Raw genomic sequence first — 72,089 nt, 5'->3', positions numbered from 1 at the left:
GAGACGTATTCCGGCATCGTAAAGCCTGGTAACTGTTGTTCTCACTGACGGTTGGGTGATTCCTCCACTTTGAGACGATAAGTGCCAGTACGGACTTGTTCTCCCACGTACCGTCGAGTATATTTTGGGATACCACAATAGGCTTAATCCTTTATCCATAGGAAGCCGTGTCTGTCACCCTATCGATTGCAATGCACTGAACACAGCATTCGGGAAGATTGACTGCCGTACCGTAAAAAGTATTCTGCAGTTTTTCCGTATTCGCCATTTTGTTCCAGAGCAGTCCCTTTCATTCCTTTTCAGACTCCTTAAAAGAAAAGGTCCATCTGAGCACTTGTCACTTCAGGCTCATTAAAAATCAAAGGCGACTAGAGTCATCTTTTGTTTTTTCTCGACTCTTAAAAATTGAAAAAACAAGTTGTGTCAAAGCGTCTAAAATTTATTTTAATCAAAATAACATCATTGTTCCCTCGTTGGTCTTAGAAGTTAGTCTCCCTTCATCACAAGTTCTTGTAGAATCGCTAGGAAATATTTTGGATAGACTAGATATGTCTGAACAACCGTCGACATCCAGGACTGTGTCATCTGACGCAGCAGCGGCAGAGCCTCCTGCTGCTACTCCAACGATGTTCGTCGGTATACCATCTGTCCCGGCAAGTTATCAACAACAAGCCGAAGTCCAATCAGGGACTGTTTCGACGACATGGTCAGTTCCTATTTCTTCATTCGGATTATCATCTGGTATTTCTTATGTTGAAACTCAACAAATTGATCCAATGTATCTTCAAAGGCCAATCTACCCTTTAAGTACTGGATTTCCACCATATGGAGGGCAGTATGCCTTTTCATTTTTCCCTCCCAGAGAACAACCATATGAGAGTTTACAACAAAGTTCAGGTCAAACTGGAATTACATCCAGCGGTTGGGTACCAATACTGCCTCAGCAACCAAAGGTTGTATATTCAATGCAACCAGTCCAACCTGTGTCGAATATTCCCACTATACCTGCTATGGTGACTGCGTCGCAAGTACAAGCGCTACCTGTTGTATGTCAACCCCAAGTTTCTCAGGTTGCAATATAACAGCCTCCTGTCTCAACGACTCAATCACAACCTCAGGTTAGTGCCTCCTTATCTGGAGCGACTCAGACTCAAACAGGTACTATGACTCCTCATCTTGGTCAATCATCCAGTATTAGGCAACAGTAAATGGTAAAACAACCATGGCTGGTTCAATCTCAACAACCGCAATTCCAGCAATCATATCAAGGACCTGAGCAACAAGTCTTTGTAAGTAATGGGCAACCGCATTTTCAAAGCGGTTATCAACGACCATATTATAATGGTTATGCCCATCAACCTTGTCAAAGTTGCCAGCATCAAATACATTATGCTGGTATGCAAAGACCCACTGCTCAAGCGATTCCATCTTATCCTGGGTATGCTTTGCCTAACCTAAATCAACAGTTGCCCTTTTTAGCAACTCTAGAATTACCAGATCTAAACCGGTTGACGAATGATCCAATTGCTTATGCCCCTTGGTGGCCGGCGATTCCGCATAAACTTCCGTCAGATATTCCTAAATTTAACGGAAATCTGGGTGAAGACCCATCGAATCATGTGATGACCTTTCATCTATGGTGTTCATCTAACCTCTAAACGATGATTCGATTAGGCTTCGCCTTTTTCAGAGGACGTTAACTGGTCCGGCAGCAAAATGGTATATCGAATTGCCCAGAGCATCGTTTGACAACTTCAGTACCCTAGCCACAACCTTTTTCACCCATTTTCAGTTACCGATAAGGTACGAAATGGGAACGGAACTTCTTACCAATTTCAAGCAAACCACGGCCACTCACATATCCGATCATATACATGAGTGGCGACATCATCGTAGAATGGTAAAAATGTATATTCCTGATCAGCTTTTAGCTGAATGGTTTATTAAGTCTTTGTTACCTTCTATCACAGAAGATGTGGCAAAGGGAGGAGTCGTCACTGAAGAGCAAGTTATTGCTCGTGCACAATATCTAGACTTGATCTATACTCAGTTTGGCACGCTCTACGATAAAATACCTGATGCTCCTAGACCGGAATTTTTCGTTCCTCCTCCTCCTAAATCAAACAAAGACTCTCATGCCGGCGATGGCATGATAGGTATGACAAGCACGAAATCGACAAAGGCTACATCTAAAAAGGCCCGTAAGATTTCTAGTCAAAATGCAAATGAGGAACTTCTTGCCTCGGAAGTAAATGCCATGTCGACCGACAAGGGCAAACAACTAAAGCAACCAAGGGGCAAGAAGAAAAAGAAAGGGAGAAAAAAGAAGCAGGATGAGTCATCTCCTAAAAAACCTTCTGCAAACCCTTCTGGGCAAAGGAAACCCCCTGCGGGGTGTCATATATGCGATGAGGATCATCGAACGAGAGATTGTCCACATAAAGCTAAAGTTAAGAAACTCTTTAAGAGTTCAAAAACCTCAGCAGTATTGACTGATCCGTTTCCAAACCCGGGAACCAAACTGGTTGCTAATCAAAATGCTTCCCGATCCCAAGTGCTTATGTTGTCTATCTCAAAGCAGCAAAATGATGCTTTGACAAGGAATAAAGATTACGGGAATCCACAGCTGTCGAATAACAAGGCTAATGAACAACCTAGTAGTTCGACAACGACTTTGACCGAAGTTGTGCCACCCATCATTCCTGAACCAATGATAAAGCTGCCAAAGGGAGTAGTACACAAATCGACATTTAATCCTCGTGCAAAAGTAGCACAGAATTATAATATAGTAGAGGACCTGGCCCAATCGCCGTCCGCTATGTCGACACTTGAGGTACTAAAAAATTGCCTCTCCCAAAAGCAGGATCTATTATCAATAATAGGTGGGATTGACCCAATGGATTCCAATGTTGTATCCTTTAATCACAAAGGATATGACCCTCAGTTACCAACTCAACTAGATTTCCTGGTTCAAGTGAAAGCCCTCAACAAAACTGTTCATCAAACAATTATTGATGAGGGGGAATCTACATGTATTATGTCGATGAGTTGCTGGAAAAATTTAGGCTCACCACCCTTGTCGCGATCATCAACAATGTTAAAAGCATTTGATGGACGATCATACACTCCATACGGGATTTTAAGTAACTTGCAAGTTGAACTAGGGGGCAAAACAGTAGAAATTGATGTTGAAGTAATCAACGGAAACCTCGATTACAACATCCTACTGGGAAGGCCCTGGATATATGCCATGGCCACAGTTGTGTCGACCTACTTCAGGAAGATTGCATTTCCCTTCCAAGGAGGAATTACAATCGTCGACCAACAAACATTTCTCCCCAACAGTTCACAAGTTACGGGAAGCATTCCAATGATCCATGGAAGCAATCATTCGCTTCAAAATATTGGAGTAGGCCTCCTAAAAGACCCTGCCTTAATGGGTAATTTTGCCCTACCGCCTCCAGGTAATTTGGCGGAAGTGGCCACAGTGGAAACCTGCAATATGAAATCTTCTATATCTAATGGATTCGGAAGATTCCTAAACATTTTGTCAGCATGGATCATCGCCATTTTAGAAATATTGTAGCAATCAATTTTCTTGGCTTGGGGGGAAAACCCAAATCAACGCTCATCCAGTGTTTGGATAGATAGGTCTAAGGAATATGGCACCTCTTCAGATCCTTGGTCGCATGTACATTCTACAGACGAAGGAATCATTCAATCAATGATGATAGGAGAGGCACCATGGGAAGATTACCACCATCGCTCCCATCTTCCGGATTACCACGAAGATTATTCCAGCAACCTTAATCATCCATCAGTTTTTTTATTTTCTATCAAATACTGTAAATACAGTGGATTCCGAGGACAGTTCTTATCTTGTGTCGACCTCGTTAAAAAATGAAACAAGGAGTCATGAGGATAGTTCTTTTAAAGTGTCAACCTCATTAAAAAATGAAACAAATCCCCTTTACAAATCTCAAAGGTAAACCTTCATTCCAACCACCGAGTTGAGTGCAATGAAGCTTGGGGGGCATGCACCTCGATTTGTGTTATTATGTTGGGGGCATGCAAACTCGCCACGAGCAGTGTTACCACAGGGTTCAAGCTCGTTAAAAAATAAACCCGCATCGAGCAGTTTTAGCGCATAGTTCAAACTCGTTAAAAAATAAACATAAGCCATGAGAAAATGTTTCCCCCCGCGTTTAAGCTCATTAAAAAATGAACTATTTCCCGGTAAATAACCATCGTGAATGTAGTACTTCAGCCTTTAAAAGCCTTGGTCGTGTTCTCATCATCACTTCCACTCTGTATTGGCTGATCATTCACCTCCATTTGATTGTTTACCCCTTTTGAGGAACAGCTGCGAAGAGTGATCTCACTATCCATCCTTGTAACACTATCGTGATTGGAAAATTCCAAACCTTACCTGGAATCACCTGCTACCCAATTTTATCACTCGTTCCTCAAAAGACGAGTCTCCTTTAAGCTCTTTTCAACTGACTCGTAAAATATGAAAAGATTGCCAAGCCATTGGCCTCTCCAGCTCATTAAAGGGACCGGGAGTGCTATCCCTCCTTTAAATTTTAATATTTTTGGACCTAAGGGATTATTACACAAAAAGATCGAGCGCTTGTTTTGTTCGGCTCGTTAAAAGTATCGAAAATTCATCCCTTCTGTATTATTTTATACTTTTTCGGACTTAAGGGATTAGATGACGAAAAAGGAATTTTGGAGTTTCCTTTACGTTCCTTTTCAGACTGTCTAAAATTGAAAAGGACTGAGTTATCTTTGTCGTTAAACTCATTAAAACTTAATAGCGACAAACTTGTCCATAGCAGACAAGAACGAGTTTCACTATCGCTAGGCTCGTTAAAACATAGTGATGGGTTTGCTCGAAGGGAAAATTATAGAACAAGCATATGTTATCCTCCTCAAGCTTGACAAAAATAAAGAGGTACTGGTCAGCAATGATTGGGGAAAATTGGGAAGAAAACTTGAAGAAACTTTATTGGTTGCAAGTCGCTCTTGAACATGACACTTTCACTCCGCATCCAAGTCGGGTTGGGTTGTTTCATTCACCGGTCACATCACCATGGTCCCATCACACCATCCACATTTGGGGTTAATGCTACTAGTCCATCATGTCAGTGTCGCCGATATGTTCAAGAGAAGTCATTCAGAGAATTCACCTGTTTCTCACCCACTACAATACATTTACACTCCATTCTTTCATGACCGCCACCCTGAACCGTATGTCATCAGATCATTTTCACCTCCATTAAAATCATTTGCTCCGTTCCGTGTCATTGATGTGGGATTCATTAAGGCCCTCCTGTGACGGATCGCTTCTTGTCGACATCATATCATTATCCAAGAAGTCGATCTAGGAACACCCCATTCAGTACTTTGAAGCTTGCATGCCTCAATGGCAAGTTTCTCACTTCTGGGGACAGGTTTACATCAATGACCTTCGACCGAGAGATTTTGCATGGTGTTCGACGCCAAGTCCTTTATTCACACCACGTGAATTGTACTGCAGTACCTTGATGGTCATTATCATTATCGGTGATTCCTCTCACGCCTGTTAACAGCTTACATCATTGGCTGGTAATCAGGCGATGTCTTTCCATGTTCGACTCCAAAACATCTCTCACATGGATAGACTTGTACTTCGAGTGAAGATCGAATGAGATTGAAGACCCCGGATCTAGTTTCATCCATCCGGGATGCGATATATATTCAGGGAAATAAAGACATCAAATGTACATCATTGCTGCACAGATAATCATCCAACCAAAGGGATGATGGCTCTACCAGAATCATCAGTCTACACTCAGACGATTATCTGTCCTATGTACATGAAAATGAATTTATAAAGCTAAGCATGGGAATGCCCGCCTCAGCTAGATCATGAAAATATTATGAAGATAATGTATTGTATTGTATCTTATTACAAGTCTCCTCCCAGCTTGAAAGAACTTCGGATCCTCATAATAAAGCATTTCACCCGACATCGAAAGATTAACGACCTCATGCTTTAGGGAGCAACTATTATAGACATTTTTGGGCATTACAACCCCAAGCATGAAATTTCCATAAACCAAGGGCTCCTAAGTCCCTAAAAGTTTTGTTCTAACCCCTAAAGGAACAAGGTTCACTGATTACAGCTTCTCCCAGAAGTTCTCCATGAAAAACTGTTCAGAACTGGTCAAAACAGGATCATTTCAGCTGCTCCATAGGCAAAGTGCGTTGCTTCTCACCTAAATACACTGTGTGGGTGCATTTTATTTCAAAAATCCCTTCTATGGGGTGCGATGGGCAAGAAGTGACAAATGGCAGTGTCATTCCGCGAGGTGGAGAGGCATGGAATCTTCCAGAAACTTCTCTTGTGACACTTGCCTCTCTGAATTCGACCAAGGATGAGTAAGAGATCATCAATCTCCAAGTGGAAACAAGAACTATCAGAGGGAAGACACTAATCAAATCACAAGCTGACTCATCTCCCTTACAAATATCTATATATGGATCCCTCATCCCAGAGATCCAGGAGGCTGGAATTTTGCATATTGTAAGGAATTGTTGTTGGTTTCTTGAGACAACATCAGATTGTTGGGTGATCTAAGCTTTGTATGAGGTGAAGAGGGGCTTCCTTGCTGAGAGGATGATGCTGGGTCAGAACAACTGGTTGTAACTCCCTTGGCTCTTTCTTGTTTATCAATAAAAGCTATTCAAGTTTTCCTCCATACTCTTGTGTCATTTATGTTTTCTGCATTTGTATGGTCAATTTACATCTGATCTTAGATTGTTTATGATTATAGATCCATGTTATTGTATAGTTATATGCTACTGTGATCTTACAGGTACTCTGTGAAGCTGGGCGTGCAAGGGAACAAGTAGCGAAAGACTATCAAGAGAGAGAGGAATCGAACTAGGAGATTAGCGCAAGACAGAGGTTGGTCTTCTTTGTTCTTCTCTCATCTATATTTCATAAAGGAAAAACGAAAGTAGCTTTACTTTGTTTGTTTCTAAGGTAGCTATCACACCTTAGTGGGAAAAGCAGTTCTGTGTAGACACTTTTCCCTGTAACACTATGGCATACAATTGGAGCTTCCTGCAGCTTCCCGAGTGCACCTAGTTTTCCATGTTTCATGCTTAAAGAAGGTTATAGGTGACAAGCTTCTAATTCAAACAATATTGCCAGAACTTGATGAGGAAGGAAAAATCATATTGGAACCTGAAGCAGTCAAAGAAACAAGAACTCGACAACTGCGAAATCGATCAATTTCAGAGTACCTCATCAAGTGGAAGAACTTACCCGTTGAATATTCCACATGGGAGGATGAGAAATTTATATAGAAGCATCAAGAACTACTCAAGCTTTGAGGACAATACTTTTTGAAAGGAGAGGGACATGTTAGGTACCTATAATACTAATTATTCCACCATTACTATTGTCGTTGTATCCCTTATTGTTATTGTTGTGCCCCTATTGTCCCCATATTGTCATTATTGTGCCCCATAGGATCCCTCTATTGTTATTTTTGTGTGTTTATATTATTATTGTTAGGTCGGCTTGGTTATATTGTGATCCCTTAGACACCTATATATACATAGGAGGTTTTTTCATTTGAATCATCAAAGAATTGTTCATTTGTGTAATGTAAAGGAGGTTGCCCCCTCGAAGAGGCTTATTTCTAAGGCGTTCATCTATCTTTTCTATCTTTTTGTGAGTTGGTTTCATAACAAGCTTTGTCCAATATGTCATGGACCTGTTGGAAGATGTGTTGAATGTTCTCAATGAAGCTATTATCCTTGTCGGTTTCGGATTGGACATGAGTCAAATATGCTTGAGTCACTACAATTGGTATGGCCACATCAATGGGACATAGTGGCCGGAATCCCAAGCCCACCTCAAAAGGGTTGTGGCCAATCGGGCTGTGGAGAGCCTGGTTGTAGCTATGTTGGACATAAGGGAGGCTCTCATCCCATTTGCATGGATTCTTTGAGTTGTACATGCGCAGAATGTGTACAATCATCCTGTTGACGACCTCTGTCTGGCCATCAGTTTGGGGATGGAAAGTTGTGGGCTTAGAGAGTTTGGTGTCCAACATCGACCAGAGACTGGACCAAAATGTACTAAGGAACCTATTGTCCTAATATGAGATGATAGACTGTGGGATCCCAAAGTGTACCCACACTCGTTCAAAGAATATTTTAGCGGTGGCTCCTGTTGTGATACTCTTCTTGTAGGCTGCCATAATGGTCATCTTCGCAAATATGTCGACGACCACAAAAACATAGTCATTTCCATGCTTAGTAGAAGGAAATCTTGACATGTAATCCATGGAGATGGATTCCCAAGGTCGAATAGGGGTAGGAAACGGAGTATAGAGGCCTAGCTTCTTGATGGTCGTTTGGAAATGTTGCCGGTAGTGCAGGATCTTATGTACTTCCCGGCATCCTATCGAAGATTTAGTGAATAGAATTACTTCTGCAGTACTGCCACCGTTCTCTCGACCCTGAAATGCCCAACGGCCCAACTGTAGTGTGCTTCCCAAATCATCTTCGCACGCTCGCTTGAAGGAACACAAAGGTGTCCCAGGTGGCATAACAGAGCATCCTGGAGGTGAAAATCTGGAACTTGCTAACCCTCTAAGAGCATATGGTATGTGTGGTTGAATTCTCAGTCATTTTGTAAAGAAGTGGCCAATCAGAAGTCTCGTGCCTACAAGAGTTGAGCACGGTGGTTAACTCCATGATCGGTGGTTGGTTGAGGCATTCTGCAACATTATTTGTGCTGCCATTATTGTACTTGATTTTCAAATGGAACTGTTGCAAGTATATGGATCACTTCTAATGGTGATCATTCTACAATTTCCCTTGCATCTATATGAACTGCAAGGGTCGGTGGTCTCTGTGGATGAATGTTTCCTTCCCCAAAATGTAATGCTTCCATTGTCAGTAGGCTTGCACAATGGAATACATCTCTTTTTCATAAGTGAGATGCTTCTACACTGTGTCTAAAAGTGTCTCACTGTGATATGCCACTAGATGCCCCTGTTGAGTAAGGACTGCCCCAATAGCATAGTCAGAGGCATCTGTCTCGATCTCAAATGGTTTTTGCAAGTCTGGTAATGTGAGCACTGGTGCAAAGCAGAGGTGATGTTTAAACTTTGTGAATGCCTTCTGTTGAGATTCAAACCAAAAGAATTTTGCTTTCGCTCCTCCTTTGGTGACTTGACTCAAGGGCCAAGTGATATTAGAGAACCCCAACACGAACACCTATGGTAGAAATTGGCAAGACCCAGAAAGCTGCAGAGCTTTGTCAGAGTGGTTGGGGCTGGCCAATATCGAATGACTTGGATCTTGGTTGGATCCACATGCATCCCCCATTCATCAATAATGTATCCCATATACTGATCCTGGGTCATGCCAAAAGTGCATTTCTCTAAATTGGTACATATATTGTGTTGTTGTAATGTTTGGAGAACCTATCGGATGTGGTGGAGGTGCTCTTCCCATCTTCGGCTGAAGATCAGGATGTCATCCAAGTATACCACTATAAATGAAATGGTGAATGGCTGCAAGATGTCATCCATTAACCTCATAAAGGTTGTAGGATCATTTGTCAACCCAAAAGGCATAACCAACCATTTGAAAAGGCCCTCCTTGGCTTTGAAGGTAGTCTTCTACACATTAGAGGGTTCAATTGGTACCTGGTGTAATATCCAGACTTCAAGTCAATCTTGCTAAAATATTTTCCCCCCTTGAGTTGGTCCAGAAGGTCATCAATCTATGGGATCAGGTACCTATTCTGGACAGTGATATTGTTCAACACCCGATAGTCAATACAGAGTCTCCAAGTCCCATCCTTCTTCTGTACCAACACGATCTGGCTCCCACGGGGAAATGAACTCAGCCGGATGTGACCTTTCTACAACAGCTCCTGAATTTTCCTCTTGATTTCATCGTTCTCTAGAATGAAGCATCGATAGATTGGTCCATTGGGTAACAACACACCTCCAGTCAAATCAATAGAGTGCTTTACCTGACAGTGCAGAGGCACCCTTGTGGAGGAGGTGAATATTTCATCGTACTCCTCCATGACCTTTTCCATCTGTTGTTATCGTGTGGAGGGGCCCTATCTGGAGGTCGTGGCCACCGTCTTATTCTTTCCTTGAGGGCGTATCATCAAGAAAAAAAATTCCTGATTTTGGAAATGAGCCTACTGCATTGTTTTGTAGTAACCATAGAGATGGTGGTAGCGGTTCTACCTCCGTTATCTTGTATAGCTTATTTCCCATGTAACAATAAAAGCACAAGGCCTTGACTCATACACAGCATGTCGCTTCCACAAGTATGGTTGACCTAATAATACATCACAAACATCAAGGGGAGCAACGTCACATAATACCTCATCCATGAAGGGCTTGATGTTGTATGGAAGGTGACATTGTTGGCTCACGCGCAGATCCCGTCCTTGGTGAAGCCATCCAATGGTGTACTGTTGTGGGTGTGTTGTGGTCGGTAAGCCCAGTCACTTCACGACCTCTGCTGCAATGAAGTTATTTTGGCTACTGCTATCAACAACGAACTGTAGCGGGGAACCCTTTACCCACATCTAGGAGTGGAAGAGATGCTCCTCTTCCTCTAGATCTTCGGGTTCCTCCTTCTGGATCTTTGTGGTGTCAACATTGGTGTTGGGCTTCACATCAATAATCTACTTCCCTTTGCCATTCCCTTTGTCAGGTTCTGAATCAGAGTCAGAACATGCATCTGATTCTGAAACCTTTAGCTCAGCCACCAATGACTGCTTGGCCCGACACTCACTTGTGTTTTGGGTGGATCTCTTATGGAACTCACACCACTTTCCCGTGTCCTTCGACTTCATAGTGTTGTCCTTTTCTTATGGCGTTGACGGGTTGTCCTAGGTCGTCCCGCCTTAAATTTGTCCTTTATTCTACGGTTTGGGGGCACCTTTCTCTTACTTTGGATTCGTAGATCCAAAGTCTCGCTTCTTCTGTTTAAACTTTTCCTCGATCTTGACAGTGTATCAGTACGTCGTGCCGAACAAGGAGATGTCCAGGAACTCCATCTCATCCTGGATGTATCTGTGTAGGCAGCCACGGTACTTGAGTACAAAATGTTTCTCCCAACTTCGTGCAAAGGGTATGAAAAAACGTTAGTAAACTTTGGCACATCTTGGTCCCTTCCCTGCCGCCGCGTGGTCCACTTTATGTATTTTTCCTCGTAGCTCACAATAGGGTAGTATTGCTTCTTGATGGCCTCCTAGAATGAATTCCAAGTGGGAGCCACTAAAAACAATGAGGTCGTACTTTCATCCTTCTGCTCATAATAGGTTTCCCACCAATCCTTGACATGGGGAACGACTTTAAGAAGAGAAAAAGTAATATTTTCCCAACTGGAAAAATCATGAACAGAAAAATATCCTTTTAGCAGATTCAACCATTTATCTATAGTGTCTACATCTATTTGGCCCTCAAATATGGGAATGTCAAAGTTTACTTATACCTCAAAACGTGTGGAGCCTCCAGAGTGGATGTTGGATGTGGATGCACCACTAGTGGGCAACCATTGAAGGATCTGGGCAAATTTATCCATCATCGCATTCCTTTGTTTCTCGAGGGCCTCCTCAAGCAATATTTTGATAGAATCTCCTGCTCCATAGTCTTTCTTTTCTTCCCCCATGGGAGGCCATCGGAATTTACGAGGCTGGTCTTGCAAAGGTTCAACCAGTTTGAGCCCTAACTCCTTATATGTCGACCACGTTGGGGACATGCAAAGAAAAATAGAGAAAGAGCAGACCGCTTCGATACCACTGATCCAAATTTAAATAGAAACACAACAAATTACAGATATAACCATAAATATAGAGATGCAGAGAAAATAACACTTCATTTCATTAATATCAAATAATGAAATATGCTTACAAACAGAATGGAAATGAGACTAGCTTGGGTGATGGTAGCTTATCTCTAAGAAGAGATGTGGCGTCTACATGCCTCTGAACTGAGTTACAATGAGGCTCAAGGGCCTTTTTATTATTGAAAAATAAGAGAAAACCCTAAACAACCAAAACCCTAACCCGAGGAGATGTAACACCAAGATTTTATGGACCCCGTTGGGGTTAGTTGGGTAGCCAACTTCCCGAGGTCGTAACTTGGTCATATTATCTCTGTTTGACGCACATGATACATCGTTGGAAAGATCTCTCCAAAGACTACAACTGAAAACCTTACTTCTTTGATAGTTCTACAATAATATTGCCAAAAAAACATCGTTTAGGGCCTCAAAACGGCTCCGGAAGTTTAGGACCCGAAAATTGCCAAAAATAGTAAATTGTGCTACAATTAAGGAAACTGATAAAAAAAAAGAAAAATGGTGAGGGTCCAAAAAAAAACTGAAAGAACAATGGTGAGGGTCCAAGTGGAATAGGTGGGTGGCCACGAATATCCACCTGGATCGTATTATTATTATTCACATTATTTTAGGGGAAATATTAGTTCAAATTTGGCTATTCGAATCCCTTAGAGGATTGTATAAATAAAATAGAGGCATTCTCTCTCATTCATCATCACTTGGATTGGATTAGTATCTCTTGAGAGATTTTCACATTTTTTGCTCAATAAACATTTTGGAGCTTTTTTGATGCACTATGATGTTTGTATTTTTGCTATTGTCTTTGGAGCTTCTTTCTAATGCAAAGTTGATGAATGGATATACTCTCTCTCTCATGTAAATCGAATTTTGATGTTATTCTTGTTATTTTACTGGTTTACTGCATGTTATGATTATCATTATTCTTGTATGGGTTAAAGTAAATGCGAAATTATTCTAGGAGCCTTGAATAAGTGATTTAATGCATGCATTATACTTGAATAGAGTGGGTGAATGCTCCTAGAGGCACCTCTTAGGTTGAAAGGACTTGAAACTTCATCTCTTTGGCAAATTTGAAGTATAAATGCCTATTGACCTAGTTGATGCCCTTGGAGAGGCTAGCAAAGATAAATTAGGGCTCCATAGCACACAAAAACTCTTGATCTATGTGTATCTTGACTTCATTAAGCCCAACCAATAAGGAACTCATCCTCGTATCCCTTTGGTGGTAAAATTTCCCTCTATTTTCTACACTTTTCCCAATTCTAGGCCTAACCCGAGAAGGTCTCCTAGGGAATCACACAAAATATTCTTTAGCCATCCAAACACCTTGAAAATTGGTCCACAATTGTGTTGGTGTCTTCTCAAGGGATCCTACAAATTTGAGCACAATCCGACGGTGGAATCTCGAGATATTGCAAGCCCTAGCTCAAGGATCATTTCTCTCCCTAGGCTGATTTTGGGATAGGGTCCTCAATTGAATTATTTCATTCAATTTTCAAAATAAAAATAGTTATTTGATCTTATTATATTTCCTAATTAGGTCAATCCCCTCTTTGGTCAATCAACTCCATACCCTTGACCTAGTTTTGGTCAAGTTGGGTTCTATGTTGTCCCGCAACTTTATAACTCAAATTCCACAAGGACTACATAGAATTCATTTCTCCATTAGGATCCTTAAGTCTAGGAAGCCCCTTGTCAAGGAATATCCTCCAACCCTAGGCCAAGGTATCCTCATAGCCCTTCTTAGAGAGCCCATCACCTTTCTTTTCAAGACAGTAAGTTATTTAATTGAGTCCCTCTTGTGAATAAGATTTAAGAATCACTCCTTATCTGATCTTTGATCTATTCATAATTGTGATTCCTCTTATACCAAGTCTCCTCCCATCAGTGAAATTCTATAAAGGGAAGGGAGGCTTAGCTGAGGTGACATTGGCCTATCACTCCATTGTTTCCCATTTTGACCTAATAGTTTCTCAATAGGATCCCCTCCTAGGACCCTTGCTAGTTTGAGAAGTAACATGTTGGTGTCGTTGTTGGGGACATGAGATGTGTGTCTTGTTTTCCTTGTGACATTATTGATATATCATTTGGTGACTCCATTGGATGAATGAAGCCCTAGTTCTTCATTAAACCTCAATGTTAATGCTTGTACGGTGAAGCAAGCATCTATCAAGGCAATTTTAATCCATCCTAGTGACTCCATTTTATTCCTAATATGAAAAGTCAAGAAAAATGGCATGTTATCAAGAAGAAAGTACCTGTGGCTCTCCATTTGCAAAACTTAATGATCAATAAATGCAACAACAACAAGAAAGTGTGGACCAATACGTTGAGTTTTGGGAAGATTTGTTGGAAAACAAGGATAAGGAATTCATGTTAAGGTTTCATGGGGCAACACAAAAATGACTCTACATAAAAATATGTGCTTATGAGAAGGATCTTAGTCTTCTTTTTTAACTTGCTAGCCAAACTTGTTCTTTTGATATTCTAACTGATCAATCACAAAGCCCCATAAAATGTAATCAAATCGGTGATCAAGGTGACCTTAAATAATACCGTGATGAGGACCTTCAAGATGTAAATCTAAGGACTGAGAAGGTGCATGGCATGGGTGAAATCCGTATTAAAGCCCATGAGGATGAACATGATGAAGTGGGGACTTTCATTCAAGAAAGTGTGCTTGAGGATAGGAATATTGTAGCTTCCTCTGAAGATGACATTTCTGATTTCTTGTTCATTAGTGATGGAAAATGGGATATGGGCAACCATCATTTTAACAGTGACCCTATTTATGATACTGACATGGAAAATGAGGTTGAAATTGATTTTCCTTTTCTCCAGGACGTTACTCATAATGATATCCCTACTCACACCATCGAAAGGGAGGATTGTGGTTTTCCCTCACTTGAAGAAGGTTTATTGGAAATGGCAGGCCCCATTTATGGCACCGATGATGACACTGATGAAGGCCTTGTCTTCCCATTCCTTCCCCAGGATCTCGATAGAATAGCTACATTACCCCTAAGCCTACACCTTTCCCTTTCTCACATTAGCACCATCATTGATGATCCTTTTCCCCTCCTAGGTATGATGTTGAGGAAGAACCATCCATTAGTTGTATCCCTCCTCCCCCCTCATACCCTCAGGATTTTGAATATGATCATTGTCATGCGGAAAGAGTCAATTTTGCGGACAAAACCGACCTCCCTAGAAAACAAGGCTTTTCTAGTGACAAACAAAACAATCAAGCACTATCTTTCCCTAAATATGCATTTAAAATAAAAGCAACCAGGTGTTTAAGGCTTACCTTTAGTCCAACGCTGTTTGTAGCAGCCAAGCCTCTTCGATCTAGATGAGCTCCTTCTTCTTGAAGCCTGCATTCACTAACAAGCAAACGATTACATAGCACCTGAATAACTCATATAATAAAACATATTCATCATAAAGACCAAGGAGTTTATGAAACAAATTATGTATAACAACTTGTTGAGAAAAATGAACTTAATTGTATTAATTGGAAACAAAGAAACCTTACAACCAGTGCCTTGGTGTTGTGCAGGTCCCTCCCAAGGTCCAGCAAGAGTTCTCCTCTACTTTGATCAGCTCACCCACTTCCAAATGAAGCTAAGAAAGGAATGGGATCTCTCCTCTCAAGCTCTATAAGGGAGTCCTAATTTCAGAAGCATCTACCCTTAGGAATGTTCAGCTTTCAACCTCCCCTCCCTCTGGCCCAATGCCTGTATTTATAATGCTTTGGAGGAAGTTAAACAGATCCACCATCAATGGGATAAGCCCCTCTTTCAAAGGGATAGCTCCCTTCTTCATGGGATAAGTTCCTCTTTCATTGGGATGCATGAACCATCTGGAGGCGCTCAATCCACGTCAAACCATCTTCTAGAATGCTCTAGAATCGACCGCAAGTAAGTTTTTTGAAGTAAAACTTGCGCCTTTTGACTTTTACAGGGGTACGCACCCACCTCTTTACAGACAGAGCGTACAAGTACGCAGGTGTTATGTACTTGAGGTGCGTGCACGCAGGTAAGAGTAAGAGAAAGTGCGGAACTAGAGTTATATTGATTTTTTAAAGGCTTTCTCTCTTTTTTGGAGTTTGACATGAGGAGCAGAGGTATAAGACTTGCCAAGGAGGACAGTATGGTTATTGATGGAGCCATACTGACTGCAAATAGTCATGGTGACAAATTTTAGTGTAACAGATTTCCCCCTAAAGTGCGAGGTCTGTAGTAGATTAGGGTTTTAGATTATCTAGGAAGGGTGAAGCACTTTATCATTTCGAGGATTATCTTGTGGAGAGCCCAGTCGGAACCTGCAAATATTCAACACAAAATACATATATGAGATCATATCATCGCTGAGGTAGGCATTCCCATACTCAGATCAAAAACTTAACTAACAAACTAATTACTGCTCTGATATAGGAATGATTTCGCAATACATCATAATCATAGACACATGTAGACACAGTATGGACGCAGCCATCTGTTTATAATTAGTCTACTATATAATGAATACAAAACTCCTCGCAGCCTGGATGGCGGAAACTAGATCCAGGGTCTTCATTCTTGCTTCCCGAAATAGTACGATTCTATCCATGCGAATAAATGAGTTGATGTCGAACATGGTAGAAACCACTTGATTACCAGTCAATGATGTAAACTGTTAACAAGTGTGAGAGAGACCACCAGTGATGTCAATGGTTCTCAAAGTACCCAGTACAATCCATGAGATGTGAATGAATGTATTGATGTCGAACATGTCACAGAATCCTTTGATCGAAGGTCATTGATGTAACCTGTCGTCAAAGGCGAGAAACCTGCCATTGAGGCATGCAGATTTCAAGGTACTGATGATTCCTAGATCATCTTTCTAGATAATGTGCTGATGTCGATAGAAAGCGATCCGTTGCAGGCAAGCCCACAACACGAAATCGTAGATCAAGTTGAAGAAATGTAGTTGTAAGGACTGACTCAGGGATGGTCAAGATGGATGACAGATATTTTGTAGATGAATGGTTTATTTGCAAGACTCATTTTGAACACATAACGACACTACAGATGGTTTGGTGACAATTGTCCCAAAGTTAATACCCAGAAACCGGCTGAAGACTTTCAATGTGGTTTGATCAACTATTAGGCAAAGGATTTCCCAACCCAGGTGAATGAAAAGTGTCGTGTTCAACAGTGGTGATAAGGTTTTTCCGAGACAGAGTATAACAAATAGGCTCATTTCCCTCTCTTTTCCCCCACCATTTCTGGCAAGTACCTCTTTATTTTTTACAAGCTTGAGGAGGATAACATTTGCTTGATTATAAGCTCATCCTTCGGATGAGTCCAACTTAGTTTAGATACGAACCCTAGGAAGGAGTGGTCCGTTCCTGTTTGTAATCGAACAAGTCCTTTACTGTGAAATTTTAACGAGTCCAGTATAGGAGAAACTCGGCGTTTTTCAATTTTAGAGAGTCTGAAAAAACTTAAGAAGACTCCAGGGTTGACCTTTTTCGTAAATTTGTGTCTCCCAAGTCCGAAAAAGTATAAAATAATACTTGAGAGAACCGCTTGATCTTTACAACCAAGGAGTACTTTCATGATTAGTGTCTCTGATCTTAAAAGTACAAAGCGATCAAGGACACGTCGTTTTATAACCAATATCGAATTTGAAATGACAAAAATCCGACAATCTTTTCATGTTTTTTACGGTCGAAAAAGAGCTGTAAGTGGATCGTCTTTTAATTCCGTTTTAACGAGTGTAAAAGAAACGCTCGACAATCTTTTCATATTTTAGAGAGTCTGAAAAGGGCTTAAAAGAAAACTCCAAGGTTTCACTTTTTCGTAAGTTTTGATGAGTTTTGAAAAAATGATAAAAATGTACTCATGGTTTTCATTTTTTCGTAAGTTTTAATGAGTTCGAAAAAATGATAAAAATGTACTCATATGGCCGACTTTCAATTTAATTTACGAGCAAGGAAAGACGGAAAGAACTCGGCATTTTCATTTGTTTTATGAGAATGAAAGATAGCAAAATAATCTCGGGATTTTCATGATTTTAACGAGTCTTGAAAATAACTAAAATTGACTCGAGATAGGTTTCATTTTTACAAAAGCTTGAAACAAAGAAAAATTGTGCTTCAAAGTAGTTTCATTTTTACACAAGCTTGAAACAGAGAAAAAACTGTGCTTGATGCCCCCTAAGCATAACTGCTAGAGCGCATGCCCCCCCAGCTTCATTTCATTCAACCAGTTGGATGAAATGAAGGTTGAGCTATGAGATCATTTGAAAGACTCGACCTAAAACTATAAGAAAATTATGCAAAAAACTGAAATAACTAACCTAACTATACAACTTAACATTTATGAGATCTAGTCAAACTCTCGACTCAATTAGAGGAGGATTTGTTTCATTTTTAAATGAGCTTGACACAGGAAAAGAACTATGCTCAGATTCGGTTTCATGTTTATGCAAGCTTGAAACGAAAAACTATGCTTGTTATAAGTTCACATGCCCCCAGCATAATGACGCAAAACGAGGTACATGCCCCCCAAGCTTCATTGCATTCAATGAGGTGGATGGAATGAAGCTTTACTTTCAAGCTCTTGGAAAGACTTGTGGGAGTTGTTTCATTTTTTAGTGAGGTTGACATAGGAAAAGAACTATCATCAAAATCCTTGTTTCATTTTTAAACGAGCTTGACACAAGATAAGGAACTATGCTCATGAATACTTTCTACAATCTACCTATATATCCTAAAATCTACCTGATTCATTTTTTAATGAGGTTGACTCAGTAACAGGAACGATCCTCTAAACATAAAATTTCATTTTTTAACGAGGTTGAGACAGGAACAAACTATCCTCGCTTCTACTCTCTACAATCTACCTATATAACCTACCCTTGTTTCATTTTTTAAACGAGCTTGACACAAAATAAGGAACTATGCTCAAGAAGTCCTTGTTTCAATTTTTAACGAGCTTGACACAAGACAAGGAACTATGCTCAAGACTCCTTGTTTCATTTTTTAACGAGCTTGACACAAGAAAAGGAACTATGCTCCAGAAGTTTGCATGCCCTCAGCATAATGATGCAAAGCGAGGTACATGCCCCCCAAGCTTCATTGCATTCAACCAGGTGAATGGAATGAAGGTTTACTTTCAAGATTTAACTTGAAAAGGGAGTTGTTTCATTTTTTAAAGAGGTTGACACAAGAAAAGAACTATCCTCATACCTGATTCATTTTTAACGAGGTTGACTCAATAACAGGAACTATCCTCTGAAACACCCCGATTCATTTTTTAACGAGGTTGACATAGGAAAAGAACTGTCCTCATTTCTACTTCTATAACCTATCCTTGTTTCTACTTCTATAACCTATCCTTGTTTAATTTTTTAACAAGGTTGACACAAGACAAGGAACTATCCTCGAACCTGATTCATTTTTTAACGAGGTTGACTCAGTAACAGGAACTTTCCTCGAAACATCCAATTTCATTTTTTAACGAGGTTGAGAGAGGAACAAACTATCCTCGTACACACTGATTCATTTTTTAACGAGGTTGACACAGTAAAAGGAACTTTCCTCACTAGCCTGTTTCATTTTTTAACGAGGTTGATACAGGAAAAAACTATCCTCACACTCACTGATCATGGCTTCCAACTGGAAGAAAGACATGTCAATGGACACACCTTGATCATGGCTTCCAAAAGGTCTTCATCAGAAGGAAGAATAGTTCTTTGGAAGGAACACATGTCAAGGGACTCAAAAGGGATAAGAACATCGTGTTCAAGTAATCCCATAGAGTTTTCCATGTCAATTACCGGATCTAAATCAAAGGAGGATGAGCAAACAGTGAGAGGCTCACTTACATCGGTAACTGAAAACATGGGACCAGTTGCCACATAATTAACCCGTGGCGGGGTAGATACCACTTGAGAATCAGAAACATTTAGGGCTGTCATATTATTGGTAGTTGAAACAAGACTAGGGAACGAAAGCTGGTCTACAGTCACAATATTTCCATTTTGAGGGAAAGACATCACGCGAAAGAGTGTCGATACGACAGCTTTCATTGCATAAACATAGTCTCGCCCAAGGAGTAAATTGAAATCCAAGGGACCTTGAACTACCATAAGATCAATACAGACAGTTTTACCTTCCAAGGTAATAGAAAACTTAGGAATGATCCCTAAAGGTTCACTAATGGTTCTGTTAAAAGCTTTCAGATTCTGCGTAATAGGCACAAACTGAGGGGAACCCAAAGCTTTCCAAGCAGTTGAGGATAAAATACTAACAGAAGCACCTTCTTCTACCTGTGTGCGATGCATGTCCCTACCACCAACCTTGACAATGATTTGGAAAGGGATGGAGGAAGGAAGACGAGGTTCTGTCAGTTTATTCCAATCAAAGAAAAAGACCTCAGTACTTGGAGGGGGTTCTGTAGAAACAAGTGAAATGCCCCCCGGCGTAGAAGAATCTGATGTAACAAAAAGAACCTGAGCGGTATGAAGTTCACTCTCTAAAGGGAAAGTGGGATCGACCGAATGTGAAATTGAATCGACCACTTGATCAACTAATGGATCATCAACCTGAGTGACATGAGTTTCACTCTCCAATGGAAGAGTGTGATCGACTGTACTTGAAATTAGATCAATCACTCCGTCAGTTGACGGTAGGTTGGGAGAAAGTTTACGGTAACCAGTTGGAAATTCTTGCTGTGGAACAGTAAGGTTTTCCAACAATTTTGAGGCTTCATCCATGTGAGGGAAAATGTGAGTTTGATGACCCGCTTTGCATAACTTACAAGGAAACCTAACTTTACCCTTTTTCCCAGGAACCTGACTATCACTGGTTGATTGATCAATGGAAAGTTGATGAGACTTTTTTGACCATACTTCCAAGACCTTTCGAATACCAGAGCAATTGACAAGGAAGTGGTCACCCTTACAAAGCCTTCAAGGGTATTTGGGTTTACGATGCATGTCGGAGTTTTCCTCAACACAACTAACACTTACAGTCGTGGTTGGTTGGTTGACCTCTTTCTTATCTTGCTTCTTCTTCTTCTTCTTCTTCTTCTTCTTCTTCTTCTTTCTTCTTCTTCTTAGCCACCTGGTTACTAGCATCAAGGCTTTTACCAAGCGAAGAGGAAGAAACGGAGGAAGAAAAATTAGGCGAAGAAGGTAAAGGGTCAACAGAAGGTTGGTGATGTTGAGATGGTGAACTCTGTTGAAGTGAAGCATTCGGTTGAGGTGGAACAATTGGAGTATTTGGGGCCAACGAAGTTGAAAATAACCATATCGGTAAACCTATTGTAAATCCAGGTAATGACAAAGTAGCCATATAAGGATGACCAACATTTCCAAAGAAAGGAAAAGTACTAGGATCCTCGTTAAGAGGGGTTCCTTGGTTGGTAAATTCCGGAACACTTGCCATTATATTCAACTTCAGTGAATTTAAAACTAAAATTAACAATTCACAATTCACACCTAACAATTAAAATTCACAATTCACACCTATGGTCTCTAGAAGTAAAAACAAACAAATTAACACGCGTTATCAAATCTAGGAGTCAAACCACACACAAACAGTGACTTTCCGTATCGAAAACACTAGTTGGTGATGAAATCCAACGTCGCAGAATTCAATACAGAAATAGCAGTTGGAACAATTACCCCGGCAACCTGCTTAATGAATAGACTGGCACAAGTTTTTCCACTAAAACGTCTCGAGTGAAGAGAACCCCCCAGAAAATCCAAGTGAGTCTAGTCGACGTCTGCTCCAGGTACAGTGGGATCTTCCCACCACTGTCACCTCAGGAAGAATCCTAAAGAATATGGCCATTAAGGTTACCAACTGAAACAAATATACCTGGGGAAACAGTCTACGATCCGATATGCACGCAAGGGCAGAGTAGCAAGCTCAATCCCCTTGAAGGCTCCTTGACATAATCCAAGGTTTACCAACAAGTGACCCCAGGCTCCTCGACAATGGTTAATCTGAGGTTTACCGTTTTTAATACGTGAATATCTGGCGTCGTTCCCAATGAGGAAGGATTGATTCCCACACTGGTTCGGACACGATCTCGTGCTTCTCCTTTAAGAGGAGCTTTCCCAGAGCATAAATGCAACAATTGGATTTCTTTCTAACCACAAGATACAACTACTTGTTTGTTTTTACTGTCTTGGAGAGTTAATTACTCTCCTACTCCAAGACACTAGCCTAAGCTATGTTGGTGTATCAGAGCCCTAGAAATGTAAAAATTACTAGATGAATTTTAATTAAGCGTTGTGTTATTTAGGCTGTTATTACTCAAAAGGGTAAATGGATACGAAACCAATGGTGTTATGACCCGACTAAACTGAATGCAATCGAATATGATAATGTAATCTTTTCAATTCGATGAATCCTAACTAAAGTAAGGAGAGAGTTTCCATTCACTTCCAACAATGCAAAAAATTGATCACTAAGAGAAAATATAACAAATTCTCTAATGCACTAATTTCATCAAGAAAAACTAATGCAAATCAATTCCAAAATAGTTTTTTATTTTTATTTTTGTGTAAATTCAAATCAAAGAAAACTGATCTAAATCTACGATTGATTTTTCAGAATGTAAACTATGCAATTGTAATCTATGCACAATTCACTTGAAAAGTATGCAAATGTAATCTATGCACATTTTTCACTAATATTCTGAAAATGAGAATTCTAATTATGCAAATGTGATTTATGCAAGAGAATTCTCAAACACAAGATGATTCTAATGTAATCTAAGAACCAATCAAGTGCAAGTCGAGAAAATTGGGTGAGAGTTCCAAAGATCAAAAAATAAAAACACTCAAAGGCGATTAACACTCATACACAATTTAGCCCCCCCCCCCCGGGGCGAATGAGGGGGAAATTTTTTTGCAAAAACAAAAGCAAAAAGATGCAAAATTGTGAAAAGACTGAGAGAAACCTCCAAGTAATGACCAAAGGAAAACAAATCAAGAATTTCTCAAAAAGAGACTCAAAACACCCAATTGATAAAAGCTTAGAGCAGGAATGCCAATGAAATTAACCAAGGAAAGTTTTTGACAGGGAACAAGCAGGTCTGGGCAATGGCTAAAACCTATAAACAAATTCTAAACTGATAAAAGAGAAAAATTTCAAATTTTTCAAATTTTTGACAGGGTACGCAGGCAACCTGTTTACACAGGTGCGTCTACGCTCTGTGCACAAAGCAAAAGTGCGTACTAGTACGCACTGTGCTTAACTCAGAGGGTGCGTACCTCTCCCAAAATTATGAAAAATGAAAACTAACTCAAAATTAATTAAATTCACCCAATCCCACAATCATCAAGTCAAAAACAGAAACAGAAAAATACAGTTTCTCATGTCAAAGTATCAATCAAAAGAGAAATCAATCAAATCCATGGATTCCCCAGTATGGTCGCCATTTTGTCATGCGGAAAGAGTCAATTTTGCGGACAAAACCGACCTCCCTAGAAAACAAGGCTTTTCTAGTGACAAATAAAACAATCAAGCACTATCTTTCCCTAAATATGCATTTAAAATAAAAGCAACCAGGTGTTTAAGGCTTACCTTTAGTCCAACATTGTTTGTAGCAGCCAAGCCTCTTCGATCCAGATGAGCTCCTTCTTCTTGAAGCCTGCATTCACTAACAAGCAAACGATTACATAGCACCTGAATAACTCATATAATAAAACATATTCATCATAAAGACCAAGGAGTTTATAAAACAAATTATGTATAACAACTTGTTGAGAAAAATGAACTTAATTGTATTAATTGGAAACAAAGAAACCTTACAACCAATGCCTTGGTGTTGTGCAGGTCCTCCCAGGGTCCAGCAAGAGTTCTCCTCTACTTTGATCAGCTCACCCACTTCCAAATGAAGCTAAGAAAAGAATGGGATCTCTCCTCTCAAGCTCTATAAGGGAGTCCTAATTTCAGCAGCATCTACCCTTAGGAATGTTCAGCTTTCAACCTCCCCTCCCTCTGGCCCAATGCCTGTATTTATAATGCTTTGGAGGAAGTTAAATAGGTCCACCATCAATGGGATAAGCCCCTCTTTCAAAGGGATAGCTCCCTTCTTCATGGGATAAGTTCCTCTTTCATTGGGATGCATGAACCATCTGGAGGCACTCAATCCACATCAAACCATCTTCTAGAATGCTCTAGAATTGACCGCAAGTAAGTTTTTTGAAGTAAAACTTGCGCCTTTTGACTTTTACAGGGGTACGCACCCACCTCTTTACAGACAGAGCGTACAAGTACGCAGGTGTTATGTACTTGAGGTGCGTGCACGCAGGTAAGAGTAAGAGAAAGTGCAGAACCAGAGTTATATTGATTTTTTAAAGGCTTTCTCTCTTTTTTGGAGTTTGACATGAGGAGCAGAGGTATAAGACTTGCCAAGGAGGACAGTATGGTTATTGATAGAGCCATACTGACTGCAAATAGTCATGGTGACAAATTTTAGTGTAACAATCATCATGAGCAACCTTCTTGTTGTGTCTCCCCTTAGCATCAGTCTCCCTTTCCTCCCAGTCATGACCCTATTGTGGTCACAAAGCATGACATTAATGATTGGGACAATAATGGGGATGATATGCCTGAAGTTGTTATCCACCATAGGTTTATGAGCTTAATTGTTGATATCTCTATGTTTTGGTTGGATGAAAGGATCCTGTGGAAAACATTGCATCCTTGGCTCCCTCTTTCCTTGTGATACTCCATGCATGCTCACTTCATTTTCTTGCCTTTTGCCCTTCTGACCTTCCATGCTATCATTCCTACACCTACCTTTGGATCTATTGCATGAGTGAGAATAAGGGTAGTTGCTTTCATATTGACTAGATGATATGTTGGTTACATTGGTTCTATGATTACACTTAGTATTTGGATAACATAACATGCATGTTAGGGTAGGATGCATTGCATGCTCATTTTCCCCATTAGAACTAACATTACATGATATTATCATGCTAGATTAGTTGCATTTAGATTAAGAATGAATTTGAAATTTTATTTGAAATCTATTTACTAGTTGATTTTTTGTGGTCTAATACTAAGCATGGGTGATCATAAGACACCACAAAAACATGTTGCCCCATGTGCTTGGTGATGAGCCCCAAATTTGGTAACATTTTGGGCTTATTTGGCCTAACTACCCTTGCTCAATCCTTCATTTTTCATAACTTATGCATCATTTTTTAGTGTGTTTATGTCATTTGTATGAATAAGGGCAGTCACTATTCCTAGGTGGCTAACACGTGCTCATTTCAGGTTTTTTGACACATGTTGGAGCAAAACCGAGCAGATAAGGGCTAGGAGACAGCCAAAATGGGGTTAAGGATTCATAGGAAGGTTGTCCACTGCATTAAATAGCGTTCCTCGGTATCTTCACCCCCAACTCCGAGCTCCAAAAGCCACCACAACCGGATCTAGCAGGCAGCTAAACAGATTTTGTGGAAGCAGCTGTTCACTCCCAGTTTGGTCGGCCAAGTCCCATAGATTTAGGAGGCTAGCTTGGGACCTCGTGATGTATAAATGATAAGGCTTCAGCCTTCGAAAAGAACTTTTTGAAAAACTGTTGCACATTCTGCACTACGAGCTGCCAGCTCTGTTTTTGCTCTTTTGTAGCCATCATTGGCATACCTCTTGACTTATGATTATTATTTTTTAATGAGAAGCAGTCAGATTTGATCTCAACTTTGAGTTTCTAAAGGATCCATAGCTCTCGGGGTTGGGCCCAACCTGAGAGCCTAGGGCCTCTTTCTTTTGTATTGATATCTTTTCTTTCAGCAATATGGTTTTCTTTACATGCATTTGAAACGCAGGTTGTTGAGTTAGATTTCGTGGTGTGGTTAAGTAGGTCATTGTTAGAAGATAGAGTTGCTTCAGATGTCTAGAATAGAGTAAAGAGATTAGAGTTGATAAGAGTTCCAGAAAATGGTTGCCTGCACTCTCATTTTCACCTCTTTCTAGGGGCTGGAATTGCAGACAGTGCTACCCAACAAAAACACTAGTTTGCGTACTCATGCAATCTTTGGTGCAATGTTTTCATTTGTAAAATTTATCCATGCACTCAGACCTCTTGGAATGTTTCTTTGCTTCAGTACCATACATGGTTCTCTTTAGAAATAACGTTGTTGTTCATTGGTTTCATTAACAGTTAGGATAGATTAGTAATATTTTGATTATGTGCAGGACGTGGATGATTTGGTTCAGTTTACACTGTGCAGTGCATCTCCATCACTCTCTCGTCCATCTAAGCTTCGTCCAGGCCAACTGCTCATCTCCAAATTAGACCCCTCGTCTCACAACTACTCTACTGCCCACGTCATCCTACCTTTTTGGCCTTCCATTCCCTCTGCCCTCTTTAAGACAAACTAGCTTTCCACACCCTCTCATCACCTCATCTCTCTGTCACTAAGTCATTACAAACCCCTCTCCTACCTCCCTATCCATCCATGTAGCCTCTTCCACTCACCCATCATCCAAAATCCAATCGTAGAACATCCTGTAGGAATTGTTGAACATCCTGTAGAAATTCTGAAACATCCTGTAGAACCCCTGCAGACTTCCTGTAGAAGCTCATAAATGCGGTTTCTTGGCAGCCAAACTTTGTGAAACTCTCTGGAAGGATGTTAGGGACTCCTTAGACCCTCTCTGAACCTTCTCGACCTCTTCCAAGCATTTCTCCTCCGTGATCCGCCTCTGCACAGTAAAAAGCCAGTTACAAGCACATGCATGATAATTCTAAATAACTTATTCAAAAATGCAAAAAGATGTTTTCTTTAGGTAGAAGTAGTCTAGACACATGCATCTTACCTTCATAGAAGTAATGGCATCTCTTTCAGTAGTTTGCATTCTCATCTTTGCATCAGTAGGACTAGCTGGTAGAATTAGGGTTTGCGTTTCTTGTTGGCTTTCAGTTTCTTTCCGCAAGTAGATTAGCTTCCTTTGAGTTAGCTTTCGTCCATCAGTGAAAAAGCTTCTTCTAAGAGCTCATAGAAGTTGGCTTAAGCCCCTAGCGGACTTGTGCCAGCTGACCAAGTGACAGTTGCGGCAAGAGCTAGTACTTGTGCATACAGCACCGTCGCTTCCAAGTTTGTTACAAACTACCAGGTTGATAAAATTAAAGAAGAAAGTTCCAAGAGTTGTAGCATTATTGCTACAATACTGGAGCCCACCACTTGGTCTCTTATATGTGCAGGTAATAGGTCTATGGTACCAATATATTGTTGGTGTTCTCATGACTTCCTGTTCGAGTAGCTTCATGCACCTTTTTGAGAGATAATGTCCCAGTTGGAGCCAGATGTTACCCACCACCTGTGGGTAGTGTATATAGGAGAAAATTTTTCTTCTGGATGGTCCTCAATTGGTAGCCAACAACCTCTTGTAGCCACTAGATAGCTCGATGTGCCATTATCTCTAGCACTTGAGCCAACCATGTGGTCCCTCGCCCACTTGTTATGATCGTATGTTTGAAGGTGGGCTTCCCAACCACGAAGGTATGCCAACTTTTCATTGGTGTGGTTGAGTAATGTTTCTTACTTGTCATGGGAAATTTTGGGCATGGATTGGTGGGTGGATTCGACAAAAAGAGTGGGCTAAGTCTGTACTCTTGTCTCCATTGTCTGAATTTGTGGTTAGCCTTGTATCCTAGTCCTATGGGATCTCCATTACTAGCTACTAGCTTTAGGGTTGGCACTACTTGGAAAATCATGACTTTGGTTGTACGGTCCCGCTTCCCAACATCACATACATCACCCCCTTTCATCATTTTAACCCTACTCATCTATTTTCCCATATGGGTCCACATGTGTTCACTGGGCCCACATAGGGTTAGCCTCCCCCTCCACTTGTCCACACCTTGGATCGGGCCTGAAACGATGCCTAGAAGTTGATGCAACTAAAAAGAAAAGAAAAAGCATAATTTGGCCACTGTCAACACAAAATGTTCCAAAAAATACAAAAGATGGTCGGGACATACAAATTTAGCTCATGGGAAAAAGCCAAACATGAGCTTTACCCCTTATCCATGGCCATCACCCTGGTTCCTATGGGCCCTAGATGAGCCCCCTCCATCATTAAGGAAACCATGATTGTCCTAACCCCTAGTGGGTAACGAACCACCCCGCCTTAATGGGGTATCCACTGTGATATACTACACATCATGTTCACATCCACTGGAGCCCCGAACTTTTATGAATAAAAAATCAATCAGAGGCAAAAGGCATATGAAGAAGGGTGGAAAAACAAAGGTCGAGGTAACTCATGTACCACTATTTTCTCCCTCCTACATTAACATGGAGAGAAATATCCATTTGATGGTTGTTGGGAAGATGGAGATTGAGAAGCTCTCCCCTTAAACTTCATTTGTACCAACATTGATAACATTGTGGATTTTTTAGCAATGTGCCAAAAATTCACAATTTTTTGACCAACTGACTTTTCAACCTGAAGAAGACACGATTTTTTCCCTAAAAAGTCTTGTAGTTAACTAAAAAATTGCATTTTTTTTCAATTTATCACATCATTTACTAAAAAATTAGTCTCGAGTCATAATGCCTTTTTTTGTCATTTCACTCAACAAGTTGGAGTTGTGAGGAAATTTGGAGTGTAGTTGAGAGTTATTGCACAATGTTACAAGGGATTCCAAGTGTTTGACAAGTGGATTTGTCCAGGCCCTATTAATGCTATGTAATTAATGTTAACGTCAATTTCTTAAATTAAAAAGATGAAAATGCCATTTGCATCCTTTTGCTTAAATTTTTAACATTATCATTAATTGGTTCAAGATTTTGGGGAGTTCCAACCTCATTGGATTTCATATGGAGAAAATAGAATTTTAGATCCCACTCAAAATCCAACAGACTATGCAGTTTTCAGGATTTCAGGGTTTGGGGGGTTGCAATGTTTCCATTCAATTCTATCATGTATGATGGAATGGAACTAGCATTTAACCAAAAGCACCAAGCCCTATATATACCTCAATGTTGGTGGCAGTGAGTGATTGTTGAACTCCTTTATCATGACCCTCGTAAAAATGTACACATCACTCAAACAAAATCTCGATTTGACATGTAAATATTTTTCTATGATATTTGAAAGATTAGAGGGTGATATTCAACATGAAGATGCCAATACAGTTAATGATTTTGAGGATATGTATTTATTTGTTGTAGCATGATTTTTTTGGACTCTAGAAGCCATTTAGAGCCTCTTTATTGATGTATTTTTGTTCAGGGGTGGATTACACTTGGTGTTATTTTGGTTATATGCACTAGTTGTATAATTGAATTTGTAGCATCATTATGTAAAATTGTAAATGTCAGACACTTATATTTTTGTGTCCTCCATGTCTAATGTCATTGTGTCAAATGATTTAAGTTTCAGGGTAACATTAACGTAGACAAGTCATTAATTTTTTTAATTATTGTGATAATTTCAAAATGTGAAATTATCATGATAAATATAGGCAATAATATCACCATGTCTGAATTGGTGGTATTATCGTAGTAAGTGTAACATTGACTAGGAGAAACAAAATAAAGCTATATACAATATCGTTAAAGGTAGAGCATGTTAAAAAAAGATGTTCATCATCAACCACCTTTACATCATAAATTCTACAAATTCATTGACCCTCTGGCTAAATACTAAGAGAATAGAAAAGCAAGGAAAAGATAAAAATATATCCAAGCCCTTGATTCTCCACTTGAGTCCTTGATCGGACAATTATCAGGGTTCAAGACTCAATATCAACTTTAATGTATCATTTTTAATTTGGCATCCACTACACCATATCTATTGGTGTTTTCTCCATATTTATTTTATAATGTGTTTATCTGATGTTTTTGCAACTTTGTATGTTTAAAATGTTGAAAAAATGAATATATTTTGTATTTTTTAATGTTTTCCATGGTTTTCCAATTTTATCACTTGTGTTTCAAAGAAGATGTCTTCTGAACACTAACCAATTTTTTGCCGATGCAAATGTTATCAACATTGATTTGTACATCATATACTTGGAGCTTGGATGGAGGATTAGAGATATAATACCATTTTCATGTGAAGCTTTCGTCATTCATTTCATTTTCATACATTGATTTTTGTAGTAAGAAACCCTTGCTGCATGTTAGAAATGCCTTGCAATGAACCATGTTTCATTTGGATAAAGTAATGTGAGGATTTGATCCCTTTTATTGCTATTGTTGTTATGTTAGCCTAATATCTAATAAACCTAATTTTTGTTAGATTGTCTTTCATAACAACACTTAAGAATTACACCCTTAGCCTTCCTAGGTAATTTTTTGCTATAAATTTTGACATTTAAGATTGGTTTGTGGCATACAACACAACCTTAATTGTCTTACATCTTCATGCACTTACCCTCTTTGGTCTATGCTTCCTTAATTCCATTTTCCCAAGGTATGATTGGGCATTTGGCCTTGGGGTCTCTATCTTCACCTTTCATGCTCACACCATTCATTCTTCCTCTTGTACTACTACCACTCATTCCACTTAGGCAAACTCCTCAATATATTGTGAAAATTCAAAAATATCACCATAATCACCTACTGCAGCAATTGATTAAACTTATCCTATCAGTTAAATGTTGAAACAAATTATTTATTGTTTCCTACAACAAATATCGAAGTTAACACACTGCAGCCTCACTTAATTAATTAATTTTCCCAAAACAAGAACAGAACAAATAGAGAAAGATGCACAAGTGACACAGTTTTTTGCACAGATGTCCCTGGAAAAACCCAATGCAGGAGAATCGGTGCAGCGACTCTAAGGGTTTTATATTATTAAGTAGTAGTTTCTGAATACAACTTTAGATGCCCTTTTAGCAATCTAGTTACAGAGAAAATAAACTGGCAAAAAAACTTAGTGAGATTACCTCACTCTACCTGGCAATTCTGGCTGCTTCGACAGCTAAACCAACTCCCCGACTATCTCTGTGTTGGTCCTGCGTAAACCACAACAAGCTTCGTGTCAGCCTAACTGGGAAACGTATGCCCTCTGGAGGAGTTTCCAACCCTCCCGGCTCAGAAATCTCAGCTCTCAGGTAGATTTCAAATTTTTTCACTGGAAGACTGTGATGCCTTTGTGTGACCCCTTTGGCTCTGCGTCAGCTCTATGTGGGCCCTTTTGACCTAGTGTCAACCCTTCCTAGGTTTGCGCTGCCTCCTCCGGTGTCTCTTTGCCTCTCTGTTGTTGATCCTGGGTCCTGGAAAAGATACTCCAACCCAACTATCCTTGCCCCTCTCTGCGAAAGCTCACTATCGAAAATCTCCCGACAACTGCTCTGCTTCAGAGAATCGATTCTCTGAACTCTCTCTGTGTATTTTCCAAGTGACCCTCAAGCCTCCTTAAATAATCTCTCCATTGACATTCAACGGCCCAGATTAGAAGCTAATCAATGGCTAAGATCATTTTTTCTTGATCCTCGTCTTCTTCTAGAAGTTACACCCACAATTTATATTAATACCCTTTAATTATTTTATTTTCCTAAGTTTAGACTTAAGGTCCTATTAAAAATAATTAATTATTTTAATACCACTGTTTTTGGGTGGAATTTCCCAAAACAATTTCTGGATTATTTGGAATACATGTCCCTAAGCCTCCCTGTATAATTTGAGACTTAAAGCACATACGATGCTACCAGAAATCAACACTCCCTCTTAGAGAGGAATGTGCTCTAATAATGCCTCCAACTAAAGCATCACATTGTTCTGTAACATCTCCCTCTGCGTTGCTGATGTCTAACATGTTGTCTACCAACCTCTATGCAAATGTTGCATCTGTACTATTGTTGACCTTGCCACTGTCAACATTGCATCTGTATTGCAGTTCCCTCTGAGTTTCTGCATCCGTACTGCAACTTCCTCTAAGTTTCTACATCCATGTTGTTGTTGGCACTGCCACTACGCTGCAAACTATTGTTGCTACTCCATTAACAACGGAAAAACATCCCAAATTACTAAACTAATTGTGTTCAGTATGATACCATGTGAATGTTGGAGCCTAACTGCTACTAGTCTCTACGTTGACCCTCTAAATCTATTGCGTTGTCACTGACTCTATTCTGCACCATCTGCATTGATGCCAACTCTGCTCTGCGTTACTCAGACTCTAGTGCTCCTAGCCACTACAACTGTCTCTCCGACACTCCTCGGCATCATCCAACACTAGTCCATCCTGCTACCTCTGATCTAGGCTCCCGTAGCAAGGAATTGATCCAAGAGGTGGGCTCCTCAAGGATCCTGCCCATCTGTAGCTCTTTCGAACTACAGCTCCAAATCAGCCCACCTCCCTCCTAGAGTTATTTTGGCTGTCATGACGAGCTTGTCTTCCTCAATCTTCGTGGGCGCAACCTTTAGATCGTGTTTCTCATCTTTTTCCTTCTTCTTGAGAGGACACTATGTAGCGTAGTGACCCATCTCACCACACTTTAAACACTTGATCTTTGAGATGTCTTTCTTACGTCTTCATCACTCTTGTTGTCCCTTCGATGCAAGGGCTACATTCTCCTCCTCCTTGGGCTTTGACCCACTGTTGTTTGCTTCTGTCAAGTTTAACCTTGACTAAGTCTCTCCTTAGCTCCTCTTGTTTTAGAGTTGCCCACATCTCATCCCAATTCGGTAAAGCTGCTCTGCCTAGGATGCTCTGGGCAAAGACTTGTCACTCATCTGAGATAGAATTGAGGGCTAGTCTAACCAACTCTGAATCTTGAGGTGTATGCCCCACAACAGACAATTCATCACCAGTCTCCTAAACCTTCGTGAGGAATGGATCCACATGCTTCCCCTTCTGCATCTGAGCAAATCTCAACTTTTGTTCAAGGTACATCTTTTGCTACTCGGAACATCCCTGATATAACGTAGACAATGCGTCTCACATCTCCTTAGTAGTCCCTCTACTAGTGATGTGACAAACCATATGATCCTTCACTCCATCAAGGATCATCCTTTTTGCCTTCGCCATTTCGGCCTTGTATTTCTTCAACGGATCTGCATCTGCAAGCACAACCACCATGTTGTCAACATATGTCTAGAGGGCATGCTCATCTAGAAGGAATGACATCCTTTCCTTCTAGATGACATAGTTGGATGCTTTGTCCAACCTATCTTGATCCCTCAAGCCACTGGTTTCCATCTCTGCCACAAACAGAAAGTCGAATGACCTCTCCACTCCTCTGCGTTGTTGTTGGGCTAGCCTACACACTCCCTACTAGAGCTAGTAAAACTATTGCCCCTTGCTGCTGCTCAGCTTGTGAGAATTCGAATTCCTTGGCTAAGAATTCTCTAAGGAAGAAATTCCCTCAACCGTGCTCCTTCCTTCTCCTCTGATGTCTTTCAGCCCAAAAAAATGGCCCACAGAAAACACTGCATCCCACCAACTCTCCTCACGCTAAGGCTTCTACGTTGTTCCCTCTGCCTCAGCAAAAACTCGATCTAGAAGCCCTTCTCTTCGTCGACTCACTCGAAGAGAGACTGCCTCAAAATTTCAGCCCTCTGACTAGAACTACGCAAATCCTCTAGGGTTTCACAACTTTGCCTCCTGCAGCGTTTTCAAACTCCCTCTTCTGCTCAGTGCTGGGTCTCTAGGACTGTTCTTTCTTGCTTCACCTACAATGCTCTGATACCATGTGAAAATTCGAGAATCCCACCCGAATCACCTACTGCAACAACTGATTAAACTTCTCATGTCTGTTAAATACTGAAACAAATTACTTATTGTTTCCTACAGCAAATATCGAAGCTAACACACTGCAACCTTCACTTAATTAATTAATTTGCCCAAAACAAGGACAAAACAAATAGAGAAAGATGCACAAGTGAAACAGTGTTTTTTGGACAGATGTCCCTGGAAAAACCCAAAGCCGAAAATCCGATGCAGCAGCTCTGAGGGTTTTATATTATTAAGCAATAGTTTCTGAATACAACTTTGGATGCCCTTCCGGAAATCCAATTACATAGAAAATAAACTAGCAGAAAAACTTAGTGAGATTACCTCACTATACCCAACAATTCTGGCTTTTTCGGCAGTTGAACCAAATGTCCTTGGCTATCTCTGCACTAGCCATGTGTAGGCCCAGCGTCAGCCCCAACAGGCTCTGCGTCAGCCCAACTGGGAAATGTCTGCCCTCTGGAGTTGTTTCGATCCCTCCCAGCTCAAAAATCTCATCTTTCGGATTTCTGCACTGGAAGACTATGCTGCCTCTGCGTGAGCCCCTCTCACTCTGCATCAGCTCTGCGTGGGCCCTTCTGGCCCAGTGTCAACCCCTCCTGGGCATGCATTGCCTCCTCCTGGTGTCTCTTTGTTGTCAATCTTTGGTCCTAGAGAAGATACTCCAACCCAACTATCCCTGCCCCTCACTGCAAAAGCTCACTATCGAAAATCTCCCGGAAACTGCTCTACTTCAAAAAATTGATTCTCTAAACTCTCTCTGTGTATTTTCCAAGTGACCCTCAAGCCTCCTTAAATAATCTCCCCGTGGCCTAGATTAGAAGTTAATCAATGACTAAGATCATTTCTACTTGATCCTCATCTTCTTCTAGAAGTTACACCCACAGTTTATATTAATACCCTTTAATTATTTTATTCTCCTAAGTTTAGACTTAGGTTCCCATTAAAATAATTAATTATTTTAATGCAACTATTTTTGGATGGAATTTCCAAAAACGATTTCAGTTCTTTGGAATACATGTGCCTAAGCCTCCCGGCAAAATTTGAGACTAAGAGCACTTCTGATGCTACCAGAAATCAACATATATTACCTTATGCATCCACTTTATAGCTTTAGCAACCCTATCCCTAGAGAAGCCCCCCTTGAGTTGGAGAACAACAAACCAAAAGTGAGAGAAACAGCTATTGTGATAGAAAATGGGTAGCCTTCCTAGGCTGCATAAAACATGCCCTTTAATGCTTGGGACTTTACATCATATGGAGGTGCTAGATTTTATTGTCACATGACCCATTAATGAAATTTTCAAGAGCAAGGGGCTTATCTAGCATCATCAAAATCTCCATATTATTTCAAGAATTCAACTATAGGACAATTATGCATATTTCTATAATGATTTCCACCTATGGGTGACCATGTTACTAGAAAACTCGCAGACTATATTAACAAGACACACATGAGATATTCATCTAAGTTTTCCATCTAAGTAAAATAAAAAATCTCAAAACTTCGCACAATTTCTTTTGCAAAACAATTAGCTCATATGAGTTTTCTTAAACATATATATTGCATTATGATTTATTACAAACAAGTGCCCATTTATTCATCAATCCTACATAAAATACACAATGCTTTCAACCATAAGCAACGATTATATTCATAACATGATAAGAAATTTATGTACAATGAAGCAGTATTTATTTATTTTCATAAGTTAAATACCCAATATTTTCATAAGTTAAATACCCAACCACTAATAGAGAGTACAAATTTTCCACAGCCAAATTTTCCTCCATAGATGCCACCTCCTACCAACGCTATGATACCACAAGGACAAAGAAAACAATGCAAAACCCTCAGGTTAGTCTTCCTATCTCAAAAAGCAATAAAGGACCAACCACACAACCCACAGCCAAGTCATTCAACAGACCAATTTCTAGCGCTCACAATCCCGGCCCCACATAGCACAAGGAGGATACTTCGTTCTCTGCTCAATAGCCCCTCAAAAGTTCTCCACGTTGCTCTTTAGTGTGTGCATAGAAAGTGCCAAACTGCTATCTATTTCAAATTAAAGTACAGCAGAGTTTATCTTGGTTCTTGGGCATTTCTATGATAACATTCTTCAAGGATTCTAATGGTCTCTCTTTGGTTTCTAATGGCCTCTCTTTGGTTTCTATTGGTGCACACCAATCCCTTCCTCTTTCTCTATGGCTTCATCTTCCTTCTCCTATTCCCTACTAGCTCGCATGGTTTTCTTTCATCAGCTAATCAGTGCCATAGTATGGCAGGTCCCTTTTTCCAACGTAAACACCTTTTTCCTCTTCTCTAAAACTTTCAAACATAATCTTCTGTTTTCGTATTCAAATTTTCTCTCGTAATCCAAATTCTTCAGTTCCAATAATGTGGGGACAAATTTCCCAAATTGTACAAGGTGGTTGCCTAGATTAAGATGGTTAGGACCACCTCTCCCAAATTAGACTATAGGTTATGCTCGATATCAAAATTGTAAAAGAGTGAAGGGTTAGGGTAACGGCAAGGTGGGTAGGGCAAGTAGACGGAAAATATAGATAGCTAGGCATACAGATATTCCTCTGGACCGCTTCCCCTGTTTGGTATCATAGCCGTTTTAGGTGCTCATTCTCAGGCAGCCTAGAGATTTCATTAATTTCAAATGTCAAGGTTTACAAGTATTTAACATCACCATTTCATTAATTTCAAATGTCAAGGTTTACAAGCATTTAACATCACCATGGCATGTCTACCTCTTGGTGTGAATAAGGCATCACCACCTCTTGGTGTGAATAAGGCATAGTGATGAAACACCTACGCAATACATTTAACATATACAAAATTAAGTTGAGGTCATCCGAACTGGGGAATTACATAATGTTGAGCTGGAAAAAAAGTTACGTTTGTAGAGGAAGACAGGAATGGTGCTACCATGTCATCTGTGTGCAATTTCTGAGCAGTTTTCAATTTGTTATGAAAAGACTCTGTTTGGAGATGGCTTATGTATTTGCTGGGTACATATTTATGATACTTGGAATATGCTACTATTATTTATTCTGATGTTTTGAATGGGGAGAGCATCTTAAAATGCAGTAAGTGGGTCATTTTTTTCATGTTTTTTTGAAGAGTACTTTATGTATGAACTGTCTCACAGGTTACAAATTTTCAGAGATTCAATGAATGTCATAAATGGGATAAAGGAGGAAGAAAATTATATCAAGTTCTCTTGTATTTATTATTGAAGGAAGTTCAGGGGGCTTGCAATGTTTTCTGTTATCTTTCATTTAATCATACTTACAGAGAAAGGAATACTATTCTGGAAGACATATATAATACATGATTTCTCAAAAGCTGATTTCTGGAAGGCATGTATGATTTCTCAAAAGCTGGAACATATACAATACATGGTCAATGGTTCATGCTGGAAGACACGGAGGGTCAGATCTCCTACCATTTTCATCCGCCTTTCAATGAAGAATCCCAAGTTTGGATACTTTTGCTAAGCTCTGAATAAATAATCTTTGTTGGAATACCTGCTCTGTTTCTGTTTGGGTTTTTTAATGTGTTAGTTACTTTTAGCAGGATTTGTCCCCTGTGGATGGCTGAGGAATATCTCTGAATTTGAGAATCTGGGACTCGATATTTTTTGCGATGCTCAATATTTTCTGTGTATAATTGATGGCAGGGATTTTGGTAGTGTTTTGCTATGATTCCCTTGGGATGGTACAGTCCATAGACCTGCACTATGATTCCTTAGAAATAATGATGTTGAGAATAATTTCTAGATGCTATAAGTAGATAGACTGAATACAGAAGTTTATTTTATTATAAATGTATTTTCCATTCTCTCAGTGAATAGAAATGGTGATAAAAGCTTACTTCAAAATGGACCAAGGTGACAGCTGAAAGAAGGCTTCTTATACAAACTGGTACAAGCATGCAGTGAAAAAATGTACGAGAGAGCGAAATCCCCTAAAACTAAAAATTGTTTTTATAATATAATTGTCTGGCAATGGTACAGTCCATACACTTGGAACTATATTACTGGTCATACTGAGTGTCTGTAGATTTATGTTCCACCGAGACTCTGGGATGGGTGACATGGGATGGGAAAAAGGTGCATGGAAAAATACAGGGGTGTGGGAGTATCTTCAAATTTAGGGGACAGATTTATATATAATTGAATTAAATAATGAAATACATTAATTTATATTCATCATTTATTTATACAATATGAGATTTAGTAATGAAATACATTGATTCATATTCATCATTCTAGAATCTATATTGATTTAAAAATTAAATTCATCAACCATCATGCTAGATCTTAAATTGACTTGAAATTTAAATTCATCATTCATAATTCTAGAATCTAATTAGTACTAAGCAAAATAGAATCTAGACTATAGTAGATACTGAAATCTGAAAACCGAAATAAAAAATTGATATAACTCAAACTCAAAAATAGTAGAGTGACGAGTCAAAGAACCAGTCTAAGGTCATCAATATTTAGAGTCGATACTCAAAAGTTAAACTGAAAATCAAAAATGGACAATGAGTATTTAAAGAGAGTCATGGGGGAGAGGATACAATTAACTGGTAAGTCAAATAGCACCGCGGGGTAAACAAGTATAGGTAAGCTTGGCAAGTGGAATGAGTGAGTTAAGGATTGTAAGTTAGTTTAGGTTTTGATATTTATTTTGTATTTCCCTTTTTAGTTTTAATTTTATTTATTTTTGTAATTTTATTTTTAAATTTCAAGAGTTATTAAACAAAATTGAAGGGGATGTGTTCCCCCTCAAAAGGGGTGCTTTTGGGCTTGGTGCTTTTGATTAAATGCTAGTTCAGACCCTCATACATGACAGAATCCAATGGAAACATTGCAATCCTCCCAATCCCAAAAACTGTTAAGTCTGATGGATTTTGAGTGGATCTAAAATTTTACTTTCTCCGCATGATCCAATGAGGTCAAACCCACTCTCAAACATCCCGTGTCAATTAATGGTAATGTTAAAAATTTAAGTAAAAAGATGAAAATGAAAAATAAAAGAGAATGTCATCCCTGCATCTCCCCAAAAGAAGGACATAGGAAAACATTTCCCAAATGTCCCCATCCCAGGTGCGTGGGAAACGTGAAGAGCGTGCACCCCACCTTGGGGGACACATCCTTGTCAAACACTGATGTAGATGCCATCAAAGTATCTGAAAAATTATTTTGTTTTTCTTATTCAAATATTATTCAAATAAAATTACAATTTTTTTCTGCCAGATACAAAAAGTATGGACCATCTACGAGAAAATGATGCTGTTGAGAGATTTTTTTCTAGATAACTTAAGTATTTAGACTGGTTATAGCCTACAGTTGTCTTTCTTCATAACTTCCTTCTGAAAAGTGCAGAATGCACCTTATAAATATAATTTCCATTCTGTTGATGAATAGAAATGGTGATTTTTTTATTTAGAAAAAGAAAAAATAAGGGCAGGATTCAACATGGACCAAGGTGACCGGAAAAACGAAGTTCTTATACAAACTGATACAAGCACGCCGTGGAAGAGAGTGTATGAGAGATTGAAATCCCTAAAAACTATAATTGTTTTTGTAATATACATGAATAAAAAATTATAATATGGGTTTGTGATAACATTAGAGATTGAAGAAAAACACAGATCTTAGTTTACTATAAACATAAACTACTTGACAAAAATAACTTTCCTCGCATGAGGACAGCTAAAAAGCCAGAGTCTAAGATGGACAATAAGCTAAATTCCCTACGTCTCACCAATGAGACCAAAATATTATTAGGTGATGACTCAGAACACCAACAAGGTAAGTATCCATATATAACTCAGCATAACAACCCCCTATAATGATTATTAGTCCATCTATTACAAAATATGTGTGCACTTTGCTAGCTACAACCAAGTCCAAGGAGTCAGACTGGTCGTTCTAGCTGCCTATGCCAAATTCAACTACAGCATAGCTGCTCCCTACGTACAACTAAATAGGGTAACGATTCAAGAACCTTGTTGACTACAACCCAAACCGAGAATCTCTTCCTAACGAAAACCAAAAAGACCTTAAGAACCAAGCCCTGTTTGCCATCCAAACCAATAGGGATAGCAATGATGACAATGAGGAGAAAATGGCAGTAGACAAGAGCTAAAACCGCAAAGAAAAATTCCAAATACAGATATATTTTAGCATGGGTGAGTTAGAGGAAGATGTAAGAGAATTAAAATGTCCATGGAAAATTGATTCTCCCATGAGCTAACTGAAGGCGGTAATCTTTGATGCATAACATTTAGACCCCTTTTCTGACACAAAGAAGCAAAACAAAGTATTCACATTATGATAAGCAGACCCTCATGTCTGATGGGGAATAATCATTTAAGTATCCACTTTACACAATTAGTGTGTAACTGTTTAATTCAAGGTTTTTGAATTTTCAAGTGCATGGTTACCACATTTACATGTGCCAAAATCCGGTTCATACAAACAAAGTTAAATACAGTCCTCAATTATCTTTTAAAAAATCTCCTCAAATAGACTTGCACCAAAAAGATACAAGTGTGTGTAATCTACTTCAATTTGTAGTCTCCTTCAGATATAATGTAGCTACTAGCAACTGCAAAGCCCTGGCAACAAATTCTAAGCTATCTATTTAAGTTAAATATATTCTGTCTTTACAACATCCTTTATCCTTATTAGTGAAACAAAAGCTAACTATCAAGCACTCATGTCAGTAACGTTCTGCATTTACTTATCAGAAAAAACAGATATTTCCATTCTAATGGTATTTCGCGCAATTAAGGTTGGTAGCGAAAGAAAAACTGTGATCTATGCAGCACAACAAATCGAAGACAGTCAAATATAATAACCCATTTGTTATTTTGTCGTTGTGTGAACAAAACCCACATTATAGTTCGAAGTCATCATCTGCAAGTACCTCTTCAGCAGCAGCCTCCTCCTCATCATCATCCAATCTGAAATAAGGGTTGTGTGACTCAGGCCTGAATCTGTAGCCTGTGAAAATATAGAAGGCCAGTGTAGCCAGCTCTGCCGTCAAATCACAGGTCCATGAATACTGGTAGGATACAATTGTTCTTAGGGCAAGCACAACTATCCGAGTAAAATATATGTAACTAACTACTATAATATAATATTGACGAAATAGAGTGAGCTTCACTAAGCTTCTAGCCGCCTTGCCATCAGTAAGGGCAGCTTCTCGAAGATGCTTGATGGACCAAATTATAGGGAAAAGAACAGCACAGCAACAAATTACATCCAAAAGTAGCAACAATTGAATCCAAGTAGCCCAATACTTTCTTGCCGGGCCCGTCTCATCTATCAAAACTGCTACAATGTTAGCAAATACCTGAAGGGGAATCACTATCATGAGAACTTTCTTTTCTTTTTCCTGTAAAAAGGGTTTCAGAATGGACCATCCCGTGCCAATGAGAACGATTACGGTAAAAAGCATCACTCCCTTCAAGAAACTAAATCCATAAAATGCAATATCCCATCCATGGGCAGTTCCAGTTCTCTTTGTATAGTATTTATCCTCTGCCTCGGCGAGTAAATCAAGTGCCTTCAAGAGAACCAAAATACCCATGAGAATATGGATCCTGTGAACAAACTCCTTCTTTTCCCAGCATACATAGGACCACACCCCAAAAAGAGCCAGATATAATAAGAAAAACACATAAAAGAGAACGGGAAGCTTGGTTTGACCTATTGATAAGTAATCTTTTCTACCGCTTCTATGTAAATTATACATGGCCGTTCTCACATTCATCGAAACTTTAACTGAAGGCAAACAATTGGCAAACTTGAGATTATACTCATCTGCACCTGGTGCATGAAAAGACTTGTTGACAATCCCACTCGACGGATCAATTTCCTGAAAGGTGAAGAGTTGCTTGATGAGAGGGTTCTGCAGCACACAGCGTGCATCAGACTCACCCAACTCAGAGTACTCAATCAATACCTGAACCCAATTTTCTTCTGTAACTAAAAAGAATCCCATGAGAGAAAGCTGCTCACTATTAGAGATTTCAGCAGGATAGGATATGTTGGTGAGTATGATGTCCAGGAAACCATTGTGGGTGAAACCAAATTTCTCAAATTCAATCACAGACCTACTGTCTGCCTTTATTGCTGTGTGCTTGATCTCTGCATATGATGATGGCATAAAAAATGCTAAAAGGGATACCAGTATTGCAAAAGCTAAAACTGTAGAATAACCCATCTGCGAAAAAACTGTTTTTTCACAAACTCGAGCAAAAGCATACAGGGGATGAGGGGGAGTAGGACGAGCTGATAGATATATATAACAATAACCAATTAACTATATATCAAACCTGATACCAAATGGCCCTTATAGAAGCGCTTTGCAATCAATTATAACAAACGGCCTTCTCAGACTCCAGAACAGAGATGCCATGCCGCTGCCATGAAACCCCTAACCGCACGCATACATTAAAATTGAGACCTGAGACAAGAACCTTCAATTGCAGTTGAAATTGGAGTTGTATACAGAGGACGCTGACTTCACCTAAGAGTAAAACTGGATCAATATCCCGCTACTTCTTTCGTTAATAGCTTCGGGAAAGTAGTGTAACTTATAATGAAAGGAAGAGGAGGATCGCGATAGGTAGAACTTCTGCATCAATCACAGGTGAGCTTTCCGAATGATGCCACCCGTGACGCCCACATCCTTAAGGTTGACTCTACCCTTCACCTAAAATGTCATGTCCAAAGCTCCTAATTTAACGCAGTATGGTCCGGGTCAAACAACTTAAATTAATGATTATTAGTACCTTAAAAACTCTTTAATTCATCGAAAGGTGAAGATAATAATACCATTTATAATAGTACTATTATTAATGATATTATTATTTAATGATATCAATATTATCAATGGTATTATTATTTAATTGAGTAATTAAAAATAATAGTTTATTTTTTCATGAAAAATGCAGTACTTTTATAAAGAACAAAATTATATTTTGTATAAACGGAATGTATTTTGGATATAAGTTTTTTTTGGTATTGAGTTAAAAAAAAAAAAATTGATAAAAAATTATGTTAAAAGTGGATCGAAGTTAAGTGAAAAAGTTAACTTTTTTTTCCTTTGTACTTTTTGTTATTCCTTAGAGGGTGTTTCAATAAGAACCATAGTAAACACACTTCCTAAGTGTTTATTGAGGTTTTTTTGTCTCACTGTGAGCTCTTATATAGATGTACTCTTTTTATGCCTCTAATCTGATCAAATGCATGTATCTCAACTAAGTTAGTACCCTTCTAAACAAGGAATGCAATCTTAGATTGAGCCACAACATCTCCTTCTGCTTGGTTGCCATTTTGAGCTTGAGCATCCGCTTCAGCTTGGGCTAGTTGGCTTTCCATGATTTCTTCTTCTTCTTCTTCTTTAGAGAGGTGTGGGTCTGCTTCCTTCCATCCTTTTCCCTTATGGCATTGCCTCCCTTTATTTTTTGGATTCTTTTTTGTCTATGGGCATGTGTCTACAAGTGTCTTGTTTGGAAGCATGTTCAACATCCAAATGTCGTATTCTCCTAATCTAATACTTGGGTCCACTAGAAGTTTTTGTGTTTCATTTGAATATGCTCAGGTAGGCCTTTACTAGGGTCTATCTCTACACAAATTATGGTAGAAGAAAATAGACCTTTTTCAGTTATTTTATGGTCCATTTTTTTGAATTTCCTGAGAGTATTTCCAATATCCTCTAGGACCTTACGATGCCATAAAGGGACAAGGAGAATTGGGAGTCTCTCCCATATCGGCATTGTTGATACCACCATAGTTGTGGCATCAATTATGGGAACCATGGCATAATGAAGAGCCTAACACTACCCCAAAACCATGGTCCTTTGTTCAAAACAAAATCCAGATCTTTCTGTTTATCAAATTAAACAATGAAGAAGCCTTTGGAACATAAATAAATGTCACGGTTTGGTGTCCAAGAAGGAAAAACCCATTGTTATAATGTTTCAGGCTTGGGCCAGAAGCCATTAAACCTACAAATAGCAGCCTTAGATTGGAGGGCAGAAAAGAGAGTTTACCTCTCGAAGATTTACTTCCAAAGTTGGTGCTTGTTCCATTTGCTCTACAATGTAGGGTCCTGAATTGTTTTGGATCTGAGGTCTTGAGATGTTTTGAGGTTGTTCGGAAGGGAGGAGAGTCTTTTCTTTTGCCACATCCTAATAGAAAACTACTCCATTAGGTGCTCTGGATCTTGGAGCTCCACCACACAACCTTAGATTTAGAACTATGGTTGAATTCCTGATATTGTAGTAGTCTTTTATCTGTGAAAAGTCCTAGAGCGGGTTCCCTTCATACATTAGACTTTGAAGCTTTACAAGGATTTTCCACTTGTTCTCTATACTCTGGTTCAGACTATTGACACAGTTTGAGCTTCTTGTCTAGTTAAAGGATGTTATATAACCAACTCACAAAATATAAGAAGAGATAGATCAACGACTTCAAAATTAGCCTCTTCGAGCGGGCAACCTCCTTTACATTACACAAATGAAAAAATCTTGGATGATACAAATGACAAGACCTCCTTTCTATATGTAGGAGTCTAAGGGGTCACGATATAATCAAAGCCTACATAACAATAATATTGTAAGGGCACAATAATAACAATAGTGGGCTTCTATGGGGCATAATAATAATAATATGTGGACTACATGGGCACAACAATACAATAAGGGCGTTGCACTAATAATAATATGGGGCTACACTAGTAGTATATGGACTTAACATGTCCCTCTCCTCCAAAAAAGTGTTGTCCTTAACGCTTGAGTAGCTCTGGATGCTTCTGTATAAAATTCTCATCCTCCCATGTGGAATCTTCAGCGGGTAAGTTCTTCCACTCGATGAGATACTCTGAAATTGATCGATTTTGTAACTGGCGAGTTCTTGATTCCATGACTGCTTCAGGTTCCAATATGATTTTTCCTTCCTCATCAAGTTCCGGCAATATTGTTTGAACTAGGAGCTTGTCACCTATAACCTTCTTTAAGCATGAAACATGGAAAACTATGTGCACTCGGGAAGATGCAGGAAGCTCCAATTTGTATGCCATAGTACCAATCTTTTGCAACACCTTGTAAGGACAATAGTACTTTGGTGATAATTTATTATCCTTCTTAGATTGCTTGAGGGACATTTGTTGTATGGTTGTAGCCGTACAAATACCCAACGTCCTACATCAAAACTTATTTCGCTACCATGTTAATCTACATGTTGTTTCATTCGATTCTATGCCAAAGTGAGGTTATCCTTTAAGATTTGGGGAACTTGTTGTTGATGCTCAATGTGATCTTCCATTGCTTGAACCTTAGAATTTTCTCTTAAAGATGATGTGATGGATGGTGGATGATATCCATAAAGTGCCAATGCATTACAAGATATGGTCGGATTCATTTCTTCTTTCTCTGGGGTTGGTTCCTAGTGTATATCCTCTTCTTTTGACGTTTCTTGATCCTTTTCTTCCTCCTCTTCACAATCTATGTAAAATAATTTCTTCTCAGCACACTTATGACCTTTAGTGTATTTTCTATCACAATTATAACAAAGCCCTTTTGCTCTTTTTTCCTCCAACTGTTGTGGTGTCAACCTTGTAGGTTGTGGAAGGCTAGGAGCAACAACACTTCCGTCTTTATAATTGTGAGTGGTAGACTTCCTTGTTGCCATAATTTTTCTTTCCACTTTTCTGGGCACCCTGAATGCCTTCTCCAATGAATCAGGTTCCCAAAGGCGAACCTCATGTTGGATGTTATCCTTTAAAGTCCCTATGAAGACATCAATCATATTCTCCTTTGGAATATCAATTACCCTTATATTCAATTTTTGGAAGTCTTCGATGTGCTCTGCCATTGAACCCTTTTGTTTGAGATTTATCAATTGGCTAAATAAGGTGTTGCTCTTTGTATCCTCATAATGTGCTATCCTTTCCTCTGTGAAAATTGACTAAGTGACCATTTGTTTAGGAGAGAAAATTGATCGATACCATACAAACTGATTGGATTTTAAATATAAAGTTGCAATACGTACCTTTTGTGTGTTTTGCACATCATGGAGATCAAAATATTGCTCCATCTGTAGTATCCATTTTACGGGATCCTTGCCATCAAACTTCTTCATATCAATCTTTGGGATATGGTGGGTCTTCAATCCAATGTTATATTCTATGAAGTCATGATTAACATTTCTTTTGTTCTCATCATGAGTTTCCTCTACTACCTTTTTGTCATTAGGAAGCCTTTCTTGTAGCAAATTTGCCCAACCTTCCTTCAAACCTTCCATGTCTTTCTTCAAATCTTCCATGTTGCCTTTCAATTTTTCCTCTATACCATTGATCTTAGCTTCCATGCCATAGAGAAAACCATTTATCTTAGCTTTGATCGCATTCTTCAAACCATCCATCCAATTTTGCTTACTAGGTGTTTCTATTTTCTTGATTTGAGTCATTCTTTTTCTTGCTTTTAGGATATCGATCTTGAAACAACTGTAAGTCCAAAGCTTCAAGACCGATATTGCATTTTAGACTTGAAAAATCCAATCTCGATCATTTAAACCTCATCTAAAGTCCAAAGCTTGGTTATAGAGATATAATTTTATAGATCAATACGAAATTTTCTTCACATCATTTCCTGTCGAACCGTACGAGTGGACATCGATGTTGACTGAAAGAAAGACATATTTTAAAGGTGAAGAATCTATGACATGGACTCCTGAATTGGTACAACGAATCGAGAGAACTAACAACATGATTTCAAGGGTTGTTGATTTCTGGATTGATAACATTTTGGGAGGATTTACTACTGACTTCACAATAGACTAGACTGTGTCCTACAAAGAAGCAAAATGACGATTCTTCAAAGGAGTGCAAGGTAAGTATTTGCAATCTTTGAAACTCTAGATTAATATGCTTCTAAGTGAAAAAGGAGTTTTATAGATGCATCTAGATTGTTAAAGTTTGGAAGAAGAGAGAATAAATCTGAGAAAGAGATTGGAACAACGTGAAGTGGAAAAAGATATAGAATAAATACCAGAAAGAGAGCTCGTGGACAAAACCCGAAGACCTTTGTAGAGACTGAGTATAGTCCTCTTTTGAGTGAATCTAAAATAGAAAGAGAAGATAGCAACCCTGATAAACCTCAGGTAACTTCGCAGTATTCACCTTCCCATCCTGAGAGTTCGTAGAAGCCAAAATCTAGTAATATCCAGGGTGTTTCTGGCTCTCCCCCCACTCACCCTTCTCCCCCTATCCCCCATCCCCCTACCCTTACTTCTCCCCCTCCCCCTCCCAAAAGAAATATGACTAATGATATTAAGCTACCTATTTTCAAAAGAACTGGATCAGAAGATCCAAAGTAGTTTTGGTTTTTATGTGAAGTTGTATGGACCGTGAAGCAAATCAACGATGAAAATATAAATAAAGTGCAACTCATTTGGATGCTTCAATATAAAGCACTGACATGGTATATGAAGTATTCAAATAATCAGATTAGAACATTTGCAGATATTAAAGCAACGTTGATAAGAGAATTTAAGAAGTCGAAGTCTTAGTCGTAGTGCATCACTGAGTTAAAAGAATTTAAACAGAAACCTACTGAGTTTGTTCGGGAATTTGATTAGTGATTTAAGGAATCGTTGGATCAAGTGAGCTTTGAAATATCTCCGCAACAACATCAAGAATGGTTTGTAGCTGCGTTGTTACCGCATATTATACTATCATTGATGCAACAAAGATAAAAAGTCAAGTCGAAGCTCTACAGATTGCGATGAATTTGGAAGCTTCACCTATAAGAGATATTAATGCAGGTATGCAATAGGTTCAGAGTCAGCTAGCAAACCTAACCCTACGAATACAAGATATCAAGAAAAGAAAAGAAGTCAGAGAAGAAGTATGGTGTACGAAGTGCAGATCGGAGGGCCATTCTAAAGAACAATATCCTATCTTTAGGGATTATATGGCTAGTGGGGCACCGAATCCCTTAAATACAGGATCTAGCATGTGGTGTGAGATATGTAAAACTAGAGTCCAACATCGCTCAGAATATTGTTACCTGTTACGAAAATATGTGCAGACTCCAAGGAACCTATATTGAAAATTATGTAAATCAGTAGGACATGATGAGAATAATTGTCGAGCTTATGAACGAATGATGGAGCGTAGTGCTGACACCTATAAAATGCAAGTAGAAGAACATGGACATGAAGGTAGACAACATCGCAGTGGTCGAGGAGGCTACCAAGGAAGAGGTCGAGGTGTTGGAGTTGTTCGAGGATGTGGAAAAATCATTTTCTATAACTGCGGCCAGGAAAGTCATTTTGTGAGAGATCATCAGAACCCTACAACGACATGTAAATATTGTAAATCCTTTGACCATGTAATTGAAGAATGTCATGTACTTATGGAAAAGATGTAAGAAAAAAGGAATCAACAACCGACACAAAATATTCAAATGATGGCCTTTGAAAGGAGGACTGACGATCCTCGAATAAGTATTGTCACTAGAAGTGGAGTTGCGATCGGAATTGATAAAGCAGATGAGAAGAAAGAATTTGAAAGTACATGGGTTAGAAAAACTGTTGAGAAAGCTCCTATTTTTTATATTCAGAAGGAAAAAGAAGTATTTATGGAAGCAAAGTGAATCTTTATGGATGTTGGAGCTTCAACCTCTAGTGCACAACCAAAGCAAAAAACTAGCTACAATCTGTCATCAGCTTTGGAACAAAATCAAGCTTTGACGTAGAACCAAGCTTCGACACAGGATTGAGCTCTGACACAAGACCAGGATTCAACAAATCAAGTAGGTATTTTAAAGTCTTTTTTGCAGACTTGTATAAAATTATTAAGAGATCAAAAGGTTGTAGAAGGGCTTCAGGAGTTGATAGATTCCTGTGCATCCAAAGAAGCACTGTGAAGTGAGATGTGCGCAGTCAAAAATTTGCATCGACAAAAGAGAACTGGAAGAGAGATGAGGCTTAGTGTGCAAATAGGAGTATATGAGATGGATCAATTTATCCTGGATTTGGGATTTGATGCTAATGTCTTAACGAAGCAGACATGGGAATTAATGGGTAAGTTGAAGCTACAATGGTCACCTATTCAGTTAAGGATGACAAATCAACAAAAGATCTTCCCCTTAGGAAGACTACCAGGTGTAACAATGGACATTGAAGGAGTTCACACTACTGCTGATTTTGAAGTAATAGAGATCGTTGATGATAGTAACCCCTATCCTGCATTGCTTGGACTTGATTGGGCATTTGACAATATGGATATAATTAATCTGAAGAAGAGACAAATGATATTTGAAGGGAATAATATGAGAGTAATTGTTCCCTTGGATCCATCAGAAGGGGTAAGATATACAGAACTAGTTAGAGAAGAATACTTCACAGCTGATATAGATAATATATTTCAAATGACAGAAAAGGAATAAGATTGTGTTAACCCTACTATAGAAGGCAATTTTACTTGGGAGTATGATATTTCTTGTACCTCATACTTAGAAGAAGAGTTGAAAAATTGGCAGAATAGGTTGCATGAAGTATCCACAAGGCGTTGTGTAAGAATTACCAAATCAGTTCGTTGTATGATACCTAAGATATGTAACCTACCTTCTTATGATGGCTTGGGTGATGTAAATACTTTTCTTGATGATTATGAAGAACAAGTTCCAGAGAATCAAAGGTTTTTGGCCTTACATATAGCCCTGAAAGCTACATCAATATAGAAATAGAGATGAAATATGATGGTGAAACTAATTCTAGGAAGCATATCCAGCTATGCACTATAACATGGAATGGGATTCCAAAACAAGAATGGGTAGATGGATTCATTCATATATTAGAGACAATCCCTAAGAACTGGTACCTAGAAACAGAGCTTTGACATGGTACAGTAAATTGGGAATACATTGTTGATGGCTTCATATTAACATTCATCTTTGACGATGATTGCCCATACATAGATTTGGACCTTCAAACAATTAAGAAGAATATCTTTGAGAATGTAACCCCACTGACATGGAAACAACTTGATTGGGTTGCGCAGATAGAAAATGCACTAGAATTCTATAACCTTACTGCAAAAGAGGAAGAAGATCCTTGCAACATTGACATAACAGAGTCAGAGGGATATCGGAAAGTAAATGAACCTGAGTTAAAGATACCAGATATAACAAAGCCACTGAAGACAAAGAAGGTGAACATAGGATCAGACAAGGAACCTAAGTTTACAATTGTAGGAGACTATTGGGATGAAGAGATAGTCAGTAAAATTACAGAGTTACTTCAAGAATAACAAGAACTATTTCCCACCAACTTTTCAGAGATGAAGGGTATAATAGGAGATCTAGGAGTCATGAATATTCCCCTTAAGACTGATGCAAGGCCCGTCAAGCAAAGACCTTATAGGCTGAACCCAAAGTATAAGGAGAAAGTAAAGATAGAGCTTGATAAGATGATAGCAGCAGGTATCATTGAACTAGTAGAAGAATCAGAATTGATGAGTCCTATGGCGGTGCAATAAAAGAAGACTCAAGGAGAAATTAGGATCTGTGTTGATATGAGGAAGTTGAATGATGCATGTTTACATGAGATCTTCCCTATCCCTTTGTAATAGCCCTGGTAAAAATTCCATGTAATAAATGTTAAAAACAATAACCACGGATGACTAGGACACTTATTCCAAGCTGAATGGTGGGCAAGACATCCTGGGGGTGTTCATTTGGTTGTTTATGGCTAAGGAAATTAGCAAAGGCAATGGCTAAGGCATTAAAGAGGCAGAAAGGTATTTTGGCACATTTATTTATGAAAATAATGGAAATTAGGAGAAAAAGTAGGTGAAAGGTCATAGGTTGCATGTGAGGAGGAAATTGAAAGAAAATAATGGAAAATGAAGAAAATAGAGGCCTTATTAATAAAAAGGCTTATGAGGATCAGTGGGCAAGACTTGGTTAGTTCAGTTTTGGAGCTCTCTCATTATTCTCTTTCTCTCTCATACTCTTGGTTACTTAGAGTTTTCTTGGAGCACTCTTGGAGGGTGTGGCATACTTGGATTCTTGGAGCAAGAAGGCAAAGGAAGAGCAGGAAAGTGCAAGAAGGCATCAGCATCAACAACTACATCAGATTTTCTTGCAGGTATCGAGTTGCATGTATGATTTATTCACTAGTTTTGGCATGCATGGCACATGCATGTGGTTTCTTGGTTGTGATCTATCATTAGCATGGAGGATTGCCTGGATTGATAGTGGATTGCCTAGCCTTGCCATTTCTTGGATAGCCATGGTGATTGTGGGTTTACTTTCATTGCTTTGTTTTTGTTGGTTCTCATGTTTCCTTAGCTTGGGTTGAGTTATTAGTCCTAGAAGCCCTGGTTGAACAAACACTCTGGAAGCCCTGTAATAGCTTGGGTTGAGTTACTAGTCTTGGAAGCCTTGTAACATCTTGGCTTGAGTTACTAGTCCTAGAAGCCCTGTAACAGCTTGGGTTGAGTTACTAGTCTTGGGAGCCCTGTAATAGCTTGGGTTGAGTTACTAGTCCTGGAATCCCTGGTTGGAAAAATGCTCTGGAATCCCTTGGTGGGTTGAGTTACTAGTCTGGAAGCCTTGGTTGGACAAACAATCTGGAAGCGTTGTATAAGTTGTGGGTTGAGTTACTAGTTCTGGAAGCCTTGGTTGGACAAACTCTGTAGAAGCCCTGTATGAGCTGTGGGTTGAGTTACTAGTTCTGGAAGCCTTGGTTAGAAAAACACTCTGGAAGCCCTGGAAGGCTTGGATGGAGACGAATCTGATGATGTTTTTTGGTGATGTTCGACTGTGAGGTGGAATCACTGTTTGATGGGTTGAGGTGGGTGGCCTCTGGAAGCCCTAGATGAGTTTTGATTGATGTTTTCTATGAGATCCCACATTCATGCTTGGAATATGGCACGGGGGTGATTGGCTGAAGAGAGACTTGGATCAGCCAATCTATGGTCGGGTGGAATGTGGTAGTCCCATCTATGGTTGGTTCATTGCATTTATTAATGAAAAAATTCATTCCCTTTATTTTCATGTGCAAACGTACTGATGTATATATGGATTTTGATGGTTGATATGTTTATTGTATTTCTATTCCTATTATGTTGTTTACATGCACATTTGCCCCGGAGGTTGTTACAGAGTGGTATCAGAGCATGGTTCAAACACTTGGACTGGATGGGCTCTATCATAGGTAAAATGAAGAACAAAGGTTAAATTTTAGGCCTTTCTGTCATATCTTTTATAACTTTTCTTCTGTGGAATATTAGAAGTAAAAAAATTGTCCATACTGAAGGTAAATCCCACTGATAATGCGGTAAAAATTTCAGATATTGGTTCACAGTACTTTAGGAATTGTGATCTAAGGAAGATGACCTTCTTGAATGCACCTTTAAATAGGTCACGTTGGCATTTATGCAATAAATTTTCTTTTGTAGGCTTTCAGAAGCTGAAAAATCGTCCACATTGAGGGGAAATACCAATTATTATGTGGTAGAAATTTCAAATATTGGGTCGCAATATTTTTGTAGATATGAGTAGAGGGAGTCGAGCCTTCTGAATGCTCCTAAAACCAGGTCTCAAACATGTCACACTGAAATTTTTGTTATAACTTTTATTCTGGGCACTATCAGGAGCTGAAATGTTTTTCCACAGTCAGAGGAAATCCCTCTTATATTGTGATAAAAATTTCAGACATTTATTCACTATATTTTAGGAGATATGACTAGTGTAAGTCGAGCTTTCTTGATACTCCTAGAATTCTGCACCAAATAGGATTGTTTTGGTATTTTTGTTATAACTTTTCATATATGAAATCTCATAAGTTGAAAATTGAACCATAGTGAGGGAAAATACCACTGATCATTGTTATAGACATTTTTGTGCCTTACAGCTATAAGCATGAAATGTCCATAATTCAAGGGATCCAAAGTCCCTAAAGATGTTGTTACAGCTCCTAAAGGGACAAGGTCAACCAATGACAGCTTCTCCCAGAAGTTCTCCACCAAAAACCACTCAGAAACAGTCAATTCAGGATCAATTCAGAGGCTCCACTAGCTGTCTGCGCTGAAATGCAGAGATTACACTGGCTAGGTGCACTGCAACGCAGGTAGAAGCACTACCAGGGTGCGCTGAGCGGGAAATGACAAATGGCAAGACTCATTCAACGAGGTGGAAAGACCCTAGAAGCTTCCAGAATCTTCTCCAATGACACTTGCCTCAATGAATTCGACTAGTGATGAGTAAGAGGTTCTCAACCTCCAAGTGGAAGCAAGAACTGACAGAGAGAAGCCACAAGTCAAAACATGAGCTGACTCATCCTCTCTGCTCACATCTATATATGGATCTCTCACCCAGAGGTTTAGGAGGCTGGAATTTTGTATTTGCAGAGAATTGTTGTTGGTTTGAGATTGAGATTAGCACATTGGGTGATTTATGCTTTGTTGGAGGAGAGGAAGGGATTCCATTGCTGGGAGGTAGATGCTGGATCGGGCCTCACTTGGTTGTATCTCCTCTTGGACTTTATTACTCTATCAATAAACTATTTGAGTTTCTCCTACATGTTGTATACCAATGATGTTTTGTTATGCTTACATGTTTAGCTTAATTTGATCTTGAGCTTTTTATGAATGTATATCTGTATCTTCTCGTAGTTTCTCTCTCTTGTGATCTTGCAGGAATTCTGTGAAGCTGGGCCGGTGAGAGAGTTGGGAGCTGGGAGCTACTGAAGAGAGGAGCGATTGGGTCAACAAAATTGTGAAAGACACATGTTAGTTAGTTCTTGCTTCCTCATTTACATTCCATAAAGAAGAATACTCGAATAAGTTTCCTTGTTTGTTGCTAAGGCACTATCACCTCTTAGAGTGGGATAGGGGCATTCCGAATTGGATACTTTTCCCAACAACAAATTGGCGACTCCACTGGGGAGCGTATCTTGTTGGTTTATTTGTGTTTCTATTTTGTTCTTCTCATAAACTCAGAAGTGCCGAATCGAAATGCATTTGCCATTTTCAAATGCAAAGTAGAGATCTGCCTCTCTAGTCCACTCACTGGGCCTGTTTTTATGATCTGAACAATCTGATCCACAAGTGCTCTAACAGCCCTTTGTGATAGATCTTAGTCCTCCTATAAATCATCCTCCTAATTGTACCTAATTGATAGCTTTTATCCGGCCAAAAACTGTTGATTTAACTGCAAACCGTAACCCAGAACCCAGAAACAACTCTTGTTTCTGCTTCAGCGTAGACTCTGTGAAGAGGTTTTGCATTTCAACGCAGGTCTCGTGAAGGCTACCTGCACTGAATGTCAAAACCTCTGTGTTGGGAGTGCGCTGATCAGTCTTTGCCTTGTGTAGCTGTGGTTCCCTGATTCCTTTTGCTCAGTTTTATCTCTGTTTTTTGCAGCCTGTTATCAGTCAGTGTACCTATCTGAAACCCCTTTTCTTTGCCTCAATTCCGCCTCAGTTGTATAAAGAAACTGTATTTGTTCTTTGTGTATTTGTTACATCATTTGCAGTTTCCCATTACAAAAGTAAACTAGTCATACTGTCGCCCTTAGATCTAGACCTGTCGTAAGTGTCGTTTTGATCCTAGGAGTGAGTTTGTTTGTTGTTCACAGTTGATTGAGCTTTTAATTTTGTCATTTGGTTTGAATTTATGCATTTCTAGTGTTGAAACAAGTAAATCATAAGGTGTCGTAATCGTCTTTTTGATTTTGAAAAAGGAACGTGTTTATGTTTTCACTTGAAATCGAATTCAAATTTATACAACAGCTTTCTTTTTAGGCATCAATATTAAGAAAGCGAAAAGAAATACATGCATTTGTGCATTTGCATTTTGATAGTGCACGCTTTGATTTAGGGAAAGTGCATTACAATGTGCTCTATGCTCTTTGAGAAAAGTTTGTGTCTTCCTTTTCCCCTTGAAGCTAGGATTTTCATTGTTGAAAAGATATAAAGGCTTGCTTATCATCTTTAGACTGCATTTAGGAATTGTATCATACATCTCGTGGTGATCCAAAAAGGCAAACTTCTAAGAAAGATCAACCTAAAATAAATTAAATGAACTTAACAACGGTTTGTAACTTAACGCACAACATAGAGGTCTAGGCTAGAGACGTGTTCCGGCGTCGTAAAGCCTGGTGACTGTCGATCTCGCTGATGGTGGGTGATTCCTCCTGAGGGACGATAGCGCCAGTACGGATTGTGCTCCCACGTACCGTCGAGTATATATTGGGAGACCCCTATAGGCATAAAACCTTTATCCTTAGGAAGCCATGTCGGCCGCCCTACTGATCGCAATGCACTGAACATAGCATTCAGGAAGATTGACCGCCCGTACCTTAAAAAGTATTCTGCGGTTTTGCGAAAAGTTTGGCACACCCTCTACCTAGAACTCCAGAGTAGTTCCTTTTGGCATTTTTCAGACTCTATAACGGAAAAATTCCATCCGAGCATTTGTCACTTCGGGCTCGTTAAAACATCGAAGGAGACTAGAGTCATCTTTAGCTTTTTCTCGACTCTTTAAAACTGAAAAAGCAAGTTGTGTCTAAAGCGTCTAAAAATTCATTTAATTCGGAAACACACTTTCCCCTTTTTGTATTTTGGTTGATCGAGTAATCCGCAATCGTGGAAGAAAGTCAATTGAAACCCCGTCGTTCGCGGAGGCTTACGAGTCAACCGTCTTTGTCTCCGGAATCGAAAACAGTACGGACAAAGCGATTTCATTTAACCGGTTCGAAATCTCCTATCAAAGTTAGAACAAGTGTTCCAACAACATCTGAGATTTCGGTTACTCCAAACATTTCTGGAAACCATGCCTCTATAGAAGAAGTTCAACAACCACAGAGGGACAGTGATACTAATCCTAGTCTGAGAACAAACACTTGCGTTACTGAACCAGTTCCATCTGTAACCGGTTCAGAGAGTCTTGTTCCTCAAACATTTGTCGCTGTTGATTCAACCCCTTCTTCAGCACCAGAAATATTTTACGGACCTGACGGTCTCCCCCTTCCACCTGGTTTGATTGCGATAGAGGAAATTGTAGAAGATCCGCAAGCAAGTACTCCAACACATTTTGGAGTCGGGGTCACTCTATTTCCTTCGACATCAGAAGTTAGTCTACCACCAGTGGAAGTTCTTGTAGAATCGCTAGGTAATCTTTTGGATAGAATCAAAATGTCTGAACAACCGTCAACATCTAGGACTGTGTCGAATGACACAGCGACAGTAGAACTCCCTGCCGTCACTCCGACAGTGTTTGCCAGCATACCATCTGTCCCGACTAGCTCACAACCGCTAGAAGGAGTCCACCCAGGGACTATTTCGACAGTGTGGCCTGTTCCTGTTTGTTCCTCCGGAATAATATCCGGCAACTCTTATGTTGAGACTCGCCAAATTGATTTGTTTGGAGGTCAATTTGGGCAATCCAGTCCCCAAGGGCAGACAATCCCCTTGAGTTCCGGATTGCCACCGTATGGGGGGTAGTATGCCCTTTCATTACCGCCTCCGGGAGGATATCCATACGGGAGTTCACAACAGTATTCAGGTTATACTGGAGTTACATCAAGTGGTTGGGTACCTATACTACCCCAACAACCAAGGGTTGTGTATTCTATGCAACAATGTGTACCTATGTCGAACATCTCGACAACACCAGCTATTGTAACAGTGTCGCAAGTTACCAGCTCAACTAGCTTTCCTTATCCAAGTGAAAGCCCTCAACAAAACTGTTCATCGAACAATTATTGATGAGGGGGCATCTACATGTATCATGTCGATGAGTTGCTGGAAAACTTTAGGATCTCCAACCTTGTCACGATCCTCGACAACATTAAAAGCATTCGACGGAAGGACATATACCCCATATGGTATCCTAAATAACTTAAAGGTTGAACTAGAGGGAAAAACAGTAGAAATAGATGTTGAAGTCATCGATGGGAATCTTGATTACAACATCCTACTAGGAAGACCGTGGATCTATGCCATGGCAGCTGTTGTGTCGACCTATTTTAGAAAGATTGCATTCCCCTTTCAAGGGGGGATTACAATCGTCGACCAACAAAACTTCCTCCCTAATGGTTCACAAGTTACAGGAAGCATTCCCATGATCCATGGAAGCCCCCATTCGCTTCAGAATATCGGAGTAGGCCTACTAAAAGATCCTATACTAATGGGAACTTTCGCTCTTCCACCTCCAATTGACTTGGCGGAAGTAGCGTCGATAGGTACCTGCAATATGATATCTTCCACGAAGATCTCAGAAGACGATATCAAAATGGATCATGCAATGGTTTTTCCCCCAAGCCCAATAGAAATATTGTAGCAATCAATGTTTCTGGCATGGGAGGCGAACCCAAATTAGCGCTTATCAAGCGTTTGGGTAGATAGGTCTAGAGAATATGGTACCCCTTTAGATCCTTGGTCGCGAGTGCATGGAACCGACGAAGGAATTCTACAATCAATGCTGATTGAAGGGGCACAATGGAATGATTGCCACCATCGTTCCCTTCTTCCAGATTATGAAGAGGATACTCAAGATGACCTTTATCATCCTTCAGTTTTTGAATTCCTTTCAAATACTGTAAACACGGTGGATTCCGAGCGAAACTTATCCAATATTGAAGAGACTATAGCCATAAATATCTCGACTAAAACAAATGTTGTAGAGAATATTTATGTCGGCAAAGGTTGTTCTCATTCAGAACTGGAAATATATAACGCTCTTTTTCGCGAGTTCAAAGATGTCTTTGCTTGGTCATATGATGAAATGCCAGGCATCGACTCGAGTATCGTTGAACACGAAATTAAGATGTATCCAGATGTCAAACCGGTAAGACAACGACTTAGGCAGGTGCACCCCAAGAAAGCCGCTGCCATTAAGGCAGAAATTGAAAAACTTCTCCATGTTGGTTTCATCTATCCAGTTCCTCTAACCGATTGGGTATCGAATATTGTCCCTGTTATGAAGAAACAAGGGACAATTAGAGTGTGTGTCGATTATAGGGATGTAAACCAAGCTTGTCCAAAAGACAACTACCCTACACCCTTCATCGACCAGATAATTGATGAATACGCCGGATGTGAAATCTTTTCATTCATGGATGGATTTTCCGGGTATAATCAAATAAATATCCACCCACAGGACCAGTCAAAGACTGCATTCATTTGTCCGTGGGGCACATTCGCATATCGAAAATTACCCTTTGGTTTAAAGAACGCAGGGGCAACGTTTCAGAGGGCGATGAATTATGCCTTCCATGACATCAAGAACATCGTTCAACCATACCTCGACGACCTACCGGCTCATTCGCGAAAGCGGACTGATCATCCGCAGCATTTAAGAGCGATATTTCTACGTTGCCGACACTACAAGATACGACTCAATCCACACAAATGTGTATTTTGCGTCAGTTCTGGTCGTTTACTTGGCTTTGTAGTCTCCAAGGATGGGATTCGTCTCGACCCTTGCAAGGTCCAGGCAATCATCAATTTGCCTCCACCTTCAAATTTGCTTCAGATTCAGAAACTCCAAGGGAAAGCAAACTTTCTGAGGAGGTTCATTCCAAATTACGCTGAACTCGCTAAAGGTTATACACGTCTTTTGAAAAAGGAGGTACCCTTCGTCTGGGATCAGGTTGCGCAAGCTTCCTTTGATGCTTTAAAGGATTCCTTAATAAAAGCATCATTAATGTACGCACCCGATTATCAAAGAGACTTTAACCTGTATCTGGCTGCAGCAGATATGACCATCGCAATGGTTTTAGTTCAAGAAGTCGATGGAATCGAACACCCTATATATTATTTAAGTAGAAACTTAAATGATACAGAAAGTAAATATTCTTATGTTGAAAAACTAGCGCTTGCAGCTGTTCAAGCGATACAAAGGTTTCGACACTATGTCCTCTTTCGGAAGACTACCATTTTGTCTGATTGCAACCCCATGACTTATATATTGTCGCGACAGTTACTGGGGGGCAAATATTCAAAATGGATAGCAATCCTTCAAGAGTTTGATCTGGAATTTGTAAAATCCAAATCAAAGAAAGCTCTAGTTTTCGCAGAATTATTGTGCGATCTCCCATCGTCGTCCAACGATGAAACATCAGAAGAATCAATCGTGGACGAGAATTTGTTTCTAATATCTACAAGAAATGAGTGGTATGGAGATATAATAATTTATCTCCAAACCCAAAAGTTCAGGCCTAACACCTCTCACTCAGAACGGAAACGTATATGATACCAAGCAAAAGACTACATGATCGTCGGTGACACGCTTTACCATCGTGGTATCGATACAGTTCTGAGAAGGTGCCTCACCCATGAGGAGGCCGAAAAAGCCCTGAATGAGTGTCATTCAGGCGCGTGTGGGGGACATCAATCTGGATATGCTACAGCACAAAAAATCTTACGAGCAGGATACTTCTGGCCAACCATGTTGAAAGATTGCATAACCGCAGTCAGAAGTTGCCATGCTTGTCAAATTTTTGATAGCAAAACCAGAAGACCACCCGCACCTTTACAGCCAATAGTTGCTGTTGGGCCTTTCGCCAAATGGGGCATCGATTTCATGACATGTAACCCCACCTCGACCGGGGGGCATGGGTATATTATAGTCGTCGTTGACTATTTTACCAAATGGGCCGAGGCGATGCCTACATTAGATAACACTGGTGAAACAATTGCCCTTTTCTTTTTCAATCATGTAGTCGCCAGATTCGGCGTACCACAGGCTATAGTTACGGATCATGGATCGCATTTTCGCAATCACATGATGGTTGAATTAGCTGCCAAGCTTGGGCTATCTCACGACAACTCTACCCCGTATTATCCGCAAGCCAACGGACAAGTTGAAGCAATCAACAAGGTCCTGAAGCATATGTTGCAAAGGATGATCGGAGTTCACAAAAGAAGGTGGCACCTAATCCTGTACTCAGCCTTGTGGGCTTACCGAACATCGGTAAGGAATGTGACCGGGTTCACACCTTTCCAACTGGTGCATGGCCTAGAAGCAGTCCTACCAATCCAGTGTGAAATCTCGTCTCTTAAACTCGCAATTGATCTCCTCCCCGGAACTTCAGAAGAAGAGGCCCGTTTCTTGGAATTAATCCAATTGGATGAAACTCGTCGTGATGCCACTTTGGCTAGCGAAACCCATAAGAAATGAGTCAAGGCGCAGTTCGACAAAAATGTCAAATCCCGTGTCTTCTCAGAAGGTGACTTGGTCTTGCTTTACGACCAAGAATCTGATAAATTGGGAGCAGGTAAATTTAATTCTTTATGGATGGGCCCCTATATTGTTAAACGAGTGTTAGCAAAAGGAGCCTACCAGTTAATGGATTATGACGGAATTCCACTGGCGCAACCCCGTAATGGGTTGTACCTCAAGCGTTACTATGTTTAAATAGTAACCAGTATGCTTTTGTTGTATTTTGTTTTCGCTGAAGTGTTTGTTTTGGTCGAGTAATCCACCTTTTTACATTTATTGCAGATGTCAAACCTTTTGGAGACACGTGTTGGATATGCCGACGGAGCGAGTCGTAGTTCACAGAACCTGTCCTCCGCAGCCTGGGCCATTTTTTATCCAAGCGGCGAGTTAGTAAGCTTCAGAGGTGTATGTATTGGGCAATCAATGAATAACATCGCTGAGTATAGCGCATTGATAGAACTACTCTCTGATGCCATCTCCCATGGTATACGCCGACTAATCGTCAGGCTAGACTCACAACTCATAATACTACAACTCAATGGTATATATTCCGTCCGAAATCCAGCTATTTATCGCATGTTCCTAAGAGTTAAGATTTTGGAAAGACAGTTTGGTTTAATTCAATACCAGCATATTTCCAGAAACTTAAACACATTAACCGACTCATTGCAAACTATGTGTTAGATAGACATTTGCGACATTTATAAAAGGAACACATCATCAGTGTTGTACATATGGATCATATAACTCAACCAGAACAAAACCCCGAAAATCAAAATATATATATATATAAGCTGTTTATGGTTTACATATAATTTTCTGTAACCAAGACAAAATCGGTCACATGACCCAAAAACTCAAAAATGCTAGGGGGCACCCTAGTCTAGTGATGCTCATGATAGCACGTCACGGCCTGTGCGATCATGCGTAAGAGACGAGTCCATCGTCTAGGCACACCAGTAGTATGCCGCTGCAACTGTAAAGGTAACTCGTCGATCCTCACATCGGGAATGCCGAGAGTAAGGCTCTCAACCTGCTCCTACACAGCTGTAAGGGTCTCGGCCACATCAAGGTCACGAAGAATAACCCTCCCGGCAGCCTCTCCTGCTGGGGCAACGGCTGGCGCTCTCGGGCGAACTGCTGGGCGAACAGGACCAACATCTGCATGCGCACATGAGTTTGATTAAAGTCTTGATAGAATAAAGCACAAGGAAATTATGAATAAAAACAGTAAACAGTGATATGGTCGAAGATTTTACCAATAGCGCCCCACTGCTCGCCGTCCGGCAGTATCAAATCCGGATCACCCCGGAAGTCCATGCCAACATATGGATACTCAGAATAGACCATCTCCTGACGCTCGAACCACACGAAGAAGGTATAAGAGAAATAAATCTAAGATTGACCAGCATGCCTAGACATGTGATCAACCCATCTCTGCATGCGTGGTTCAGTAGGAGAAGGCAAGTCGAGTGCAATGTACTGTGGCTGCATCAGTGGTATCTTCTCCAAGGCGAAGGCAGTCAAAATAGAACCAAATCCAAAGTTCTTCAACTTCCCGTCCTTTACCTTGGTCAACTGACTTTTCATCTGAAGTACTACATCACACCAGTTGAATACTTTCGGTTGGAGACACTCCAAGGCATGTTGCATATAAGATCTGTTGGCCACATGAAGAGACGCACTATCGACCATCCTACCAATAGTATACAGGATAGACCTAAGGGACCTGTCAGCAACCTCACGGATAACGATCTTGTCGTCTTTACTCGGTTGAGATCCTTCCCTGCAATACTGGCGGACATAGTCTCTGACAGAGTCACTCCCTCGAGCCGAACCTGACAAAGAAACGGGGGCACCCCTCCTCGACAAGCCAGTCAAGAAGTAGATGTCTACTGCGGTCAAGAGGATAGATTTGCCCCTAATCTGGAATACTTGGTTGATAGGATCCCAAGCATCGAGCAAATACTGCAGTAAGGAAATCTGCTGCCTCATGCTAGAGATGCAGAAGAACTTCAGCAGGCCACAGTTCCGCAGCGCATTCACCGTGACAGGATCATGTAGGGCAATCATGTCCTCTTCTTCATGTTCTCGTTCTCGCCATGTAAGGGTCATTTTGCTCCAATATCTCTGAAAAACAAACATGAGATGAGTTAGATCCTGGTTTTGATGAGAAACAGGCAAAAATTTTCATCCAAAACTGTGCAATAAAATCCTTTTCTGCGCCCAATGCACCCTGCACAGGGTTCCACCTGCGTTGAAGGTCAAATTGCCTTCATACTGCTTGACATTCAATGCAGGTTTCGAGTGCACAAGATGCGCTGATGGCAGAGCGACCCCATCAAACCCCAGGGGCTCAGAAAAACAGGAAAACAAGCACAGAATGCAGAAAGGAAACCATGAAAAGAAAGAGCTCAAGTTTAGCTCCTACCTGGTCCAGACAGCACCGAGAATCATCCACAGAATCTCCCGAAATCAGCTGATGAAAATAAAGAGGAAAGAGGCACCTCCAAAGCTCCAACAAACCAAGTTCAAATGAAATGGTAAAATGAGAGGTAAAAACACTTTTTAATAGCTTTTTACGTAGTTCAAAGTGAAATATTAGTGTTTTAATATCATTTTCAAGCAAATGTTATTCATTTCTAACTAGTTTGATGCAGCAATTGAGGGTACAGTACTATCTTTAAAAAGGCAAAGCTATTTACGGTAAAAAATCAAAATTAGACCATGTTTTTGAGCATTTTTAGCACATAGTTCATGCTCGTTAAAAAATAAACATAAGATCAAGCAGTGTTTTTCCGCATTTAAGCTCGTTAAAAAATGAACTATCCTCCGGTAAATAACCACCATGAATGTAACGTTATCAGCCATTAAAGCCTTGGTCGTGTTTGCACCGTCACCTCCACTTTTCCATTGGCCGATCATTCACCTCCATATGATTTTTACCCATTTTGAGGAACAGCTGCGAAGAGTGATTTCACTAGCCATCCTTGTGACACTGCCGTGATTGGAAAATTCCAACCTTTACCTGGAATTAGCTGCTAACCTGTTTCATCACTCGTTCCTCAAAAGACGAGTCTTCTTTAAGCTCTTTTCATCTGACTCGTAAAATATGAAAAGATTGCCGAGTTTTGGCCTTCCAGCTCGTTAAAGCGACCGGAAGTGCTATCCCTCCTCTAGATTTTAATCTTTTTGGACCTGAGAGATTATTGCACAAAAAGATCGAGCGCTTGTTTTGTTCGGCTCGTTAAAACTATCGAAAATTCATCCCTTCTGTATTGTTTTATACTTTTTCGGACTCAAGGGATTAGATGACGAAGAAGGACTTTCGGAGTTGACTTTACGTACCTTTTCAGACTCTCTAAAAATGAAAAGGACCGAGTTATCTTTGTCGTTAGACTCGTTAAAAACATTAAATAGTGACAAACTTGTCTTTAGACGAGAACGAGTTTCACTATCACTAGGCTCGTTAAAACATAGCGATGGGTTTGCCCGAAGGGCAAATTATAGAACAAGCATATGTTATCCTCCTCAAGCTTGACAAAAATAAAGAGGTACTGGTCAGAAATGACTGGGGAAAAATTGGGAAGAAACTCAAAGAACTTTATTGGTAGCAAGTCGCTCTTGAACATGACACTTCCACTCCGTGCCTGAGTCGGGTTGGGTTGTTTCATTCACCGGTCACATCACCATGGTCTCGCCAATACCATCCATCTTTGGGGTAAATGCTACCAATCCATCACACAAGTGTCGCCGATATGTTCAAGAGAAGTCATCCAGAGAAGTCAACCGTGTCCCATCCACTACCATACAATATCCTTCATCCTTTCATGACCGCCACCCTGAACTGTATATCATCAGATCGTTTTCACCTCCATCAAAATCATTTGCTCCGTTCTGTGTCACTGATGTGGGATACATTAAGGCCCTCCTTTGACAGATCGCTTCTTGTCGACATCAGCTCATTATCCAGGAAGTTGATCTAGGAACAACCCCTTCAGTACTTTGAAACTTGCATGCCTCAATGGCAAGTTTCTCACTTCCGGCGACAGGTATACATCAATGACCTTCGACCGAAAGATTTTGCGTGGTGTTCGACGCCAAGTCCTTTATTCACACCACGTGAATTGTACTGCAGTAACTTGAGGGTCATTATCATTATCGGTGATTCCTCTCGCGCTTGTTAACGGTTTACATCATTGACCGATAATCAAGCGATGTCTTTCCATGTTCGACTTCAGAACATTTCTCACATGGATCGACTTGTACTTAGAGTGAAGATCGAACGAGTTTGAAGACCCCGGATCTAGTTTCATCCATCCGGGTTGCGATATATATTCAGGAAAAATAAAGACATTGACATGTACAGCATTGCAGCAGATAATCATCCTACCAAAAGGATGATGATTTCATAAAAAATCATCAGTCTACCATCAGACGATTGTCTGTTCTATGTACAGAAAAATGAATTTATAAAGCTGAGCATGGGAATGCCCGCCTCAGCTAGATCATGAAAGCACTATGAAAAGTAATGTATTGTATTGTATATTATTACAGGTCTCCTCCCAGCATTAGAAGAACTTCGGATCCTCCTAATAAAGCATTTCACCCGATAAACGGCCTCATACTTTAGGGGGCAACTGTTATAGACATTTTTGTGCCTTACAACTATAAGCATGAAATGTCCATAATTCAAGGGATCCAAAGTCCCTAAAGATGTTGTTACAGCTCCTAAAGGGACAAGGTCAACCAATGACAGCTTCTCCCAGAAGTTCTCCACCAAAAACCACTCAGAAACAGTCAATTCAGGATCAATTCAGAGGCTCCACTAGCTGTCTGCGCTGAAATGCAGAGATTACACTGGCTAGGTGCACTGCAACGCAGGTAGAAGCACTACCAGGGTGTGCTGAGCGGGAAATGACAAATGGCAAGACTCATTCAACGAGGTGGAAAGACCCTGGAAGCTTCCAGAATCTTCTCCAATGACACTTGCCTCAATGAATTCGACTAGTGATGAGTAAGAGGTTCTCAACCTCCAAGTGGAAGAAAGAACTGACAGAGAGAAGCCACAAGTCAAAACATGAGCTGACTCATCCTCTCTGCTCACATCTATATATGGATCTCTCACCCAGAGGTTCAAGAGGCTGGAATTTTGTATTTGCAGAGAATTGCTGTTGGTTTGAGATTGAGATTAGCACATTGGGTGATTTATGCTTTGTTGGAGGAGAGGAAGGGATTCCATTGCTGGGAGGTAGATGCTGGATCGGGCCTCACTTGGTTGTATCTCCTCTTGGACTTTATTACTCTATCAATAAACTATTTGAGTTTCTCCTACATGTTGTATACCAATGATGTTTTGTTATGCTTACATGTTTAGCTTAATCTAATCTTGAGCTTTTTATGAATGTATATCTGTATCTTCTTGTAGTTTCTCTCTCTTATGATCTTGCAGGAATTCTGTGAAGCTAGGCCAGTGAGAGAGCTGGGAGCTGGGAGCTACTGAAGAGAGGAGCGATTGGGTCAACAAACTTGCGAAAGACACAGGTTAGTTAGTTCTTGCTTCCTCATTTACATTCCATAAAGAAGAATACTCGAATAAGTTTCCTTGTTTGTTGCTAAGGCACTATCACCTCTTAGAGTGGGATAGGGGCATTCCGAATTGGATACTTTTCCCAACAACAATCATATGGTTCAATTTCCATATTTTTATTACTACAGTTTACGATATATGCATTGAATCATTCACTATATTAGTTTGCATGCAAAGTGTTTGATGAAATGCTTAAATGGTTCAATGATTAATTGCATACAAACTGTTTGATAAAATACCCCAATGAGTATGTTGTTTGTGGCTGGGGATAGTATTGATGTGTAATATTATTTTTGTATTTGATATATGCTTACTTGTATGCAAATAGTTTTCCATATTAGTTTGCATGTAAAGTGTTTGAAGAAATGCTTACATGTAAATGTAATAGTATAGTAGTTGTTTGAAGAAAATGTAAAAGTATGGTAATTGTTTGAAGAAAATGTTTTTTTTAGATGGGATAATATTGTGGTATGATAATATGGATGTAGTTGATCTATGCCTATTTGCATGCAAATAATTTGAAGAGTTGCATGTAGGGAATTTGAAAGGTTGCATGCAAGGAATTTGAAAATTTGCATGTAAGGAAATGGAAAAGTGGCATGTTTTTAGTTATGATGTTACAAGTGGAATAAGTGAAATATTTTTGACTTAGTCTCATACAAATGTATGAGAAATAAAAATCAATTTCTTTTCAAGTATGGTTAAATTTAATAGAGATTTGGAGATCCCATTTTCAGAATTGGATATTGGAGATCGGACCATTATAGTAGCTTCCTCCTTCTACCTTAGTGTGGACCATGGATAGTAAGGGGGTATGCTTATAGGTTGTTAGCATTGGTGAATATTGATTTCAAATTAATAGACACGATGTATTGATTTTTTGAACATTCAACTGACTGTGTATGTTGATTATATGTCGCTTACATGTTGATTTCATGTATGGATTATATTATTTGTTGTTTGAGTGTTTGGTGCCTAGTTGATTTATTTAAAATGGTATGTTTGCAAGTGGTTGAATGATTGATGAATTGCTTAATATGAGTATGTGTTCAAATGATTTTGTTTTAAGATGATTGTACTAACATGTATGTATGGAGACAGTTGATATGTACTTGAATGCAGTTGATAGTTGTAACATTATGTCTAATGACTATGGATTATGACATGATTGTTTGTAAAAGTTGATTTCAAATTGATAAATATGATTGTCATGATATTTGGAACATGTGGTTGACATGTGTGAGCATGATGCAAGTAGTTGCATGGCAAGATGATCCAGGTCCGGGTGTGAAGAAGGACCCTTCCAAGACCTTTTACTTTCGTGATGTGTTAAGTTGCAATTTAAAAGAACATTAATGAATACATCTGCATGATATAAAGAAGAGGAACATAACAATCATCAACACATGAAAACATAAGCCGTTGATAACAGAGTTTGTCCAGGAGGGACTACGTCTTCAGGCCCCGGTGTCAAGATGGTGTAGGGCACTGCATTAAGTGCTGTCAATAATGATGATGTACACAAGATGATGTTTCGATCATACAAGGAAAAATGCCCTCACGCAAGAGTGGCTCTAAGAGATATTCCACAACTAGAACTCTCAATCAAAAGACTCCTATCAGTATGATACAAAAACATGCATGGTGAGCATCCTGCCAACATGGCACAAAAGGGATGTCAAAACAAAACACATGCATGACGACAACAAGAGTATCCTAGCAACATACAACAAGGGATCTCAAAGCATAACATGATGAGTTATGACAATAAGTACATCACATAAAAGATTCCACATAACATGAAGCAAGGAATCATGACAACATATAATAAACAAGATCCTGCATCAACATCAATCAAGGATCTGTGCAACATAATGCAGAAAGAAGAAGTACATGAACACATCATATACCTCACAACCAAGGGCCATCTGAAGAAGTGGATGTCACACTGCTGAAGCTACTCGGACCATTGCTCTCAAGGCATCGATCTCATGAAAATGGCTGCTCACACATGAATGTGGACATCTGCACTGGCACTTAGAAAAGTGACTAGAAGAAGAAATGAGAGAATAAGAAATCTGAAGACACCATCAGGTTTGTGGCATCAAGTAGTGATGAATCGATTGTCCAAAATTCGAATTTGAGAAGTTGAGAATTCTGGGCTCAAGGAATCTTCTAGATTCCCTCGAGATTCCTCAAAGATTCTGTTCCATGGATGGACTGCAAATCTGCAACTCAGATGGCGAATCTGATCTTGCCATTACGATCCCTACATAAAACCATGAAAACAAGTATAAACTTGACTATATTATGAAATGTCAAAATTTTACCTCCTTGGGAAAATTTCATGGCTCATGGTTCCGCTTTTTGTTTTTGTTGAAATCATGGTTCCACATGAATTCTAGAAATTACTGGAAATGTATACCTCTGATGAAGAAAGAACAACACCATGGTGTTCGTGGCGATGAGACGTGTAAAAACCATGTAAAACTTGCCAATTTCTGACAAAGTGAAAATTCTGCCCTCCTGCAAAATTCATGGTTCCTGCATTAAAATATTAATTAATCTGCCTTCAGCCTCAAAATCCATGCTTGCAGTCTCTCTCCTCCTCGAACTGTGTGTAGAGGTAAAAGCCTGAGTTTAAATAAGAAAACCCTGGCGGATTTAACAATGAGAGTGGTTGGCACATTGGTTAAAATCGGCAAATGGTTAAGGAGAGGTCGGGGGATCAAATCCCGCCTCTTCCATATATAACTTTTATAACCATAAATGTGTTTGAAATAGGGTGGCCTACCCCTTAAACCCCACATTATTACCTTATCGACGCATTAGAATCGGCGCATTTCCCAAAATATCGGTGGATTAGTCGCAATCGGCGATCGGCCTTTGCAATTGGCGATTGGCACAGTTGTCGGAATATATATCGGCGCGATCCACAGATTATCGCCGATATATATGTCAGTGATCGGCACAAATATCTCGTGATACATATGTAATATATATATATATATATATATATATATATATATATATATATATACATATGCGATCTGAGTTCTTTTTGTTGTCCTCCAACAGTTTTTTGATTATCCTTACAAGACTCTTGTTAGATGATTCTGAGAGGCCATTGCTTTGAGGATAGTATGAGGTAGAATGCACCAATTGAATGCCCATGGATTCACACATGTCCACCAATTCTTCTGCCCTAAAAGCTGCTGCATTATCAGTGACTAGTTTGGTTGGGAAACCAAATCTAGTGAAAATATTCTCATTCAAGAACTTTATGATAACCTGATGATTAACATTTTTCGTGGGTATAGCCTCAATCCATTTGGTGAAATAATTAGTGGCTACCAAGATCCATTTGTGATGGCCAGTGGAATGTGGATTGATCTCACCTATGAAGTCCAAGCCCCACTGCTGGAAGGGACCATTGGCGTGTACTGGCTTCAAGGACAGAGATTTTAGCTATTGTCTTCCTGCAAACCTCTGACATTTGTCACAAGACTTCACAAAAGTAAACACATCAGAAAACAGAGTAGGCCAATAATACCCAGCTCTATGGATCTTATGGGCTGTGGTTTTCCAATAATGATGCCCTCCATAGATGCTAGAATGGAATTGGTGCATGACTTCCATAGATTGTCCTTTGTCTAGACATCTCAATAGGATCCCTAATGGGTCTTTCCAATAAAGCGGTTTTTATTAATGTACAATTTGGTTGATCTGAGCTTCATGGCTCGGGCTTGACTTGAGATAAGCCCTAGAGGGACTTCTAGCTTCTGTAAAAAAATGAACCACACTGGAATACCATTCACAGGTGGCTTGATTTTCAGCGAAATACTAATTCTGCTCTTGCTCTTCTGCTGCTTCCTCTGTCTGCTCACCGCCTGAATTTGAACCCATGCAATTGATGTCTAAAAAACTGCAATTTTCGTTAGCCATAAGCTTAGCCAAGCCCTGGCCTTTAACAAGCCTGGTGGGCTTCACCTCTATGTTGAACTCTATGAATTTTGCAATCCATTTAGCTCTCTTTCCATCCATATCTGGCTGAGTTAGGACATCTTTTACTAAGGTTGAAGGTACATACGCAACCACTTTGGATGCAGAATATAAATTTTGAATGATTTTAAAGATTTTATGAGAGCATAAGCTTGTTTTTCAATAAGGTCATACCTTAGTTCAACGTCCCTCAGAGTTTTGCTGAAAAAGGACACAGGGTGTTCTACCCCTTCATCGTTTTTCTGTAATAGAACTGTTGCAAGTGTATCATAAGAGGCAAAAGAGAAGATATAAAACTCCCTGGTATAATCTAGGCTGATTAGAGTGGGAGCTTCCATGATAGCTTGTTTTATGGCTTCAAAAGAGCTTCTTGCACCATCTATCCATTTTATTTCTGATCCTTTCTTCAGCATGGAAGTGATGTGCTTCACTAGCTCTGCAAAGTTTGGAGTAAACCTCTTGACAAAGTTAATCTTTCCCAAGAAAGATTGAATGTCCCTTTTTGACCTTGGGATGGACAATGTCTGGATTGCTTGAACTCTTGCTGGATCGATCTTCACACCTTCAACAGAAACAATATGTCCCAGAAGTTTTCCTTCTTCTAGGGAGAACCATGACTTATTTGGGTTCACAGAAATTCCAAATCGTCTGCACTTTAGAAACACCTTCTTTAAATGCTGCAAATGGTCCTTGTGACTGCTGGAAAAGACTGTTATGTCATCTAGGTAAATAAGGACAAACTTGTCCTTCTCTCCCACAAAGGCTATGTCCAATGGCCCTCTGAAAAGTAGTCCCCAACATTCATCAGTCCAAAAGGCATCTTGGAGTACATGAAAGTGCCCAAGGAGTATTGAAGGCGGTATTTTACTGATCTTCTGGATGTACATCAATCTGATTGTAACTTGAAAATCCATCTAAGAAAGACATGACTCGAGCCCCTGAAACTTTTTGCAGCAAGTGTTCCATATTAGGCAGGGGGTAGTTGTCTTTTTTAGAACATTTGTTCAGATTCTTCAAGTCAACACAAAGCCTGATTTCTCAATTCTTCTTTCTTACCACCACAAGGTTAGCTATCCACTTTGAATACCATAGGGGAACTATGATCTTGGCATCCAGCAACTTCTTGATTTCCTTTTCAATCAAAGGCAATAAGAGAGCACTGGTAGGTCTTAATTTTTTGCTTAAAAGGGATGGTGTTCTTCTTCAGTGGAATCTTATGTTGAATGATATTGGTGTCATAGGTCTTAAGATCACTGTATTCCCAAGCAAAAATATCAGCAAATTATTTCATTAGGGTGCAATACTTGGAACTTTGGGCGAAAGACAAGTGAGTGGACAGATTTATGTACTTTGGATGGGCTGGACTCCCTACATTATGTCTATGAATTGTAGACTCATTTTCCTTTTTGGAAGGCTTATAAGGTACATCATTATGATCAAACAGCTTCTCTAGGGGCACCAATCCTTTGGGTATATGGTTACTAGGCAGCTGAACAATGCTATCCTGACCAATCTCGTCCTTTAGCTTGGACTGGTTGCATTCTTCAATGGTTTCATTTTCTTGGTCAATGTACATTTCAGAAAATTCATCAATGACTTGTAAAAACCTATTAATTTCATCATCATCTTCAAAAAATTTCCAGTATTTGACATTGTCAGGCAAAGAAGGTTTATATTTCACCTGAACTTTATAATTCAATTTAGGAGGCAGAGGAGGAATAAACATGCTAGAAGACACAACAAGGGAATCAGCAAGTTGGTTCTTCATTCTAGGGATGTAAGAAATGCTGAAACTATTAAAAGAACCTGTGAGCTTCCATACCTCATCTCTGTATGCTTTCAACCTTGTATGTTTTGCTTGGAAAGTTTTGTTAACTTGCTGAATGATAAGGTCTGCATCTCTGAACACCTTCAGACCTTTGATGCCCATTTCTTTAGCAGCGTTTAAGCCCAATATCAAGGCTTCTTACTCTGCTATGTTATTTATGACCTGAAAAGTTAACTTGAAAGATAAATGAATGCATTCTTGTGTGGGGGATACAAGGACTACACCTACCCCTGCGGTTTCCTTAGAGCAAGCTCCATTAAAGAACATGTCCCAGATTTTTGGGCCTTCTTCCTTTGTGATCTCGCAAACCGGTTTCCTAAGTTGCATAGAGGCCAACTGGGATTCTTCAATCTGAAGAAAACAGGCTCCAAAATCGGTGTCGATAGCATAGATGGGATGATTAGTGGGATTCCTTTCATCACTGATGATATAAGCCAACTGAGCTTCTTTATATAATCTCCTACTCTCACCTCTAAAAACTGGGACAGTGGCATAAGATAGATCATTTTGCAATGTTCCACCTAATCTCTTGATCCAACCTCTGGAAAGCAACATGCCAAACTTGGGGGGTACATCTGCTACCACAATATCCATCATCATGCTCTTCATGGGTAGTTGAGACAAGGTGATGGCTAGGTCCTTGATTAATCCCAAACATTTCACTTTTCTAGAGTCAAAATAAAACAGGTCATGATAAGACTTGGTAATGTCAAGACCCAACTCATCCATGACAGCCTTGGGTATTAGATTATGGCTGGCTCTTGTGTCTAGAA

At 39.7% G+C, this 72,089-nt stretch overlaps 1 pseudogene; it reads right to left on the bottom strand.

Moving 5' to 3' along the window:
• Window positions 1-40,148: 40,148 nt before the first annotated feature.
• On the bottom strand, window positions 40,149-42,350 carry LOC149251773 (protein CANDIDATE G PROTEIN-COUPLED RECEPTOR 7 pseudogene; annotated as a pseudogene).
• Window positions 42,351-72,089: the final 29,739 nt, after the last annotated feature.

Source organism: Pinus tabuliformis, chromosome 7, assembly GCF_031772625.1.
Source record: "Pinus tabuliformis cultivar Carrire ecotype Pingquan chromosome 7, CPIR1, whole genome shotgun sequence".
Classification (NCBI taxonomy): domain Eukaryota; kingdom Viridiplantae; phylum Streptophyta; class Pinopsida; order Pinales; family Pinaceae; genus Pinus; species Pinus tabuliformis.
This window is presented reverse-complemented; position numbering and strand designations above follow the sequence as displayed.